Raw genomic sequence first — 72,089 nt, forward strand, 5'->3', positions numbered from 1 at the left:
CAATCATTATTATAATATTTAAAATAATAAAAATATAATTTCATACGCATAGTATAATATTTAAAATAACAAAAAATATTGATAAGGACTTTTTTTTAACATGACTAAATATTATTTTTTATATATTTTTAAACAATTATTTTACTTTTTATTATCTCATATTTAATTGTCAAATCTACTTATTATTATTTTTATAGTATAAATAAATTTTTTAACCAAAATAATTACAGTATATTAATACATAGATAATATATTTTTTTATCTTAAACAATTTTTAAAAAATCACTAATAATTTAAGTTGTATTTAATTAGAAAACTAAGTTTTAATTTAACTATTAATTAATTAACTAATATAATATAATTAATTATCACTTTTTTTAGTGTATTTATTTATTTTTCATACTAAATCAAATTTAACAATATAATTATTATGTGTTAAGTTTAACAAAATATTTTTTAACATAAAATACAAAAGAACTATTTATATTTTATTTTGAGACAAATATAATATAATAAGTAGTATATATGTATATAAGTATTAATTAAAAAAAAAATGTGGGGGCAAATGCCCCTCTATATTAAACGTGGGTCCATTCCTAGCTGTGAAGGAAGATGTGAGTTGTGAATAGGTAGGCGGCGATGGACTCCGCAACAACATGACGCGAGCTATGCGGTTTTTTTTTGTGAAGAAGCTGAAAAGAAGAAAATTTTGGGTGAGGATGATTGAGTTTATCTTGCATGACTATAGAGTATAGACTGAAGCTATAAATCATCTGTGATGTGAGACAAATTCTAATTTCTAAAAAGTGTTTATATGTATATATTTGGGGCAGGTACACCCTAAACCCGACCATATACTCTATCTTGAGCAAAATCTGTTCTGGGTCAAGTTATTACTCTTTCTATCTAGGTATGAACGGGTAGGGTACCCGCGTATTCGGAAACTCCTGCCAAGTCTAACCACGTATTGATACTCCATTTATTAAGAGTTTAACGCTAGCCAATGCATTGCTATATACACAAGGCGAGATTCTAACTCCTAATAGTTGTTTAAGCAGACGAGTGAGATGATCACTTAACAAACTCAAATTGATTAAGAGAAATAATAATTATTTTAACATTTTAATATTAAAAATTTTGAGAGTTTAATTTTAATTATAATTTTATAAAATATTTATAATAATAATTACTATATATATTATTTAATTTTTTAATAAAATTTTTAATATAATTTTATGTATTATCCCGTATAAGATACGTGAACATACACTAATTTTATTAAAAAGGACGATTTTAATAAAAAAAACGTTAAAGATGATTTTAAATCGAAAATTAGATGATAAACAATTTTAATTCTGACTGAAAACTTTTGGACCAAAATTATACTTAACCCTAAATAAAACATTAAAACCAACTTAAAGTCTTAAACAACGAACTTGTGAATAAAGTTTAAACATATTATTTCGCATTTGTACTTACGCCTAACATTTCAATTCAATCTTTCTAGTCTAAATTATTTAATTGGTTAACAACAATTTAATTTAATATTGGAACGTCAAATAAAAGCATGCTTTTCTCTGGTCAATGCCTATAAAAATGGACTTGAATATGGATATACATCATTATATGAAACAAAAGCTTCCATAAAGATATTTAACAAAAACAAACCGACACTCTTATTTCATTTAAAAAGTAATTATTATAAGATTGTTAGTTGTACAATCATTAGATAACCTAATAAACATTTATAAGTTACGACGCTATAGATATACATCATTGATTTGTGCTATTCATTTTTCTATCACCCAAGTCCTAAACTAATAGCTAGCATTTGTTTTTTTTATGAAGCTTCTTTTGAGATAAATATAAGGGTAAATTATTAAAAATATACTCAAATAATTTTGTTATTAATAAAATATATTTAAATTTTATTATTGATAAAAATATATTTAAATAATTTTAAAATATAATAAAATTATTTAATAGTAAATATATATTTTTTAAAATATATTTTAAAAATTAAATTTTGATAAGATTTTTTATAAATATACTTAAAAAAAATGAGATAAAAATAAATTTTTTTAAATATATATTTCTTTATAATTTTTTAAAAGTATTATTCGTTATTGACAAAAAAATTACACAAAAAATATATATTTAACAAAAAATTATCAAATCTTAACCATAAAAATATCTAATTTTTTAATTGTGCATGAAAAAATTGCATTGAAATTCAATTTCAGACATTTTTTAAAAATATATATTTATTGTTAAGTATATTTGTCACATTTTTAAATTATTTAAGAATACTTTTGTTGATAATAAAATTCGAAAATATTTTTGTCAACAACAAAATTATTCAGATGTATTTTCGGTGGTTTATCCTAAAGACAATGATAAAGTGATAAAAATTATAAATAAAATGATGATCAATCTTATTTTATTAATTTATCAAATTTTTTTAATTAGAAAAAAAGGTTTAATTTGATTGAAATTAATTAGATAGATTATGAACAGAAAAGAAAAACAGGTGTGGGAAATAAAATCACATTTCATTTTCAGTGTACTCCAAGTCTCCAATATATAAGATATTTTTTTTTATGAATTTGTATGGTGGATGAAAAAACACATAGGATCCAAAAGTAAGAAAGCCCAATAAAAAGGTTAAGAGTCCAAACGACGTCGCAGCATGAATCTCTTGATATTTAAAGGGATTTCTCATCCCTGCCCCCTGCCTCAGGAAAGTTGGGTGAAACCAGAAACCCTAATTAAGGTGTTCCAATATCTGGCGATGTTTGTATTTTTGGTAAGAAAATTTGGGGGAAAATAAAAATTGAATTGAATGGTAGGAGGAGAAGCTGATGATGAGGGTATTATAGGCATGAGCTGTAGCGATATATTTGCGCACCGTGTTCTCATAGTACACGGGTTGTTGCAGCTATGTTGAATGTGCCATAATGCTAATCTGAGGCTCCTTTCTCTCATTAATCCAAACGGGTTTTGATGTCTAGAACTAATTCACTAACTAACAGTCAATTTGCCAACCTTTTTTCTGAATGATTGTTGATGCCACTCAGCAAATGGATATATATATTTATCATGGAACCGTTTTGAGTTATGACAAGCAACTACTACTTTGAGTCGTGGGTTTGAATGGTAGCTAACCAATGTTCATCTGACTAGTAGTTTAAGCAGCTTTGTTACAATTCGATGTACCGTGTACGAAGAAGGATTTTCTGACTTGAATGTTAAGAGATTTATAGCCACTATATAAGATCCACTACATAAGAAGCTTTGTTAGAACTTCATAGTTTCACTACACCTCTTCCTTCCCTCTAGCTTTTGTAAATACAACCTACTTGGGGTGCTCTGTTTTGTGTTCTAGTGTGTGGAGACTAGAGACATCTAGCCATGGGACCGGGTGGGCCGGGTGGTCCTGGTGGGCCTGGTTTTGGTGGCCTTGGCGGACCTGGAGGCCCTGGATGGGGTCCTGGCCCTGGTTGGGCTCCGGGGCCTGGTGGACCAGGCTGGGGTCCTCCTGGGCCTGGTTTCTTTGGACCCGGTGGATTTTTTGGTGGGTTTGGAGATGGTATATGCAACCTCATTTCTTCATGGTGAGTAGTAAACAAACATTACGTGAAGCCATGATTGCTATATTTTGGGCCCATTAATAATGACAATGCCCATTAATGAATTTCACATATTAGAACCGGCTCTAAATTCTAATAACTTTCAAATGTGGCAATGCAGCTTCTATTGTTTGTGCTGTTGTTGGTTGTTCCAAGGTTGCTTCGGAGGTCCACGTGCATCATTTGGCCCACCCGGCCCAGGAGGTCCACCTGGCTTCTGATGGGCAGGCGTATTGTCCACACTGCTATTGTCTATCCGGAATGAGGATTAATCAAGGCCTGGCTTCACTTTGTTCTCGAGTTGTGATAAGAAGAACTAGATGTAATAATGCAAGGCTATTGTTCTTGTAATATGTCCTCTATCTTTTTGTCATTTTTTTAGCAGAACCATTCATACTGTATTTCTTCTTTTCTGATCAAAGATTTTCAAGTCATGAATTTGATACATCATACATCTAGTAAGTGGTAACTCACACTAGCTTAAATAGAAGGTGATACGACCGTTATACGTCGGTTACGAGTTATAACTCGGCGACACTTTGATAACCGATAAATCCTTTATGCCGAGTTTATGGCATTAATTAACTTTATGATCAGTTACATCGGTTACGCCTTAAAAGGCATGTTAAGGAATATGAACCGTTACGGTATCTTGGATATAAAAAGCAATCAAAAGAATCGGTAAAGGTAGACCTTTCTGACCCTTTACTTCTTTAAAAATAAACTCTTCCAAACTGACTTGAGCGTCGGAGTACTTTTGCAGGTACTTCCCCTCTCTCCTCTTTGGCTCCGCTGGCCGGTAGTGGAACACTACAGTCTAAGGACAAGCTCGGCCTACCATCGCTCGGGGACGAACTATAGTTCGGCGATAACCAGGCAAGAACATTTGGCGCCCACCGTGGGGCCGAAACTTGAAGTCCCTCATTTCAGGCCCTAGTACCTCGACGATGGCTGACGCTCCTCCTCCCACCCCATCGGAGCTCCTCCGTATGGTGACTGAACTTCAACAAGCGAATCAGCGCATGGCCGAGGCTAATGAGCATATGAGAAGCGAGAATCAACGTATGCAACAACAAATCGAGCAGTTAATCAACGCCCGCATTGAGCATGGTAACAATCATGACGCACGAAATAATGACGAGGAACATCGCACACATGTGTCGGAGACACCTCAGGACGAGGAAGGCGGCGGTCCGCACGACAGTGAAAAAAGAGCCGAAACAGATAAAGACGAGCTTGACAATTCCACAGGGCCATTCACGGCAGACATCATGAATTTCCAGTTGCCTAGGCAATTTACTCTACCAACAACATTGACTCCTTATGATGGATTGGGAGACCCAAAGCAACACATCAAGAAGTTCCGATCAATTATGATCGTTAATGGTGCATCTGATCCTATTCTCTGCCGTTGTTTTCCTTCTTTCTTAGATGGTCCTGCACTTGACTGGTTTTGCTCTTTGCCTGCAGATTCTATTTCCCGATTTCAAGAACTGGCAAAGCAATTTGAGGACCATTTTGCAGCATCCGCTATTTACCTACATGACTCGGACTATCTGACAACTGTTAAACAAGGCCCTCAAGAAAGCCTAAAGGACTACATCACCCGTTTCACGAAGATAGCAATGAGGATTCCCGATCTCCATCCTGAAGTCCACCTGCATGCTATTAAGAGTGGGCTCCGTCCAGGGAAATTCCAGGAGGCTATCGCGGTAGCTAAACCAAAAACCCTGGCCGAGTTCCGCGAAAAGGCTAAAGGACAAATCGACATCGAAGAACTCCGTCAAGCTCGGAAAACAGAAAAGTCGGCAGTCACCAAAGACGACGGGAAGCCTCGCGAAAACAGAAAAAGCTTCAAACCAGTACCTCGATATGAGTCATATACGCAGTTCAATACCAAGCGGGACGACATCATCAAGGAGATATTAAATTCTAAGCTGATCAAACCTCCACGGAAAGCCGGGAGTTATCCAGAGCCAAAAAACGTTGATAAATCCAAGTATTATTCATTTCATCAGAAATTCGGTCATACAACCGATGAATGTGTGATCGCTAAAGATCTCCTTGAGCGATTGGCAAGACAGGGGCACCTCGATAAATTCATTGCAGGTCACATGCAAAAGAGATCCACTTCTGCCGCGGATCCGTCCTCGGTAGCAACTCCATCAAAGGACAAAGAGAAAGTTCCTGCCCAACCCAGGGGCATAATCAATTGCATCTCTGGGGGCTATGCCGGAGGAGGATGCACAAGCTCTGCACGTAAACGCACATACAGAGCAATGCTCGCCCTGACGGATACGGCCAATAATTCTCAGCCGACACAAATGCCACCTGAGATAACGTTCTCCCAGACCGATTATCATGCTCAAGACACAAATCTCGATGATCCTGTTGTCATCTCTATTCAGCTGGGCGATTTAATAGTTCGGAAAGTGCTGCTGGATCCAGGCAGCAGTGCTGACGTTTTATTCTTCACTACATTTGAAAAAATGAAATTAAGTACTAACATTTTGCAACCATCTGTAGGGGACTTGGTCGGCTTCTCAGGAGAGCGGGTCCCGGTCATGGGTTCAGTATGGTTACAAACCACATTGGGAGAACAGCCTGCATCTAGAACACAAGACATTCAATATTTGGTGGTCGACACTTTCAGTCCTTACAACCTTATTTTAGGGCGACCCTTCTTAAACAGGTTTGCCGCAATTGTATCTACTGTTCATCTCTGTATCAAGTTTCCCCTGCAGGATAATACCGTGGCCATAGTCCACGGCGACTTACAAGATGCTCGGCACTGTTACAACACTAGCCTAAAACCCATCAAAGGAAATAATGACAGACGTGTAAACTCCATAGGCGCAGAGCAACCGATGCTTACCGAACTAGATCTCCGGGCCGACCTCCAAGATCGCCCTCTACCCAATGAAGAACTGGTTAAGCTCACTCTGACAGATGATCCAACCAAATTTACATTTATCGGCGCATCCATCAAAGGCGATGCGAAAAACAAGCTCATCAACTTCCTACGACAGAACGCCGACCTATTCGCCTGGACATGAGGGGACATGCCAGGAATTAGCCCTTCAGTTATCACACATAAGCTCGCCATCAACCCAGCAGCCCGACCAATAGCACAGAAAAAAAGAAACCTCGGCACAGAAAAGAGATTGGCATCCATGGACGAGGCTAAAAAGCTAATTGATGCAAATTTCATACGAGAAATCAGATTCACAACCTGGCTAGCCAACATTGTAATGGTAAAGAAACATAACGGTAAATGGCGTATGTGTGTTGATTTCACAGACTTAAACAAAGCATGTCCAAAAGACGCATATCCTTTACCTTCAATTGATGCCTTAGTAGATAACTCTTGTGGTTATGGTACATTAAGTTTTATGGATGCGTACTCTGGATACAACCAGATCTTTATGCATCCATCAGATCAAGAAAAAACTGCTTTTATAACTGAATATGGTAACTATTGCTATAATGTCATGCCTTTTGGCTTAAAGAATGCAGGGGCCACATACCAGCGGCTAATGAACAAAGTCTTCAGCCAACAGATCGGCAGAAACCTAGAAGTCTATGTTGATGACATGGTGGCCAAGACAAAGATCGGGGAAAGTCATGTCGACGACCTTACAGAGATATTCGGTCAGATCCGACTTTACAACATGAGACTTAATCCAGAAAAATGTGCTTTTGGTGTTAACGGTGGGAAATTCCTCGGTTTCATTCTGACCAACCGAGGAATCGAGGCCAACCCAGAAAAGTGTCAGGCTATTCTAGATATGAGCAGCCCTACAAACATAAAGGAAGTACAGAGATTAACAGGACGACTAGCAGCACTGTCTAGATTCTTACCTTGTTTAGCATCTAAATCAGCGAATTTTTTTCACTGTCTACGAACACAGCTTTTCAACTGGGATGAAAACTGTGAACTGCATTTCAAAATTTCATTCCTTTCTAAACCACCTGTTTTACAAAAGCCCAAGACGGGAATATTTATTTGTCTATCACTGATATATCAGTTAGTGCTGTCCTTGTTGCAGAACATAATAAGACTCACACCAGTCTATTTGTGAGCAAATCACTCCAGAACGCCGAGCTTCGATATCGAAGTTATTGCTGAATTTACAGGACCCATCCAGAACGAAGAAGGAGATAAATGGGTGCTATTCGTTGATGGAGCATCAAACCCACAAGGAGCCGGTGCAGGAATACTCTTGGAAAACCCCGAAGGAGTGATATTTGAACATTCTCTCCAATTTTCCTTCAAAGCCAGTAACAACCAGGCCGAATACGAAGCCCTCATTGCAGGGCTCAGGTTAGCAATTGAATTGCAAGTCAATAACTTACACGTTTACTGTGATTCCTTATTAGTGGTTCAGCAAGTAAATCAGCATTTTCAAACAAAAGACCCTATTCTGCTAAGATATCTTGAGGTTGTTAATAAACTGATTACTCGTTTTTCGAAAATCGAAATTACCCACATAGAAAGAGATCAAAATCACAGAGCCGATATACTATCTAAATTAGCTACTAGTCAGTCACATAATGCTTCACTTTTGCAGTCAACTTTACAGGAGCCGAGCATAAATATGATCGGCAACATACAACCCGACGATTCTTGGCAAAAGCCATACATTCAATATCTCAAAAATGCAACACTCCCGCTAGAAGTAAAAGACATTAAAAAGTTTAAAAGACAAGCATCATTTTTTATATTGCTGAATGACGAATTATACAGGCGAGGTTATTCTCGACCATTACTAAAATGCTTAAACAGAGCCGAGGCTGAAATTGCCCTAGCCGAAGTACACGAAGGCATCTGTGGAATACATTCAGGCGCCAGGAGTTTAGCACGTAAAATTCTCCGGGCAGGTTTTTACTGGCCGACCATATGGGAAGACAGCCAGAAAAAAGTTCGCACTTGTGAACACTGCCAGAAGCACGCCCCGATACTTAACATTCCAGCCGAAGAATTACACCAGTCAACGGTAAGCTGGCCATTTCATAAATGGGGAATTGATATCCTCGGACCTTTCCCCACGGCACCAAGACAGGTAAAGTTTTTAGTTGTCGCAATCGATTACTTTTCTAAATGGATTGAAGCTCAACCTCTAGCCAGAATTACATCGGCACAAATGATATCATTTGTGTGGCAACATATAATCTGCAGATTTGGTATACCACAACACATTGTGACTGACAATGGTCGGCAGTTCATAGACCATAATTTTCAGACTTTTTTGCAGAATTTGAAAGTGAAACAACATTTCTCCTCAGTAGAACATCCTCAATCAAATGGCTTAGCAGAAGCTGCCAACAAGGTCCTTCTCCAAGCTCTAAGGAAGAAACTCGACAACGCTAAAGGCCTTTGGGCCAAGGTCGTTCCAGAAATATTATGGGGATACAACACTTCGGTGCACTCAACAACAAAGGAAACACCATTTCGTTTGGTGTATGGTTCCGATGCAATGATTCCGGTTGAAGTATCACAAAACTCCTTAAGAACACAACATGAAGCCCATGATGAAGCTCGCCGAGCCGAGCTAGACTTGGTTGAAGAAATCCGAGCAATAGCAACAATTCAGCAGAAAGCACTACAGCAACGAATAGCCCAACGTCATAACAAGACCGTCAGACCGAGGTCATTCTGCCAAGGAGATTTGGTGTTACGCAAAACTGAAACAGCTCGCAAGCCACCTACCCATGGTAAGCTTGCCGCAACATGGGACGGACCTTATCGAGTACGTCAAGTGATCGGCAGAGGTGCCTACCAACTAGAGGAATTAGACGGAACAACACTTCCTAACACCTGGAATGTTACTTCATTAAAGAAATACTACAGCTAACAAGATGCAGCACGCTAGTACTCTTTTTCCTAACTTGAGATTTTTCCTATATGGTTTTGCTCAAGAAGGTTTTAACGAGGCTAGCTTACCTATCTCAATTGTAAAAGGTACTGCACTAAATAAAATTTGTTTCAGCATATCTATTCTATACATCTTATATACATTGTCTCTCGCTACAAACCGACAATATACACATTTACACATCGTCGGCCAAACGATAAGTCGCATAGATAACTCATGCGCAAATTAATCAGACCCTCAGACGGGAACAATCAGGATTAACAAATCCTAAACAGATATATCAGATAACAAAGTTAATCAACATCAAAGCCATAGCGGCTAAAACAACTGTACGTCAGTCACCAAACAAAAAACAAACAAGTTCTTACAGGAATAACATAATTCCACTTCAAGACAAATAACCCAAAATACAGCCTAATAACTTAGCCAGCCAAATTATCGTCACCCTCTTCAGCTTCATCTTCATCATCAACTAACTCGTTATTGCGAACTACCTTACTCGGATCCATGGCAGTAAAGTCATTGCCAGGAAACAAAAACTTAGCCTGAATCACCGCACGTTCAAAACCTTCTGCAAAAGCATCTAAAACATCAGACTGCCGACTAGATTCCATTTGCTTCATTTTCATCGTAACCTCAACAATTTTTTCACCCATAGAGCTCAGCTCACTCTTCTTCTTTTCTAAAGCCTCAGAAACACTTTCATGTTCCTCTTTCTCAACCTTCAATTTTTCTTTTACAGCAGCTAACTCCTTCTCGAGTTCGGCAAGCATACTCTCTTTCATCTCAAGCTGACCTTTTAACTCGGTACTCTCAGATGAACACTGCAACATTTTTCTATGCCTCTTTTCTTGGCTCCGACCAATGCTAGCAAGTCGAAAGCCCAAAACCTGCGTCATTGCAGAACAAATTGCTTCAAAAAAAAAAAAAGAGAGAGTATATATGTTTAAAAACACAAACGAACCTGCATGAATTGGTCTATTCCAAGATCTCCCACCTCATCAATCCGAGTAACATCCGAAGCAGACTGCACAACTTCGTCCGCCACCACATTAAAAGGGAAATTTTTGTCCCACAATGACGAACCATCACCCTCTTCTTCAAACGAGTGAAGCTTCTCTTGCTTCACGATGAAATTTGCCAATTCATCAAGTTCAACCATCTTCTTCCCCTCCTCTAGGTTTTCAGACTTTCTCTTCTTGAAAACGATACCTTTCTTTCTCGGAATCGGTTGATTCACCTCGGCTTCCCCCTCCACTTTCTCCGGATTAGAGGAAGAACCTTCAAAATTTTTTTAACTTAAATCGAGCCCTCATACTCGACGCCGAAACCCCCGGATACCTGCCACCTGAACACAAGAAAATGAAACACTTAGCAATCAGAATGTACCATAGACCATACGATCAATAAATCCTTACCCAAATATTCCAACACCGAAGCCCTACTTTCTTCCCAAGGCAACAAGTTAGAGACGGATATCAAACCGCCCAACTCAACCATTTCCATTAAAAAATTGATAATACACTCATTCCTCGGCGAAATTAATTCAGGGCCCAAAATATGATTAGGATGGCAACACCAGAAAAGAGGAAACTTTTCGCCGAGATTCTCGTCCAAATAGAACGGGAACTCCTTCTCCACAGACCTCACCTTAAAGAACATCTCTTTAAAATCCTTGAAAGAGGATTTGTATAATTTAAAAACAGCGAATCCAGGTGTACTGTTCAAGTTTACCCAGACACCTTTCCAAACAGCTTTTGCTTGAAACATCGAGAAAAAAAGCTCTACCTCAGGTTCAATGCCCAGAAACTCCATTAATACCTCAAAGCATTTTATAAAAGCCCATCCGTTAGGATGAACCTGGGATGGAGCACAGTTCATCTGCTTCAAAATGTTACATTCAAACTTTGAAAATGGTAATTTCACAAACAACTCCTCAAGGATACAACTATACAAATAAAAGCTTTCAAAATCCTTTGCTCTGTGATAAACCCTATCCGTACGGTTACACGGAATCAGTTCGATGTGAAAACCGGGCCTCGTTACTTTTTCTAATGATATCGCTCTAACACTTTCTTCATCAAAAAACAAAGAAGCCCTAATTTTCACATCATCACCAACCCAACCGTACGACCCATCATCTTCTACCTTAGGCAGTATCTTCATTTTCAGATCACCCATTTCACTCATCAGAAGAAAACAAGAAGAAATGAAGAGAAGAGAGAGAACAGAAAATTCTAACCTCTTTTGCTCATAGTTTAAAAAACCGTCTTTAGAAGACAAAGAGACTAAAGCTCTCACACGTAAGTAACTCAACATCACTTCATAGCCATTGATTCAAAAAACGTTTTCATTTCCCAAGTTGTAAATCTTAACCGTCCGTTCAAACCCACTTTCAATGGCATCAAAGTAACTTTGGAACTTGCACCTGCATTGAAAAGACAGGCATCATCATTAACTGTTCAGATAACTTTTACTATGCTATAATAAATGCACACTACTTGATATGTCAGCTTGAACTGGGGGCTCCTTACGCCGAGCTATAACTCGGTCAAATCAAATCTCAAAGCTCAACCTGCCCTATCTACGTCCAGGCTAAGCTTGGGGGCTGTGATACGACCGTTATACGTCGGTTACGAGTTATAACTCGGCGACACCTTGATAACCGATAAATCCTTTATGCCGAGTTTATGGCATTAATTAACTTTATGATCAGTTACATCGGTTACGCCTTAAAAGGCATGTTAAGGAATATGAACCGTTACGGTATCTTGGATATAAAAAGCAATCAAAAGAATCGGTAAAGGTAGACCTTTCTGACCCTTTACTTCTTTAAAAATAAACTCTTCCAAACTGACTTGAGCGTCGGAGTACTTTTGCAGGTACTTCCCCTCTCTCCTCTTTGGCTCCGCTGGCCGGTAGTGGAACACTACAGTCTAAGGACAAGCTCGGCCTACCATCGCTCGGGGACGAACTATAGTTCGGCGATAACCAGGCAAGAACAGAAGGCAAAGTATTTGATGGAGCTCTCTATGAGAATTTCATTGGATGGAGCTCTCTAAAATATTTATGAATTTATCCCATTTCACTTTTCTATATTCATTTACTGGAAACAAAATTTTTAGGAATTTATTAACAACTTTATACTTAATAAGTTAATTAGACTCCAATAATTCAACAAATTCACAAATCACGATCATCCATCTAGTCATCTGAGGCCATTAACAAATATATATTACAGAATTTTTTTATGAATGTGGACACCAATAAGTGATGCTCAATGGAAAAAGCATCAAACACCACAAGTGATGAATAGTTTGAGAAAATACATTTCTTCAAAGAAGCACACTTTGAGCTTTTGCAGCTTTCCCAACTGACGAGGAATAGAGTTATTGAGATTACTAACGTGCGAATCTTCTAAACCCGGAACAAAACCCGAGTTCCAATGGTAAGAACCGAAAACATACATTAGTGTGATAAAGTGCTGAAGTTTGGAGATTGATAAGTTTCAAAATATGGAAAAGAAATGGAACCAGAAATTTCAGTGATTTCGCCGGAGAAATTTTCGGCTGTAGCTCCTCTGTTGTGATTTCGTCGATGACTGCTGCTCCGAATGGAAGGCTGTTGTCCGATGAGAACATAGGACGAGTTTGTTCCTTTTTTTTTTCCTCTTTTTTTTTCCACCATTTCTCAATAAAATTCAATGGAACTAGGTATTGTTTAAATATTATTCTTTATTCAATTTTTAAAAGAGAAAAAAATAAATAATAAATAATTATTTTAATTTTTGAGTTAATCGTTTAAATAATTTTTTAGTTGATGAGTTTTTTTACGTTTTTCTTTTATTTTTTTATTTATTTGTAGTTGTTTTTGCTCCACTTCTTGTATTGAACTCTCTTGTTTAAAAAAAAATTCTTAAAAAAATTTATCAAAAGCTAAATTTTAAAAAACAAGTAATTTATTTTACTCTAGTTGTGTTCTGATTAAAAAACTTATGTCTATTTTTGTTATTCTTCAAGTGAGACTAGTATTAAAATTTTTAATGTTAATAATTTTTTCTGCTTTTCTAGAGATCTCATGATGTTCTAGACTTAATAGTCTTATTTTTCTCATTATTGTTCAACAGATATGATTTTTTTCCCCTTCTTTTTAAAAGAATATCTCAATGTTACATATCTTAATAGGCTAAGTTTTTGAGATTTTTTTTTCTAGGATTTCCTCAGTTCCTCTTTAGAGAAATTTAATTATTTAAAGAATAAAAGAAACAAATATTTCGCAGAGGAGATAATAGAGCATGTATTTGAATATGCAGCCGTTGTCCGTGAGATGAAAATGAAATTAGTGGATGCAGAGATTTATTTTGTGGGGGTTGATTAGAAAAACTAAGGGTTACATTTGTATATAGAAAGAAAAAAAATTTGAAGAGTCAATTGGTCAATTTTATATTTTGACAATTCTATTTAACGGAATTTTTCTTAAAAATTTCATAAAATACTTAGCCTAAATATAGGATGGTAATACTATCCAAATTTGTAGGTATTCATTCTGATCTGTCCCAAGCAAGTTTTTAGTAGAATGAGGTCGGATTTAGGTTCTATTTATCCCTATATATATATATATATATAAAATAATTAGTAAAATTATTGATAATATTATATTATATTTAAAATTTTACTTTAATTTATATTATGCATGTGATAATGGTTATATAAATTTTGAAATTTAATTTTATTTATTAAATTTTAATAATTATAGAGATAAGTAAAGACAGAACAGATACCCGCAGCGACAAATTAAGATTCAACCTTTTAATATTTGCAGATAAAATTGAGACAAATTTTATACGGTTATTGTTGGACAGGGCGAGTCCTACCCGCCCCGTTGCCTCTACCTAAATAGAAAAGGAAACGATAATAGTAGTCTGTTTGATTTTTTTTTTTTTAATTTCATTACCGTGGTTCATTTTTAAGGCAACTGAACTACTGAAGAACAAACTTCAAGGAATTTGAGGAAATGGATATAAGACGGGTAATAGGACAGTGCATGAGATAAAAAAGTAGAGAAACACATTCTATATCCCAAAACCAAAATCACAAACGTTGGCATGTGAACATGAATGAAATTAGGCTCTGGGCCCAGGCTGTACTTACTACCCTAATCCACCACAATGCTTTGCTTTGTTATCACTTGCCCGTTACAACTTTCTTTCAATTCATGTGGGCTTCCTTTAATCAGAATAATAATAAATGAACATTGAAAGAAAAGTAATTGGACACCCATCATATTAATTTACCAAACCTCCATATTCAATTACGTTTTCCGACCGTTACACCATGTGTGCTCGCTCCATCACGTTACTAAATACTAATCCATGCATGATCCCGCACTCACCATGTGTTTTTCAATATATTTATTATTCATATAATATAAAATCATATTCTTAAACTACGATGTGATTTATTTAATGTACTAGATGTGACATGATGATTAAAAAGTTAATTATGTTATAATCATATACTCACACCATATTCATATTTTATGTTATTACCAGTTTACCACTGTCTCTGCACAAGGGAAAAAAAAAATCTAGAAATTGGGGACCATGAGATTGGTACACGTGTGTGAATATGATTGAGTGAAGAGGTGAGAATAGAGACAAAAGAATTCAAAATCGAGAAAGAAGAAGAGAACAACATTTTAAGATACCGGTCTCCCTCTCTTGTCTCTGCTTGCAGCAGAAGACCACCACTGTGACTCGGTGAGTTGACTCGGAAGCATTCAAGAACCAGGTTGGTCTTACGCCCTTTCCTTTCCGCTCTTATTGATTTACGAGATGGGCATTGTGAAGTTCGAGTCTTTTGTCCTTTCTATCCTCATCGCTCAACGTATTCCCCCATGTACATGCACCTCAGTTAGATGTAACTTTTTCTGCAATTTTTCTCGCTTTTATGTTTGTGTGTTTTTGAAGGTTCCCCTTTGGTTTCGGTACTGGTAGTAATTGCAGTGTTTGAAATGACGATAACATCCTTACATTTTTGACCTTATATGGATTTGTGTGGAACCGTGTTCTTGTAAACAACGAAGAGGCAGTGCCACTGTTGAGTCGGTGCAGTTAGTTACTCCACGCAATTTCTCATTTTTATCTTCTAGTGATTTCCGTTTTTATCTTTTAGCTATATGTGTTTGTGATTGTTTGGAGTATGTGAATGTGATGGAGACTTGTTAATCCTAGTATATATATGGTTATGCTTGCGTATCACTTCTTGTTTGGGGAAACCGAGGTTCTTCTTTGTTGTTTTGCCATCATATTTATGTTTGTTTTTGTTGATGATAAGCAACAGGAGAAGAGTGAAGCAGAAGAGGAAGAAGAAGAAGATGATGGATGAAATGACCAAGAATCAACCTTCACACTGGTGGTGGCTTGAAACCACCACCACTAACCGTTCCCCGTGGCTTCAATCCACTCTTTCAGGTTCCAATCTTCATTCCTCTGTATCCATCCTTATTAATTTGCATGGTCAAAAACGGTTGCAATTTTGGACAAATTCGTAAGTTGTAACTGATAATTTGTGATTATTAGATTGTCTTGTAACTTTTTATATGCATAGAAAGTCCTTTGCCCATCTTGTTTAGCCTCATCAGTGATTTGAAATTAGGAGCATCTTCTTGTCAAAAACTAGCCCTGGTTATAATGACTAATAATAATCTGCTGTGCATTGAATCATGCTTTGATTGAGTTAAGAAAGATTGAGCGTATCCCTGTAACTGTGGCATAACACATGATGATTCAGGCCCAACCTAATCTCCCCCTTATCTTCGTATAGGTATAGACATATAGTGTTTTACAAGTAAAAGAGAATATTGGAGTTGGAATTTTTGCAAGAATTTATTTGCCAGAATCTTGTATTATGCTACTTGATCATTAGATTAATAGAATTGAGGTAAAAATCTTTATCAACTACTAATCACCAGAACTTCCAATTTTTCTTAACTTGTAGCATTTGTCAATTAAAAAAATGATGTCACTAGTGTAGCTGTAGGATCATAAAAAGTTTTTAGGCCACCGTTATCTGAGTCTTGCCTTTCAAGTTCTTTTTCTACTTTTTGCCTTATGTATTTAGCCGTTGGAGCAACCTTTGTTTAGTTTGACTGTGACTTGTATATGCTGCTACTCTACATTTGTGGCATAGAATTATATTGTTGAGAGGGAAAAGGTAAAAAAGTAAAAAGTGATTTAGCACTGATATGTGAATGTCTATTGAGGCTTATTGCAGAACTAAATGAGAAGACAAAAGCTATGTTAAAGGTAATTGAAGAAGATGCAGATTCCTTTGCCAAGCGTGCAGAGATGTACTACAAGAAGAGGCCAGAGCTTTTAAGAATGGTTGAAGATTTCTATAGGACGCATCGCTCGCTAGCCGAGCGCTATGATCAAGTCAGACCCGAAACTGGAATCGGCCTACTCAATTCAGGAGGATCCCCATTTGCATCGGCCAAGCATCGGTTCGAGAAGTTGCTGACTTTTGCAGATGATCATCGTGGTTATGATACTTATTCAGAGAGTTATGATGTGGAATCTGAAGTTGATGATCCTGAGCAAGAAGTAGAAGAAGAAGAAGAGAGCAAGTCTAATCACAAAGAAGAGGTGGAAGTTTCATATGTTGCTGTGAATGATGAAGTGATAAGACTGAGGGATGAGATGAAGAGACTCAATGAAGAGACCAAGGCACAGAAGGATCAACTCAAGATGAAAGATTCTGCTTGTGATGAAGTAATGATGCTGAGGGAAGAAATAGAGAGGCTTAAAGAAGAGAATGAGGCACAGAGGGAACAACTCAAGCAGAAGGACGAGGAGAAGATAGAGGTGATAAGGCAACTGAGTATGGCAATTGATGTGATGAAGGAGGAGAATGTGAAGATGAGAAACTTCATTGTTGCTAAGGAATCCACCAAGAAATGGAACAAGAAACCATTTGAGTTCAACAAATTTGTGGGAGAATTGTCTGAGAAAATTTTCAATTTCAATTTCAATGTGATTCCAAAGAATGAGCCTAGTGTGGAGCTCTCTAGACGTGGTTTAACTAGTTTGCAAATATCTTAATTCTACAAGAACTGTGTTATAAAAGGGTGTCTATATGTTTGTTAGGTAATTAAGCAAGAAGCCTAGGTTAAGGAATATTTTTTTAATACGATGTATGTTACTATTCTTAGACTCTAGTATGTTGTGTATTAGTTTTATTTCTACATGTATTGTACTATTTATTGTTTATGTATTCAATTGTTTCATTTTTCTTTATTTGTTATCTATGATTCTACCTACAACCTATTTGGCTATTCATGATTCAAATTTAATGATGGACTTTTCTTTGTGAAAGCCAATAGAACAAACCAACAAATTATAATGGATTCAGTGTAACTGTGTAAGCATTAAGCACAATAATTGAGAGGGAAAAAAAACAAGATGATGTTAATGGAAACAATGTTACCAGACAAGTGAAATCACGTATACGCACACTAGTGAAAATCACTCCTTAGTGGAAGTTTCATAGTTTTTAAATTGTATCAAATTATTTTTCAAAAAGTAAATTAATTTTGAATTAGTTTACAATATGTTATACGAGTTTAAAAAGTTATTTATCTAAAATAGTTTGATGTACACTTTCCAACCGAAACTTTGTAAATGTCTTTTATGTTGGTGTGGCAAGTGGCAACCGTTTCTACCACACTTTTGCAGTTCTTTATTTTTTGGAAGTAAGCAACCATAAATCCCTGTACACTAAACCAAAGACAGACCTTGTTAGAAGAAGAGTTAACGTAAAAGATAGAGGAATTGAAGAATAATGGTGGAAAAAGAAGTAGTGATAATCGTAGGTGCTGGAACTTCAGTCTAGCTGCTGCAGCATGCTTATTTCCTTACTAATTATGTTGTCGTTCAGATGCTCGTGATTTCTTCTAATACGGCAGCGACATCGCCTTACTAAACCCTCCCTCAAGATTGCATATTTCCTTATTTAGTTTTCAGATTGCATATTTCTTTCATAAATTCTTGTTATAAAAAACAGAGCCTCAACGGTTCTTACGTTCACAGAACCTTGAGGTGGGTAACTAAGTTGTTCAATTTGGTCGCATCAGCAACTTACATGGATTTAACATTGACCACATATGAGTCATTTTCAAAACCTTCATAAACTAAAACAACTCACATATATAGCTACATCAAGTAGTTCAAATTAGATTTCAATGCAAGCACTTTTTCTTTTTCTTTTCGACGTCTACCTTAATTAGTAATGCAACACGCCAACCTTGGAGGAAGACTTCAACTTCTTCTTGGAGTGCTTCTTCTGCTTATCAACAGCATCATAATCGGTCCTCTCCTTCCACTTGCTCTTGCATAGCTTGATTGGCCTGTTCCCAACGTACTTCCCGTTCATCTCCTTCAGAGCCACAGCGAGGTCCGAAGGGTCCGCAAAGCTCACGAATCCGTACCCTTTGGTCTTCCCTGATCGCTTGTCCCTCACAACTCTCGCCATGTTAAACGAAGGGAATCTTGTGAACGCCTTCGACAAAACGTCGTCGTTCACCTCGTTCCCTAGATCACCGCAGAACAAGCGATGGTCGTTCTCCGGCCACTCGGCCAGCGAGGGATCCTCCCACGTCTGCCCAGCGGCACGGCGGGGAACTGCCTTCCGCTTCGCGTCGGTCTTGTGGTCGACGTCGCTGCTGGCTATGGCGGCCTTCACGCTCTCGAGAGCCTCCGGGGTGATGGTCTGGGCGTCGCGCTGGAAGAGTTGCTGAGCGTCGCGCTGGAATTGGTGGTGGTGTGACGGTGGAGGAGGATAGCTGTATGCGGCAGCAGCGGGGGCAGCGGCGACGGTGGGAGGAGGGGGACGAGGGGGTGGGGCGTAAGGCGGTTGTTGAAGGTGGAAGGGAGTGGGGAAGTAAGAGGGATCGGAGGAGTAGGTGAATTGAGACGAGGAGGAGGAAGATGAGGAAGGGTTTGCCATGGAATTCGATCGATCTGGATATTTGGGGATCGAAATTAGGGTTTGACAAATTGGGATTTCGGGGATTGCGTGATGGGAAGTTGAAGTGGAGAAGAGGTTTTGGAAGGCGGCTGGTTCGATTTTGTTCGATTTTCCTTCTTCTCTAACTATGAGGGACTCGGGACTCCTATGGGCTGTGGCCTATCGGGTTCTTCAGCTTCAAACCGCTATCCGCTGGTGATTTTGTGTATTTTATTTGTCAATGTAATTAATCTTACACAATTTAACTATGAACAGTAGATCCGACAAAAAAAAAGCTTTGGAAAGTAGAGTTTCATTTTAAAGATTACTTATTCTTATTTTAAAGATTTTTAAATGAATGAAAATAGAAAACTAACAAAATATTTAGTGGTTAATCTTATGTACTCTAAATGTACTCCAAATATAATTAATTATTATCAATATTAAAATAATAAAAAAAATAATATATGTAACACTTCTTCTCATTTTGATTATATTCAAAAATTTGTTTATAACTTGTTCCAACCACTTTTTAGTATACAATTATTGTTATTTTCTTAGTATTTCACTATGTCTTTTTACGGTGTAAGTTTTTTCACTTTTTTTCTTAGTGCATTAAACATTTAAATTTATAGTAGTAAATATGTTTTTGTTTTTCTCTCATCTCTTCTTTAAAGCTTAGTAAGAATGTCCGCAATTCCTATGGCTGAATACCACAGTAGTGCTAACACCTTGCTGAACCCCCTCTCAACTTTTTTTATTAGCCATCTTTTCATGACTCATCAAGAGGGTATAAACTTGTTTGTTAACATCACTATTAAACTAATAAAAAAATTGACCTAAGTAATACTCCTCATTCTAATTATATTTTAAAACTTGTTTATAGCTTTCTCTAACAACTTTTTAGTTTACAATTATGATTATTTTTTGGTAACTCATTGTATCATTCTATGATGTAAATTTTTTCTTTTTTTTGGTACATTAAGTTTATAGTAAAAAATATATTTTTATTTTTCACTCTTCTCTTCTTCATGGTTAGGTAATTATGTTATTGTCTAGATTTTATATGATTTTTTTTTGTCTTTCTAATCTTATATGGTTTGAACTTTGAACTTCTATTCAAATTTTAGTGTCAACCTGTGAAGCATGTTATTGCCTTCCCTATTATTTTTGGTCAGAATCCAACCCAGTTAGACCGAAGCCCAAATAAACCGCACCAAAACACCCAACTAGTACCCGACTCGGACAAAGATCCATCCCAACTCCATTCATCGTCTTCACCACACCTCTTAATCATTGTTTTGGGTGACCTTATATGCACTGTTTATTGTCAATTATGCTGATATTCCTTGGATCATGACCCTGGACTTCAAGCAAAAATTTTTCAAAGCCTATCTTATGAATCTGTGTTTTGGTAATGGCCCATCTAGTGAACTTTAGGGCAATTTACATAAATAAATAAAGTGGGAGAGTTATTTACGTAAATGTGCAAATCTGTTTGTTGTTACGATTTTGTGCAAAAGGGTTTTATATGTAAACCGTGGCAACCCACCACGGTTTCTAAACACTCATAAACCGTGGGAGGTCACCACGGATTAGGAGCAAATAGTTTTACATGTAAACCGTGGTATGTCACCACGGTTTACGAAGGAAATTTGGCAACAATAAACCGTGGGGAGTCACCACGGTTTATGTAGAGTAAAAAAACGTGGTGGGTTGCCACGGTTTACTCTGACGGAAAATCTATATATATGTCGGTGATTCAAGCACCAGAAGAGATCATTCTCACAATGGCTAGTGAGGAAGAGAGCTTTCTTGCTCTGGTGCATTGCTCTGGAAAAATTAAAAAAAGCAAAAGCCAAGGTGTGAAGTTCACCGACAGAGAACCACTAAGTATTTTTATCAGTTCGTCTATGAGTTTGTCGGACTTGAAGAACAGCATCTTGGAGAAGCTTGGCGTGTTGGGTTGCAAGTGGGTGAAGAAACTATTCTACAAGATTCCCATGGCGGTTGTCTCGACCGGTGTTCAGTACGAAACCTTTGCGGTTAAGTCTGATAAAGATATTAGGGTTCTGTTCTACTGTGTAAGGAGTTTTCCGGAGATCAGAATCCATAAGTTGTTCGCGAAGTTGGAGGTTGGTGTCGATAGTTCTGGGGCATCCGCTCCAGTTCCTTGCGTAGCTTCCGTGGGTGGTGCATCTAGTTCGATGCCTGCGGTCAGACCGCATCCTCCGCCGGTTCAATCACCTTCTTTTGCGGCTGACTTAGAACAAACGGAGGTTGTTGGTTCTGTCCCTTTGGAGCATGCAGCATTCATTGAGCCTCCCAACGTTGTGGGCACCGGTGGTGGCCTCGTGCCTTATCTCGAAGACTTTGGTGGACCTGATCAAGTAGAGAATGCAATGCGTGACGATGAGTCTGACGAGGAGCCTGTTGATATCGATGGTGACAGCGACGAAAACACAGGCGGCAATCCACATGCGCAGCATCGGCCTTCAAGTTCTGCTTCTCATCAATACCCTCCACACTTCTCCACACTAAACTTGGAAGCTCTTGGTCAACAGGAAGACAGTGGTAACAGAGTGGGTAGATCTTCTACAGAATTTGAGATTGGGCAATCTTTCCAGAGTAAAGATGAAGCTGTGCTCAGTGTGAAGGACTATAGCATCCGGCGAGGTGTTGAGTACAGAGTCATCGAATCGGATCATTTGAAGTATCATGGAAAATGCAAGGAATTCGGCAAGGGTTGCACTTGGTTGATTCGTGTAGCGCTTCGTGCACGAAAGGGAACTTGGGAGGTTAGGAGGTACAATGGGCCACACACGTGCCTCGCAACTTCTATTTCAAGTGATCACCGTCAGCTGGATTATAACGTTATATGTGCGAGAATTCTTCCTATGGTTAGGGCGGATGCTGTGGTTACGGTAAAGGTACTTCAACAAGCGACAGAAGCTGATTACGGTTTCAGGCCTAGTTACAGGAAGGTCTGGTTGGCTAAGCAGAAGGCAGTGGCACAAATATATGGAGATTGGGAAGAGTCTTACGCGGAGTTGCCCCGTTGGATGCTAGGGATCCAGGCAACAATGCCGGGAACAATCACGGTGCTGAAGACGTCTCCGGTTCAGATTGGTGGTGCTGTTGATTGATGAGCGGATAATTTATACGCTTTTTGGCATTGTTTTTATATAGTTTTTAGTAAGTTTGAGCTACTTTTAGGGATGTTTTCATTAGTTTTTATGTTAAATTCACATTTCTGGACTTTACTATGAGTTTGTGTGTTTTTCTGTGATTTCAGGTAAATTCTAACTGAAATTGAGGGATTTGAGCAAAACTCTGAAAAAGGCTGACAAAAGGACTGCTGATGCTGCTGGATTCTGACCTCCCTGCACTCGAAATGGATTTTCTGGAGCTACAGAACTCTAAATGGCGCGCTCTCAACGGCGTTGGAAAGTAGACATCCAGGGCTTTCCAGCAATATATAATAGTCCATACTTTATTCGAAGAATGACGACGCAACTTGGCGTTGAACGCCAAGTACACGCTCCTTTCTGGAGTTAAACGCCAGAAAAACGTCATAATCCGGAGTTGAACGCCCAAAGCACATCATAACTCGAAATTCAACTCCAAGAGAAGCCTCAGCTCGTGGATAGATCAAGCTTAGCCCAAGCACACACCAAGTGGGCCCCGGAAGTGGATTTATGCATCAATTACTTACTCATGTAAACCCTAGTAGCTAGTCTAGTATATATAGGACATTTATCTATTGTATTAGACATCTTTTGACCACTTTAAACTCTTTATTCATTCGGTCACTTGATCATGGAGAGGGCTGGCCATTCGGCCATGCCTGAACCTTCTTTTGCTTATGTATTTTCAACGGTGGAGTTTCTGCACACCATAGATTAAGGGTGTGGAGCTCTGCTGTACCTCAAAGATTAATGAAGTTCTATTTTCTTTTATTCAATGCTCTATCTTATTCTTATTCCAAGATATTCATTCGTACTCAAGAACATGATGAATGATGATGAGTTAGATAACCCTCATTATTATTCTCACTGATGAACGCGCGTGATTGACAACCACTTCCGTTCTACATGCAACAAAGCTTGAATGTGTATCTCTTAGATTCTCCAACAGAATCTTCGTGGTATAAGCTAGATAGATGGCGGCATTCATCTGGATCCGGAAAGTCCAACCTTGTCTGTGGTGTTCCGAGTAGGATCCTGGGAATCCGGAAAGTCTCACCTTGTCTGTGGTATTCCGAGTAGGATTCCGTTCATGAATGACTGTGACGTGCTTCAAACTTTAACCTGCTGGGCGTTAGTGACAAACGCAAAAGAGGGATTCTATTCCAGTAGGAGCGGGAACCAACCGGTGATTGGCCGTACTGTGACAGAGTGCGTGCATTAGCTTTCACTGCGAGGATGGGATGTAGCTATCAACCATGGGTGATGCCTCCAGACTGTTTAGCTGTGCGAGTGACAGCCGTACAGGTTATTTCCCCGAGAGGAATGAAAGTAGCCACAGCTGATAGTGAACCCCTATACAAAGCTTGCCATGGAAAGGAGTAAGAAGGATTGAGTAGGAGCAGTAGGAAGGCAGGCGTCCGAGAGCTCTACAGCATCTCCATTCCGCTTATCTGAAATTCCCACCTATGAATCTACATAAGTATTTCTATCCCTTTTTAATTAACTTCTTTCTATTTTATTTAACCCCATAATCCTATTTTATTCTCCCTAACTGAGATCTGCAAGGTGACCATAGCTTGCTTCATACCAACAATCTCTGTGGATTCGACCCTTACTCACGTAAGGTTATTACTTGGACGACCCAGTACACTTGCTGGTTAGTTGAACGGAGTTGTGACTTCAAATAAGGACAATTATTGAATAAATCCAATTACAATGAATCAGATCAAAGAACAGTGATCACAATTTCGTCCACCAAGTTTTTGGCGCCGTTGCCGGGGATTGTTCGAGTATGGACAACTGACGGTTCATCTTGTTGCTCAGATTAGGTAATTTTCTTTTCAAAAATCTTTTTCAAAATTTTTCTTTTCTTTTTCGTTTTCTTCAAAAATATTTTCGAAAAAAATTAAAATAAAAATACAAAAAAATCACAAAATTATAAAAATCAAAAATACTTTGTGTTCTTGTTTGAGTCTTGTGTTAATTTTTAAGTTTGGTGTCAATTGCATGCTTTTAAAATTTTTCTTGCATTTTTTCGAAAATCTCATGCATTCATAAGTGTCCTTCATGATCTTCAAGTTGTTCTTGACAAGTCTTCTTGTTTGATCTTGATGATTTCTTTTTTTTGTGTTGTTTGTTGTTTTTCATGTGCATTTTTGCATTCATATTTTCCATGCATTAAAGATTTCTAAGTTTGGTGTCTTGCATATTTTCTTTGCATCAAAAATTTTTCAAAATTATATTCTTGATGTTCATCATGATCTTCAAAGTGTTCTTGGTGTTCATCTTGACATTCATAGCATTCTTGCATGCATTCATTGTTTTGATCTAAAAATTTCATGCATAAAGTATTTTTGTTGTTTTTCTCTTTCATAATTAAAAATTCAAAAATCAAAAAAATATCTTTTCCTTATTTCCCTCCAAATTTTCGAAATTTTGGGTTGACTTGGTAAAAAATTTTCAAAATTAGTTGTTTCTTACAAGTCAAGTCAAAATTTCAATTTTAAAAATCTTATCTTTTCAAAATCTTTTTCAAAAATCATATCTTTTTCAATTTTCTTTATAATTTTCGAAAATTTTTAAAAATTATTTTTCAAAAATTTTTTTCTTATTTTTATATCATATTTTCGAAAATTAGCTAACAATTAATGTGATTGGTTCAAAAATTTGAAGTTTGTTACTTTCTTGTTAAGAAAGGTTCAATCTTTAAGTTCTAGAATCTTATCTTGTAGTTTCTTGTTAGTAAAGTAAATAATTTTAAAATTTTTTGAATTAAATCTTTTTATCTTATCTTTTTATCTTATCCTTTTTAAAATTTTATATTTTTCAAAATTTGATTTCAAAATATCTTATCTAACCTCTTATCTTCTTATCTTTTTCAATTTTGATTTTAAATCTTTTTCAATCAACTAACTAACTTTTTGTTTGTTTCTTATCTTTTTCAAAACCACCTAACTACTTTTCCCTCTCTAATTTTCGAAAATACCTACCTCTTTTTCAAAAATTCTTTTTAATTAATTAATTGTTTCATGTTTTAATTTTAATTACATTTTATCTCTAATTTTCGAAAATCACTAACTCCTTTTCAAAATTATTTTCGAAATTTCTCTTCTCTCTTCCTCTTCTATTTAATTATTTAATTACTAACACTTCTCTTCACCCCTCTTCATCAAAAATCCGAATCCATTCTTCTTCTTCTACCCCTTTCTTTTTCTACTAACATAAAGGAATCTCTATACTGTGACATAGAGGATTCCTTCTTTCTTTTTTTTTTTTTTTGTGTTCCCTTTTCTTTCATATGAGCAGGAACAGGGACAAAGGCACTCTTGTTGAAGTTGATCCAGAACCTGAAAGGACTCTGAAGAGAAAATTAAGAGAAGCTAAAATACAACAATCCAGAAACAACCTTTCAGAAACATTAGCACAAGAGGTGATGGCCGAAAATAATAATAATGATGCAAGGAGAATGCTTGGTGACTTCACTAAGCCAACATCCAAATTTGATGGAAGAAGCATCTCCATTCCTGCCATTGGAGCCAATAACTTTGAGCTTAAGCCTCAACTAGTTGCTTTAATGCAACAAAACTGCAAGTTTTATGGACTTCCATCTGAAGATCCTTACCAGTTTTTAACTGAGTTCTTGCAGATCTGTGACACTGTAAAGACAAATGGAGTTAATCCTGAAGTCTACAGACTCTTGCTTTTCCCTTTTGCTGTAAGAGACAGAGCTAGAGTATGGTTGGATTCACAACCCAAAGACAGCCTGGACTCCTGGGATAAGCTTGTCACTGCATTCTTAGATAAGTTCTTTCCTCCTCAAAAGCTGAGCAAGCTGAGAGTGGATGTTCAAACCTTCAAACAAAAAGATGGTGAATCCCTCTATGAAGCTTGGGAAAGATATAAGCAGCTGACCAAGAGATGTCCATCTGACATGTTTTCAGAATGGACCATATTAGATATATTCTATTATGGTCTCTCTGAATTTTCGAAAATGTCATTGGATCATTCTGCAGGTGGATCTATTCACCTGAAGAAAACGCCTGAAGAGGCTCAAGAACTCATTGACATGGTTGCAAACAACCAGTTCATGTATACTTCTGAAAGGAATTCCGTGAATAATGGGGTCCCTCAGAAGAAAGGAGTTCTTGAAATTGATGCTCTGAATGCCATATTGGCTCAGAACAAAGTGTTGACTCAACAGGTCAACATGATCTCTCAGAATCTGAATGGATTGCAACATGCATCCAACAGTAATAGAGAGGTAGCTTCTGAAGAAGCTTATGATCCTGAAAACCCTGCCATGGCAGAAGTTAATTACTTAGGTGAACCTTATGGAAACACCTATAACTCATCATGGAGAAATCATCCGAATTTCTCCTGGAAGGATCAACAAAAACCCCATCAAGGTTTTAACAATGGTGGACGTGCAAGGCTGAATAATAGTAAGCCATATCCATCATCTTCTCAGCAACAGACAGAGAACTCTGAACAAAACAATTCTAATTTAGCCAACATAGTCTCTGATCTGTCAAAGGCCACTTTCAGTTTCATGAATGAAACCAGATCTTCCATTAGAAATCTGGAAGCACAAGTGGGCCAGCTGAGTAAGAAAGTTATTGAAACTCCTCCCAGTATTCTCCCAAGCAATACAGAAGAGAATCCAAAAGGAGAGTGCAAGGCCATTGATATAATCAAAGAGGCCAAATGCACCAAGGAGGAGGAGGACGAAAATCCTAGTGAGGAATACCTCCTGGGACGTCCCTTAAGCAAGAAGGAGTTTCCTATTAAGGATCCAAAGGAATCTGAGGCTCATCTAGAGACCATAGAGATTCCATTAAACCTCCTTCTGCCATTCATGAGCTCTGAAGAATATTCATCCTCGGAAGAGGATGAAGATGTGATTGGAGAGCAAGCTGCTCTATATTTAGGAGCTATCATGAAGCTGAATGCCAAACTATTTGGTAATGAGACTTGGGAAAGTAAACCTCCCTTACTCATTAGTGAACTAGACACTTGGATTCAGCAAACTCTACCTCAAAAGAAACAAGATCCTGGCAAGTTCTTAATACCTTGTACCATTGGCACCATGAGCTTTGAAAAGGCTCTATGTGATCTGGGGTCAGGAATAAATCTTATGCCACTCTCTGTGATGGAGAAGCTGGGAATCATTGAGGTACAACCTGCCTTGTTCTCATTACAACTGGCAGACAAGTCAGTGAGACAAGCTTATGGATTAGTAGAGGACGTGCTAGTAAAGGTTGAAGGCCTTTACATCCCTACTGATTTCATAATCCTAGATACTAGGAAGGAAGATGATGAATGCATCATCCTAGGAAGACCTTTCCTAGCCACAGCAGGAGCTGTGATAGATGTCAACAGAGGTGAGTTAGTCCTTCAATTGAATGGGGACTACCTTGTGTTTCAAGCACATGGCCATCCCTCTATGACAAAAGAGAGTAAGCATGAAGAGCTTCTCTCAGTTCAGAGTCAAGAAGAGCCCACACAGTCAAACTCTAAGTTTGGTGTTGTGAGGCCACAACCAAACTCTAAGTTTGGTGTCCAAACCCCATATCCAAACTCTAAGTTTGGTGTTGGGAATACCACACTTAAATTGACCTGATCACCTTGTGGCTCCATGAGAGCCACTGTCAAGCTATTGACATTAAAGAAGCGCTTGTTGGGAGGCAACCCAATTTTATTCATCTAATTTTATTTTATTTTGTTTCTTTGTTATTTTTGTGTTTTATTAGGTACATGATCATGAGGAGTCACGAAAAAATCAAAAAAAAATTAAAAACAGAGTCAAAACAGAAGAAAAAAATTTTTCACCCTGGAGGCGCACGGGCTGGCGTTCAACGCCCAGAAGGAGCATCTTTCTGGCGTTCAACGCCAGAACAGAGCATCTTTCTGGCGTTGAACGCCCAAAACAAGCAACAACCTGGCGTTTAACGCCAGGATGCGCACACAGAGGACAATCTGGCGCTGAACGCCAGAAACAAGCATGAAACTGGCGTTCAACGCCAGAAACGTGCATAACATGGGCGTTTAACGCCCAGAACTAGCATCAATGGGCGTTTGAACGCCAGAATGATGCATCAAGGCATGTTACATGCCTATATGGTGAAAGAATGGTATTTGTTTTCACCTCAGGATCTGTGGACCCCACAGGATCCTCACCTCAGGATCTGTGGACCCCACAGGATCCCCACCTACCACATTCCTTTTAATCCTAATCACACTCTTCTAATCCAAATCTCATTCTCAATGTCACACTTCCCAAAAACCTTCACCTATCACCTCAATTCCTCTTCCCAATTACCCCATTCACCATTCACATCAACCCCTCTTCCCCATACACCCCACCTACCCCCACTACTTTCAAATTCAATTTCCCACCCTTTCCCACCCAACATGGCCGAACCGATACCCTCCCCCCTCCCTATAAATACCCTTCTTTTCTTTTACATTTTCACACAACACAAACCCACATTCTCCCACATAACCGAACCCTCTCTTCTCCCTCTCTCCATATTTTCTTCTTCTTCTTCTACTCTTCTTTTCTTTTTGCTTGGGGACAAGCAAATTTTAAGTTTGGTGTGGTAAAAAGCCTAAGCTTTTTGATTTTCATTCACCATCAATGGCACCCAAGACCGGAATTTCCTCAAGAAAAGGGAAAGGGAAAGCAAAAGCTTCCACTTCCGAGTCATGGGAGAAGGAGAGATTCATCTCCAAAAGCCACCAAGACCACTTCTATGATGTTGTGGCAAAGAAGAAAGTGATCCCTGAGGTCCCTTTCAAGCTCAAAAAGAATGAGTATCCGGAGATCCGACATGAAATTCAAAAAAGAGGTTGGGAAGTCTTAGCCAACCCCATGCAACAAGTCGGAATTCTCATGGTTCAAGAGTTCTATGCCAATGCATGGATAACTAGAAACCATGACCAAAGTATGAACCCAAGCCCAAAGAATTATCTCACAATGGTTAGGGGGAAATACTTGGATTTTAGTCCGGAAAATGTGAGGTTGGCGTTTCACTTACCCATGATGCAAGGTGATGAACGCCCCTACACAAGAAGGGTCAACTTTAACCAAAGGTTGGACCAAGTCCTTATGGACATATGTGTGGAAGGCGCCCAATGGAGAGTAGACTCCAAAGGCAAGCCAGTCCAACTAAGAAGACTGGACCTCAAGCCTGTAGCTAGAGGATGGTTGGAGTTCATTCAAAGATCCATCATCCCCACAAGCAACCAATCTGAAGTTACTGTGGATCGGGCCATCATGGTTCATAGCATCATGATTGGTGAAGAAGTAGAGGTTCATGAAGTCATCTCCAATGAACTCTACAAAATAGCTGACAAGCCTTCATACATGGCACGGCTAGCCTTCCCCCACCTTATATGCCATCTATGTTACTCAGCTGGAGTTATCATAGATGGAGATGTCTCCATTGAAGAAGACAAGCCCATTACCAAGAAAAAAATGGAGCAAACAAGGGAAGCTCCTCACGGCCTCCAAGAAGAACATGAGGAAGTGCATCATCAACAAATGCCTCAAGGAATGCACTTTCCTCCTAACAACTATTGGGAGCAACTTAATACCTCCTTGGAAGATTTGAGCCATAATGTGGAACAACTAAGGGTGGAACACCATGAACACGCCCTCACTCTCCAAGAAATAAGAGAAGATCAAAGAGCAATGAGGGAGGAGCAACAAAGGCAAGGAAGGGACATAGAAGAGTTGAAGAACATCATTGGTCCTTCAAGAAGAAGACGCCACTAGAGGTGGATTCATTCCTTGTTCTTTATTTCTTTCTGTTTTCGGTTTTTAATTATGGTGTTTATCTATGTTTTGTGTCTTCATGATCATTAGTATGTAACCATGCCTTAAAACTATGAATAAAATCCATTAGTCCTTCACCTCTCTTAAAAGAAAAATGTTTTAATTCAAAAGAACAAGAAGTACATAATTTTCGAAATTATTATTGAATTTAGTTTAATTATATTGATGTGGTGACAATGCTTTTATTTTCTGAATGAATGAATGAACAGTGCATATGTCTTTGGATATTGTTGTTTATGAGTGTTAAAATTGTTGGCTCTTGAAAGAATGATGAACAAAGAGAAATGTTATTGATGATCTGAAAAACATCATGAAATTGATTCTTGAAGCAAGAAAAAGCAGTGAAAAAAAAAGGGGATCTAAAAAGAGTATATAGAAAAAGAAGAAGCAGTAGAAAAAGCCAATAACCCTTAAAACCAAAAGGCAAGGGTAAAAAGGATCCAAGGCTTTGAGCATCAATGGATAGGAGGGCCCAAGGAAATTAAATCCAGGCCTAAGCGGCTAAACCAAGCTGTCCCTAACCATGTGCTTGTGTCATGAAGGTCCAAGTGAAAAGCTTGAGACTGAGTGGTTAAAGTCGTGATCCAAGGCAAAAGAGTGTGCTTAAGAGCTCTGGACACCACTAACTGGGGACTTTAGCAAAGCTAAGTCACAATCTGAAAAGGTTCACCCAGTTATGTGTCTGTGGCATTTGTGTATCCGGTGGTAATACTGGAAGACAAAGTGCTTAGGGCCACAGCCAAGACTCATAAGTAGCTGTGTTCAAGAATCAACATGCTTAACTAGGAAAGTCAATAACACTATCCAAAATTCTAAGTTCCTAGAGATGCCAATCACTCTGAATTTCAAAGAAAAAAGTGAGATGCCAAAACTGTTCAGAAACAAAAAGCTACAAGTCCCGCTCATGTAATTAAATTAATATTCATTGATATTTTGGACTTTATAGTATATTCTCTTCTTTTTATCCTATTTGATTTCAGTTGCTTGGGGACAAGCAACAATTTAAGTTTGGTGTTGTGATGAGCGGATAATTTATACGCTTTTTGGCATTGTTTTTATATAGTTTTTAGTAAGTTTGAGCTACTTTTAGGGATGTTTTCATTAGTTTTTATGTTAAATTCACATTTCTGGACTTTACTATGAGTTTGTGTGTTTTTCTATGATTTCAGGTAAATTCTAACTGAAATTGAGGGATTTGAGCAAAACTCTGAAAAAGGCTGACAAAAGGACTGCTGATGCTGCTGGATTCTGACCTCCCTGCACTCGAAATGGATTTTCTGGAGCTACAGAACTCTAAATGGCGCGCTCTCAACGGCGTTGGAAAGTAGACATCCAGGGCTTTCCAGCAATATATAATAGTCCATACTTTATTCGAAGAATGACGACGCAACTTGGCGTTGAACGCCAAGTACACGCTCCTTTCTGGAGTTAAACGCCAGAAAAACGTCATAATCCGGAGTTGAACGCCCAAAGCACATCATAACTCGAAATTCAACTCCAAGAGAAGCCTCAGCTCGTGGATAGATCAAGCTTAGCCCAAGCACACACCAAGTGGGCCCCGGAAGTGGATTTATGCATCAATTACTTACTCATGTAAACCCTAGTAGCTAGTCTAGTATATATAGGACATTTATCTATTGTATTAGACATCTTTTGACCACTTTAAACTCTTTATTCATTCGGTCACTTGATCATGGAGAGGGCTGGCCATTCGGCCATGCCTGAACCTTCTTTTGCTTATGTATTTTCAACGGTGGAGTTTCTGCACACCATAGATTAAGGGTGTGGAGCTCTGCTGTACCTCAAAGATTAATGAAGTTCTATTTTCTTTTATTCAATGCTCTATCTTATTCTTATTCCAAGATATTCATTCGTACTCAAGAACATGATGAATGATGATGAGTTAGATAACCCTCATTATTATTCTCACTGATGAACGCGCGTGATTGACAACCACTTCCGTTCTACATGCAACAAAGCTTGAATGTGTATCTCTTAGATTCTCCAACAGAATCTTCGTGGTATAAGCTAGATAGATGGCGGCATTCATCTGGATCCGGAAAGTCCAACCTTGTCTGTGGTGTTCCGAGTAGGATCCTGGGAATCCGGAAAGTCTCACCTTGTCTGTGGTATTCCGAGTAGGATTCCGTTCATGAATGACTGTGACGTGCTTCAAACTTTAACCTGCTGGGCGTTAGTGACAAACGCAAAAGAGGGATTCTATTCCAGTAGGAGCGGGAACCAACCGGTGATTGGCCGTACTGTGACAGAGTGCGTGCATTAGCTTTCACTGCGAGGATGGGATGTAGCTATCAACCATGGGTGATGCCTCCAGACTGGTTAGCTGTGCGAGTGACAGCCGTACAGGTTATTTCCCCGAGAGGAATGAAAGTAGCCACAGCTGATAGTGAACCCCTATACAAAGCTTGCCATGGAAAGGAGTAAGAAGGATTGAGTAGGAGCAGTAGGAAGGCAGGCGTCCGAGAGCTCTACAGCATCTCCATTCCGCTTATCTGAAATTCCCACTTATGAATCTACATAAGTATTTCTATCCCTTTTTAATTAACTTCTTTCTATTTTATTTAACCCCATAATCCTATTTTATTCTCCCTAACTGAGATCTGCAAGGTGACCATAGCTTGCTTCATACCAACAATCTCTGTGGATTCGACCCTTACTCACGTAAGGTTATTACTTGGACGACCCAGTACACTTGCTGGTTAGTTGAACGGAGTTGTGACTTCAAATAAGGACAATTATTGAATAAATCCAATTACAATGAATCAGATCAAAGAACAGTGATCACAATTTCGTCCACCATTGATGAGTCGACGGTGTACTTTCACCAACTTTTCTGGACATTTCCACCCTATATCGAGGCATTCCGGCATTGCAAGCCACTCGTCAGTATTGATGGTACCCACTTGTATGGGAAGTATGGAGGGACGCTCCTGTTGGCGATAGCTCAGGACGAAAACTCGAACATCCTGCCGATAGCTTTCGCCCTTGTAGAGGGGGAAAATGCAAAGTCGTGGTCATTCTTCTTGTCCAACCTACGAGAGCATGTGACTCCTCAGGAGGGTATCCTAGTTATCTCAGACAGGCATAATGGGATCAAGGCGGCCCTTGAGGCACCTGAGAATGGATGGCTGCCTCCTCGTGCATTCCGGGCCTACTGTATAAGGCATGTGGCAGCGAATTTCGCCCTAACGTTCAAAGGTAAGGACTCAAGGAGGTTACTGGTCAATGCTGCCTACGCCAAGACTGAGGGTGAGTTTTACTACTGGTTCGACATCATGCGGACTGAGAATCCAGCAATGTGTGACTGGGCCAACCGTATGGAGTATGACAAATGGACCCAACATGAGGATGCTGGTCGACGGTTCGGGCACATGACCACAAACATCAGTGAATGTGTGAACTCCGTGCTAAAGGGTACTCGCAACCTCCCTGTCACATCATTGGTTAAGTCAACCTACGGGAGGCTTGCTCAGCTATTTGTGGTCCGGAGACAGACAGCAGAGGCACAACTCGGATCCGGCCATGAATTCTGTCAGGCATTGGTCAAGGCTATTGATCGGAACCTTAGAGACTCCAGGTGCTTTACTGTGACATTATACGACAGGCATCAATCCGAGTACACCGTGGCTGAGACAACACCAACGGGGACGTTCTCTCTTGGTAGCTATAGAGTTTCCCTTAAAGATCACCGATGCGACTGTGGGCACTTCCAGGCGCTGCATTATCCATGTTGCCACGCCATTGCCTGTTGCGCCTACTCCCGGCTCAACTGGGCGTCATATGTTCACGAAGTGTATCGTATGACTGAGGTGTTCAACGTTTACAAGCATGGGTTTCTCCCACCTATTCCTGAAGGCCTGTGGCCTCCATATGGTGGCCCAACCATTATTCCTGACCCTAATCTGCGGCGTGCAAAGGAAGGTCGTCCAAAGTCAACCAGGATCCGAGGAAGCATGGATCAGTCTCAACAGAATCAGCCGAAGCGTTGTGGGTTATGCCGTCAGCCTGGGCATACGAGAAGGAACTGTCACCAGCGATCACAAAGTGGTGGAGGGGATGCGTAGATCTCATGTTGGGTAACCCTCTTCTATGCTGTCTTATTTGTTTCTTGGTCTAAGTAATGTTAGTAATGCGTCGTTGGTTAAATATGTCACTTTCAACATGTTTTATCAACAACGAAATCTCAGTATAATAAACTCGTTTTATATTATCAGTTTCATTAAACCACTTTAGATATCTTTAATAATGTGCATTATAATATAAACCATACATGAACACATGAAATACTCTGAATCAGGCACTCACTACATAGTCAAAAGATAAATAATATTTAACAATAATTCTGAAATACATAAACACTAACAAGCATGCACATTACATAAACTAATTAGCATGCTGAATACATAACGTAACTACCATGATCAATACATAACGTAACTAACATGATCAATACATAAATAAACAAACAAAGTACTGGACAGGAACACGGAACCTCTCGTGGAACCAGGTGTAGCACACTGTCATCTGCTTCACTTTACTCTGAGGAGGTAACTCCCCGAACAACTCCCGGAACCACACCCATGCTGGTCTACCGTGTTCCATCAGATTCTCAAACTCAGTCAAGCACCCACTAACGGGTGCACCATTAATCGGCAAACCCAGCTGATACGCAACATCCTGTAGAGTAATGGTGCACTCACCAAACGGCATATGGAACGTGTGGGTCTCCGGACGCCACCGCTCAATAAATGCGCTAAGCAGAGACTCATCAACCCAGAACCACTGACTGTTTAGCCTAGCAAGATGATACAACCCCGCAGTCTCCAGATACGGTATAATCCGGTCATGTAAGGGCATATTCTGCTGCCGCCTAACGGCTGTAATAACCCTACTAGGCTGCAAAACGTTGGTAATAAAATCCCTTAACATACAACCATTACAAACAACAACATACATAATACTGGTGCTAAGATAACTGTGCACATTAAATTCATGGATTCTCTTATCCTGTATTAAATACTGAAGCTAAGCAAACTCTGCACTCACTACAACAAATTAACAATTTAAATTCACGAAAAAAATCTTTGAATAAAATAAAATAATGATAACAAAATATTGTGCAAAAATACTAAAAACCACACTAAGAAGATAAATAAGCATAATAAAATATGCATTACTAACAATACCGATAATATCATTCATATTTATGTAAATAATATTAAACAGAATCACAAAACAAATAAACGTAATCTGATAAAAATATTTACTAGCAATATTCCTACAAACATATCAATTGCTATATTAGAATTAAATTTAATTACAATAATAATAACAATAACAGTTACTAACCTCTTCGTCGATATTTCCTGCCACGTGAGCGATGCCATTTAGTCGGTACAATCGATCCTCATCCTCCATTGGCCCCACCACCCACTTCTCCTTCACTGCCTCCAAACCTTTTCCCAAATTCTCTCTACCACAATGAATCCAATTTTTTGCCTAAGGTTGCAAATGAATCCGTCCATGCCTTCAGCGGATTACATATATATATAGATACACGTAAACCGCGGTGGGTTATCGGGTTTTACGTTCAACATTGTTTCCTCATAAACCGTGGTGACTCCCCACGGTTTATGCACACCGATTTGTCTTCGTAAACCGTGGTGACCTACCACGGTTTACATGTAAAACTATTTGCTCCTAATCCGTGGTGACCTCCCACGATTTATGAGTGTTTAGAAACCGTGGTGGATTGCCACGGTTTACATATAAAACCCTTTTGCACAAAATCGTAACAACAAACAGATTTGCACATTTACGTAAATAACTCTCCCACTTTATTTATTTATGTAAATTGCCCTGAACTTTATTAGATAAAAAAAAACTAAGTTAATTATTAGTCTACTTAAATAAATATAGAAGATGCAGCAAAAGCTTAATATAAATAACATATCTATATGCCTTTTTAATACTGCATCTGAGTTCAAGTTCTAGTTAAAGTTGGATATAATTTAAGAACTCAGTGTGTGTGAATGAAGAGTGTGTGAGTAGTGTATAATGACAAAAAAGGAAAAAAAACAAATATTGAGGGTCTTGTGATTTGCCGAGAAGAGACTATTAAATAATAAAAAAATGTTTGATATTAAATATATAATATTAAATTTTCTTTTCAATTATTTGATGAGGTGTGACCTCTAGGAGGGGGATCCATTTCCCTGTCTTGCCAAGAGAAACAAAGAAGCTAATTAAAGATTTGAATAATAAAAATCATCATTTAAGTCAAGATTGTCGGCTAAAAAGTGGGAAACAAGTTGAAATATATATGCCAAAATAAGTCGAAACAAATTCAACTCCATTATTGAATTTGTATTAATTGAATTCTTAGTTGGATTAAGAGATATTTAGAATAATGTTAGATTGGCAATAACATAACTTTATTTTATTTAATTTAATATTCATAATGTTATATATATAATATTTATAATTATATATTTATTATATTTAAAATTATTTATTTATTTCAGTAATACTTAAGCAATAGAAATAAAAAAAATACATTACATAAAATAAAAATAAAGCCAATTATGACTTTCTATATTTCTCAAATTATGGCTTCCAGATATTTTTGTTTGTCTATTTATACAATATATGTTACTATTCTTAGACTCTAGTACGTTATGTATTATTTTTTTTTTCTACATGTATTTTTTGTGTATTCAATGGTCTCATTTTTTTTATTTGTTATCTATGATTCTATGTACAACCTATTCATAATTCAAATTTAATGATGGGTTTTTCTTTCAGTTTGTGAAAGCGAATAGAACAAACCAAACAAATTATAACGGTTGTGTCAGTACAATAATTGAGAGAAAAAAAACAAGATGCTGTTACTGGAAAGTGGAAACAATATTACTAGACAAGCAAAGTGTTTGCGTGGAATTGTTAGTTATAAACACGTGCACTCGAGTGTGTGTGGTTGAGATTGACAAACTCAAGATTTGAGCTTCTTCCAAATCCACACCTCATTCATCATCTCTCCTCATTTTCTGATCCAGAAAGTATATATAGTTTGTTTTTTATTTAGTTTTTTACTGCAAAAGATTTATTCATTTAAAATAGTTTGACGTAGACTTTCCATCCGAAAGTTTTAAATGTCTTATATGTTGGTGTGGCATTTGGCAACCGTTTCAACCACAATTGTGGAATTCTTGGTTTTTCGAAGTCAGCAAATAACCACCTTGTTAGAAAAGAAGTTAAACTAAAAAGAATATAGATAAATTGAAGAAGGAGAAGAATGGTGGAAAAAGCAGAAGTGATAATAGTAGGTGCTGGAACTTCAGGTTTAGCTGCTGCAGCATGCTTAACACAAAAATCAGTACCATTCACTCTTCTCGAAAGAGAAGATTGTTTTGCTTCCTTATGGCAAAAATACACCTATGACCGTCTTCACCTTCACCTTGGAAAAAAAGTGTGTGAGCTTCCCTTTCTTCCATTCCCTGATTCCTACCCTCGCTATGTTCCTAAGAAGCTCTTCATTGAGTATTTAGACTCATATGTGAAGCACTTCAACATCAACCCTTTGTACCACAGATCTGTGGAGCTTGCGGAGTTTGATGAGGTGGATCGGAAGTGGAAGGTGAAGGCTAAGAATAGAAGCTCCGGTGAGGTTGAAGAGTATTCTGGAAGGTTCTTGGTGGTGGCTACTGGGGAGACTGCCGAGCCACGTGTCCCTCGGGTTGAAGGTTTGGAGAGTTTCAAAGGGAAAGTGATGCACTCCACAGGATACAAGAATGGGAAGGAGTTCAAAGATGAACATGTTCTTGTTGTTGGTTCTGGTAATTCTGGCATGGAGATTGCTTTGGATTTGTCCAATTTCGGTGCCAAACCTTCCATCATTGTTCGAAGCCCGGTAGGTAGTTTCCGGTGCTTTCTCGACAACTGTTTATTTGTGAAGTTAATTGTTGAAAATCCTTAAATGATTACCTGTTTTTAACTAATAACTACTTCATACAAAAACACATGCTTTCACCTATTTTTCAAGCCATTAATATGTGTATGGAAATATTTATATAGTTTCAATGTATTTTGTGGTTTCTAGCTCTGTTTTGCAGATTAATGTTAAATTGTTTTTTGTTTGTATTATTATGTAGGTTCATATTCTATCAAGGAATATGATGTATTATTCAGGGATGTTGTTGAAGTATTTGTCCCTAAGCACAGTGGAGAAGCTGCTTGTTATAGTGAGTAGGATAGTGTACGGGGATCTGAGCAAGTATGGGTTACCTTGGCCAAGTGAAGGACCTTTCACCATGAAAATCAAGTATGGCAAGTTTCCTATCATTGACTTGGGAACTATCAAGAAAATCAAGCATGGAGAGATTCAGGTATATTCATATTTTTTATGGTAATTTCGGTCCCTATTAATAAGTGTTGTTAAAATTAAAATCATATTTTTTTATATTTTAATAATATTTTTAGACACATTTTTTTAAAAATATTAAACACTTTTTAAAAGATGATAAGTATGATATCCACATAAATATAAACATATTAGAATCATCCATTTTTGTGCATGATGTTATGTCCTAGGAACGGGTAATGGTATAATTAGATTAAAAAAATACCTATGTAGGAGGTAGAATACAACATATACAATAAAAGAACAAGAACTAAAAGCGTATAGGTCTTTGTCTGGTCCTTACAACTCAAAATGTCCAGGCATACTATATTAAATAACAATACTTAGTAATGTGTTGTCTTTATCTATCAATTATCGTCGTATGTTATATTAGTTTAGTGTATATTGTATGATATATAATGTTGCCATTCAGGTGTTATCGGCAGAAATAGAGAAAGTTAGAGGTAACGAAGTATTGTTTAAAGATGGCAAGTGTCACTCATTTGATTCGATCATATTCTGCACTGGCTTCAATAGATCAACACAAAGGTGGCTCAAGGTACAGGACAAATTAAATACTTCACATTTAACATATCTAAACTTATATATATAAATCGTCACATGGTTATATGAACTACCTACAGGGGGGTGATGATCTTCTGAATGAGAATGGTTTAGTTAAGGCAAGTAATTGTTCAAATTACTGGAAGGGTAAGAACAATTTATACTGCGTTGGACTTGCACAGAAAGGATTCTTTGGAGCTAACAGTGATGCTCAAAATGTAGCAAATGATATTGCCTCACTTCTCAATTAACTTGTAACTCTTAATGTTTTCTTGGCCTGTATGGTTACCTTTTTTTGTGATAAACAAAGGGGCAAAACGCCCAAAGACACTACGTAGAAACTATTCTTGGCCTGTATGGTTACTTTGAAGTTTGAACTTTTATTCAAATTTTACTATGTTAGTGTCAAACTATGAAGAATATGTTTTTGGTCAAAGCTATGATGCAATATTTTTGTCACTATATGAAGCATGTTTTTACATACAACAAAATCGCATAGAAGCCCATCATATGAACTATTTTCTTGGATTGGCCCATCAGTGAACTTTAGTAGACCAAATTGAATTGAACATCGGGTCGGGTAACGAACAAGTTTTCTGCTTTTGGGTCTGGGCTAGATGTAGCCCGGGATCCCGACCCAAAAGAAATGACTCAAATGAGATTATTCTCTTCTCACCAAATGTATATTGAAAATAACTACTTTTAATACCAAAAAAAAAAAACTTGGAAATTACCGGAAATTATGAACTCCAAAAATGATTTAAGATAGTTCTTCCAGAACTTCACGCAAAATTGAGGGTATATTATTTGATGTGTACCACGCAATAATCGGCTACTACGTACAGCTGTTAACCGACCTTAAAGATCGGAAACAACTAAAACAGAACGAACAGATTCTATCTCCCAAAAAGCTATCTCCAAAACTAAGCAAGACACTCAATCACGTCTCCACACTTCAGAGATATTCCTAACAGCACTAACCGGGAATATCGGAGCTAACTAAGCCCATTACCAAGCCAGAAACGCCTATAAAGCTAACCCCTTGAATTCATCAAGGGGCAGGTTCTAGATTAACTTCTAGTCATTTACTCTTTATTCACTAATTATTCACTCACTGACTTGAGCGTCGGAGTGCTTTGTGCAGGTACTCCCCCCGCCGTGTTTCAGAAGACCGAGATCACACCTAAATCCACACTTGGACAGCATATAGTTCAACTGTGTTCCCCAGTGTTCGTCCAAGGATCATTGTTCTCGGTCATCACAGGACGGAACATTTGGCGCCCACCGTGGGGCCCGAAAGCTAATCCCCACCATTATCACTACTTTTTTCTTTATTTTCTTCTTCTGCGCAGGGTTCATCAGGCTCACGACATGGCCGACAACGGAGTTCAAATACTTAGTCAGGCCGAACTTATGGCCCAGATGGCAGAACTGCAAGCGGAAGTCAAGAGACTAGCCGAGCTATCCACTCAGCGCAACAAAAAAGAGGAAGGCAACTCCAAAGATTCCACTCAAGGAGGGGCCGAGCTTATAGGTGTCAACCCACCCAAGGAAAAGCTGACCTTGGACAACCCGTTTTCTGAAGAGATTACGAACTTTCAGATGCCAAAAAATTTCACGCTTCCTTCCTCTCTTGAGCCATATAAGGGGATTGGTGACCCCCGGGCTCACATTAAGAAATTTCAATCTATGATGTTTTTTAACGGACCTAATAATGATCCTGTGCTTTGCAGAGCTTTCCCTACCTATCTAGACGGGGCCGCCCTACTTTGGTTCTCAAAATTGTCTGCAGGATCAATCGCTTCCTTCGAAGATCTAGCTAGGTCATTCATCGACTATTTTGCAGCAGCTCGGATCTATGTACATGGATCACACTATCTAAGCACCATCCGCCAGGGCCCGCAGGAAAGTTTAAAAGATTACATTACAAGGTTCACAGATGCCACCATGGAAATACCCGACTTAAATCCTGCCGTCCACCTACACGCCCTTAAAGCCGGACTCAGGCCCGGAAAATTCAGAGAAATAATCGCGGTTACCAAGCCAAAAACACTGGACGAATTCCGAGAAAGGGCAGCCGGACAAATGGAGATCGAAGAACTTCGAGAGGCCGACAAATCCGAAAGGAGACCAAGAAAGGAGGACGACAGGCCCTCCAGATCGGTGAACGCCAGAGACCTCGGCAAACCATTCAAGCTTACTCCGAAATTCGATAACTACACCAGATTCAATACGAAGAGAGAGAAGATAATCAAGGAGATACTGAACGCCAAGATTATAAAGCCACCGACCAGAGCATGGAGCTATCAAGATCAGCGATTCGTTGACAAAAGCAAGCACTGTGCCTTCCACCAGAAATATGGTCACACCACTGACGAATGCGTGATAGCCAAAGATCTCTTGGAAAGATTAGCACGACAGGGCCTCTTGGACAAATACATCGAGGGCGGAAAACACAGGGAAAGTAACAAAGAAGAACATCATCAAACCTCGGTCAGCAAAGAAACCAACAAATGGTCGAACAACAATCCACCCAAGGGGATAATAAACTGCATATCCGGAGGATTCGCTGGCGGCGGCAAAACAAGCTCGGCACGAAAGCGGAGCTACCGTGCGATGTTAGCAATCGAAGGAACGACACCACCAAACAACAAAGATATTCAGGATTTAGAAATCACTTTCAACCAAGCTGATATATGCTCAGCCGCTCCTCACACAGACGACCCAGTAGTAATTTCTATTCAGACAGGTGACCTTATGGTAAGAAAAGTCCTTTTGGATCCAGGTAGTAGTGCCGATGTTCTTTTCCATTCTACTTTCTTAAAAATGAATCTATCTGAAAAACTAATACAGCCCTCATCCGGAGAATTAGTAGGATTCTCTGGCGAGAGAGTACCAATCAAGGGGTACATATGGCTAAGGACGACGATGGGAAACAATCCATTATCAAAAACCTTAGACATACAATACCTGATAGTTGACTGTCCCAGTCCCTACAATATTATCCTCGGACGGCCTGCTCTGAATATGTTCAGGGCAGTCGTATCTACTTACCATCTGTGTGTTAAGTTTCAGGCGCAGGATAACAAAATAGCGACAATGCACTCTGATCGACAACAAGCTCGGCAATGCTACAACGCTAGCTTAAAAAGATCGGACGTAAACCGGAAACAAGGGGAGGTCCATTCAATAAATGGCTCAGAAATCTTGTCTTTGGCCGAGCTTGACCCTCGAGGGGATGCGCAGGAAAGACCTCAGCCGGCAGATGAGCTACACGAAATCCAGCTAACAAAGGTGCCGGGACAGGTAACCTACATCGGCCAAGCACTAAGAGGTCAGCAAAGATCGGAACTGATCAAATTATTACAAGAATACGCCGACTTATTCGCTTGGACCCCGGCGGATATGCCTGGCATTAGCCCAGATATCATCTGCCACAGGCTAGCCACGAACAAGACAAGCCGACCTATAGCCCAGAAGAAGCGAAACCTCGGCAACGAGAAGTCAAAGGCGGCCTTAGAAGAAACGGAGAAACTCCTCAAAGCTAACTTCATTAAGGAAATCCGCTTCACCACATGGCTCTCAAACGTGGTAATGGTAAGGAAAAGCTCAGGTAAGTGGCGCATGTGCGTCGACTTTTCAGATTTGAACAAAGCATGTCCTAAGGACGCTTACCCCCTACCATGCATTGATAAACTTGTGGACAACGCCTCAGGTTTTAACAGCTTGAGCTTCATGGATGCATACTCTGGGTACAACCAGATTCTAATGCACCCAGAAGACCAAAGCAAAACAGCATTTATAACTGAACATGGTAATTTCTGTTATAGAGTTATGCCGTTTGGCCTAAAGAATGCAGGTGCAACCTACCAGCGCCTGATGGACAAAGTATTCCGACACCAAATAGGTCGGAACATCGAGATCTATGTGGATGATATGGTCGCCAAGTCAACTAAAGATCGGTCACACTGCGACGACCTCAAGGAAATATTTGAACAGATCCGGACATACAATATGAGATTGAATCCAGAGAAATGCGCCTTTGGAGTACAAGGAGGAAAGTTCCTAGGCTTCATGTTGACTTCCAGAGGAATCGAAGCAAACCCTGAGAAATGCAAGGCTATACTCAACATGACAAGCCCCAAGACAATAAAGGAAGTACAGCAACTAGCAGGAAGGATAGCCGCCCTCTCCCGATTCTTACCCGCGGTATCAACTCGGTCACATCTATTCTTCCAGACGATCTTAAAAAACAAACAGTTCCAATGGACACCCGAGTGCGAGACGGCGTTCGCCGAACTTAAGACCCTTCTATCATCACCTCCCGTTCTACAAAGACCTGAAGTCGGCAAGCCACTGTACCTATACCTATCTGTTTCCAATCATTCCATAAGCTCGGCTCTCGTCGTTGAGACAGGAAGGATTCAACAGCCAGTGTACTTCGTCAGCAGAGTAATGCAACCAACAGAGCAAAGGTACCCTAAGATAGAGCAGCTCGCCCTTGCACTCGTGGTCACGGCAAGGAGGCTAAGACCTTACTTCCAAAGCCACACAATAGTAGTAAGAACGAATCACCCATTAAGGCAAATATTAACAAAACCTGAGCTGGCAGGACGATTGACCAAATGGTCGGTTGAACTCTCGGAGTTTGATATTCAGTTTCAGACCAGATCGGCCCTCAAAGCACAAATTCTCGCCGACTTTATCACGGAAATGACCTCAGACAAACACATTGAAACATGGGAGTTACATGTGGACGGGGCATCAAGCCGAGAAGGGAGCGGGGCTGGTATAATCTTAAAAGAGGGAAATAAGGTGGTAGCCGAGCAGGCTCTCCAGTTTCACTTCTCGGCAAGTAACAATCAGGCCGAGTATGAAGCCCTGATAGCGGGACTCAAGCTCGCCCTAAGCCACAAAGCGACGAACTTAACGGCACATTGCGATTCCCTCCTGGTGGTCCAACAAATCCGAGGAGAATTCCAGGTAAAAGATCCCTTGCTAGAGCGATACTGGCTCATAGCAAAGGATCTAATTTCAAATTTCAATTCATTCACCATAATACATGTACATAGAGAACAAAATGTCAGGGCGGACATACTATCTAAGCTCGCCGCTACAAGGGCGGAGACACAAACATCAACATTATCACAACACACACTCACAAAGCCAAGCATTGAACTGTTATCTATTGAAAGCATTAACCACCTCCATGATTGGAGGAGACCTTTCCTTGAATATATCTGTACAGGCACCATACCCAGGAACGAGCTTCATCCTCAACAGTTCAGACGGAAGGCAAGCTTCTACACGAGAATATCAGGGGAGCTATACAGACGAGGTTTCTCACAGCCATTACTGAGATGCCTAGACCAAGACCAGGCCCGAGAAGTAATGAATGAAGTCCATGAAGGAGTGTGTGGGAACCACATAGGAGGACGAGCTCTCGCCGCTAAGATAATCCGAACAGGATACTACTGGCCGACCATGAAGAGAGATTGCATAGCAAGGGTCAAAACATGTGACAAATGCCAGAAGCACGAGGCGATCTCAACGAAGCCAGCCGAGGTATTACACAGTATGGAGGTGAGCTGGCCTTTCCACAGATGGGGGCTGGATATCCTCGGCCCTTTCCCAACAGCACCAGGACAGGTAAAATTCCTCTTGGTATCCATAGACTACTTCTCAAAATGGATAGAAGCACAACCCTTAGCAAAAATAACGGCCGAAAAGGTACGATCTTTTATTTGGAAAAATATGATCTGCCGCTTTGGAATACCAAAAGAAATAATATCATACAATGGTAGGCAATTCACGGACAATAAGCTCGGTTCATTCCTAAAAAGTTTTAATATCCAACATCGTTTTAGCTCGGTGGAACACCCACAAACTAATGGGCAAGCCGAAGCTGCTAACCGAGTTGTGTTGCAGGCAATAAGAAAGAAGCTTGATAACGCGAAAGGAGAATGGGCCGAACTCATCCCCGAAGTACTGTGGAGTTACAACACCACAATACATAGCACCACAGGCGAAACACCTTTCAAGTTAGTCTACGGCTCAGAAGCACTAATCCCCATCGAGGTCAGAATTCCAACGTTAAGAACCGAACTATACGACGAACAACAGAACCTAAGGGCCAGAAATGCCGAGCTTGACCTAGCCAAAGAAGATAGAGAAATCGCCGCCATCAAGCAAAGGGCCCAAAAAAGAATAATGGAAAGAAAACGCAATAAGATGGTGAATCCAAGGACATTCAAGGAAAGCGATCTCGTACTCAGACGAACAGAGGAGGCCAGGCGACCTCCAGCCCACGGCAAACTCGCTGCAAACTGGGAAGGCCCCTTCCGTGTAACCAAAGTGCTCGGCAAGGGGGCATATCAACTCCAAACACTACAAGGCAAAGCCATTCCAGGAAACTGGAACGTCTCCTCACTCAAAATGTATATGTCCTAGTTTGTACCAATATGCGGATGAAGGTACTCTTTTTCCCCCCTTAGAGCTTTTTTCCCAAAGAGAGGGTTTTTGCCTAAGGAGGGTTTTAACGAGGCCGGACGCCCTGCGATTCCAAATAAAGACGATAAATTGTGGAACAGATATAGCCTAACAATGACAACATTACTATAAATCATAAATATACTATCATCGAACTGGCCAAACATCGGCCAAAATTCCACAATTGTCAAACCGAACCCAACGTCGGCAAAATACCATACAAAACAAAACAAGTCTAAAGTTCAGACAACCAACAAAAGTTATAAATACAAACAAACTAAGAAGGAGCATTCTCACCATGCTCCTCCACGGTACCATCCACAATCAATTTTCCATCTACAACTATTTTCCTAATATCAAGCTTGTCACAATCAAAGTCAGGAGCTAACAGAGCAACCTGACTCACAGCACGATCAAAACCATAGGAAAACATCTCCATCCCAGCTTCCTCTAGCTCTTGCACACGGGAAGTAAGCCGACCCTTGGCCTGATCCTGATCCTTAACTTCATTCTACAACGAACGAATCTGATCCCTCAAACGAGCCACCTCATCCTCAGCCTCCTTCGCTTTAGCCATAGCACTAGTAGCAGCATCGCCTTTTTCCTTCACAGCCTTCTCCAACTCAGCAATTCGACCCGTGTACGACTTCTCTGAAATAGAAACTTTATCCACAGCTTCTTGCTGCTCAGCCCCAACGCGCTCAACAGTCCGACCAACACAGAGCAAGCGACTAGCAACCACCTACCGACACATTCGTGACATGAGTACAACACAAAAAAGCAAAAGAACAAGAAGCAAAAATAACATATACCTGAACGAATTTACCAAGGGCCTCCAAACCAACTCGGCGAGTCATAAGCATGTCTCCAGGATACTGCGAAGCCCTCTCAGACAGCTCCGCGAAGTTAAATTGCTCGCTCCAAAGGGAATGTGATCCAGAGCCAGCAATAAAGCCATGGAGTTTCTTCTACCGATCAAAGGCAAGCCCACCACCACCCAAAGCCTCTTGATCACCTTCAGAAATTACCTCCAAAGAAAGATCATCCCTTTTCCTCTTAAACGAAGACGCAGGATGGGCAACAGATGAGAAAGCCTGCTCACCAGCATCCTTCCGATCATCAACACAACCAACCCCCTTTTCCTTTTTCTTGTTCAGGAAAGATTGCAGCTTGTTAGGATCCAACAGAGGAACCCGACCACCTGCAAGAAGCCACAAAAAAAAAAAATAGATAACCTCGGCAAATGCTCAACCACAGCAACAAACATAATAAACATTACCTATATACGCTCTCAAACCCTCACTATCACCCAAGTCATACAAACGCAGAATATCAGAAATAGATAAGCATTCCCCGGCAGCAACACTCTCAACAAGGAAGTTCATCACAAACTCCTCTTCCTCACTTCTTTCAGAAGCCTCAAGGATTTGGGTCGGTTCAGAACACCAGTAAAGAGGAAATTCTCACTAAGCTCATCATCCAAATAGAAAGGATACTCAGCTTCGGCCGAGCGGACTTTGACAAAAAGAGATTTGAAATTTTTGAAGGAAGACTTATAAAGAAGAAACAGGGACCGACCCGGAAAACTACTGAAACAAACCCACAAACCCTTATGAACCCCCTTCGCTTGAAAAAGAGAAAAGAACAGAGATAAAGAACAGGGGAAGGAAAGGAAGTCCATCAGACACTGAAAGGCGCGAAGAAACGCCCAAGAATTTGGATGCAACTGTGACGGAGCACAGTTGACCTGAGTAAGGACGCTACACTCAAAAGAAGAGAAAGGAAACTTCACTCCGAGTTCAACCATGCATGGAGTATACATGTAGAAATACTCCCAGTCACCTCTTCTCTCACAGACCCTATCGCTACCAGAACAGGGCAGAAATTCGACAACGACACCAGAACCACCCCTAACGAAATCCACACCCCTCAAATCAGAAAGCGATTCGACGCTAATAAAGGAAGAAGAACGCGTCTTCACATCATCCTGAACCCAATGATATGGGTCATCTTCCCTAACCTCAACAGTTCTCAATTTTTCTTTTAATTTCTCTCCCGCCATAGAAGAATGCAGAAAGACAAACAGTCAAAGAAGAGTCAAGAAACGCTTACCTCTCGAAGACATAGTAAAGATAACAGGATTGGGGGCGACACAGCGTAATTTCCAAAACCAAAGAAATGACTATTATTGCAAGCCCACTAACAAAGTGGGTAAGTTAATACACACCCACTAACCAAACGTGGGAAACCAAAACGACAATAATGAGCAGTAAAAGCAACACGACTCACGAAGGGGCAGGTAAAACCCTTTTCAAAATTTCTAGCCACGTATGACAGACAAAAGAGCTCGCCTACCGACCTATACGGACCGCTAGACGACCTGGGGGGCTATGATGTGTACCACGCAATAATCGGCTACTACGTACAGCTGTTAACCGACCTTAAAGATTGGAAACAACTAAAACAGAACGAACAGATTCTATCTCCCAAAAAGCTATCTCCAAAACTAAGCAAGACACTCAATCACGTCTCCACACTTCAGAGATATTCCTAACAGCACTAACCGGGAATATCGGAGCTAACTAAGCCCATTACCAAGCCAGAAACGCCTATAAAGCTAACCCCTTGAATTCATCAAGGGGCAGGTTCTAGATTAACTTCTAGTCATTTACTCTTTATTCACTAATTATTCACTCACTGACTTGAGCGTCGGAGTGCTTTGTGCAGGTACTCCCCCCGCCGTGTTTCAAAAGACCGAGATCACACCCAAATCCACACTTGGACAGCATATAGTTCAACTGTGTTCCCCAGTGTTCATCCAAGGATCATTGTTCTCGGTCATCACAGGACGGAACATTATTCTTTCGGACCCGTTAACGCATGATATATGCAATTGGGAGGTGCACACTTAAATGGAGAACTCTTAGAAGGTATATTTGGGATCTGGTATCTTGATAATTCAAATAGAATCTTTTATTTTAATTATTAAAAATAGTGATGTATAGTTTAGATTAAATAATTATTTTATATATTAAAAACTATAATAATATAAATTAATTATTTAAGTTTTATTAATTTTGATTTTATTTTCTTATTTTATTTTTTTATCTTAATACGTTTCCTCTAATCTCATCATCTATTTTTACTCTCTTCTCTTCTATATAATTACTCCATAAGGCATACAGTTTTACAGAAATTTAAAAAATATCTACAAAACTTGCCAACTATTTTTATTAAGTTGTTCTAAACAGTAATGTGAGACATATTAATAAAGTTTGTAGATTAAATAAAAATAATTAAAATCTCAAAAATCAAATTAAAGTTTATATATAAATTCAAGGATCAAATTAATTTATTTTATATTTATTAAAATAAAAATTTAAAATTTTTAGCATTAATAATTTATTATTAATAAAGATCCCATTATATTTTTTTCCCACCTAAGTCAAATTAAAGCCTTTAAAAAACATTTATTTGTTCTCTAAAACATGCGTATCTAGATCGGTATCTAATGTGTTTTTTTTTAATGGTAATAATAGAGAGATAAAAAATAATTAATTTAAAATTATTTTATTTAATATTTATTTATTATAAAATATATTAAATAAAGTTAAAAATAATAAAATTTGATAATTTTTAACTAATAATTTTTAATTTAATTTTAATATACTGACAATCTAAAATCGTGTAATCACAATTGTTGTTTGAATGATTATTTATTAATGTAAAAGATAGTTATTTTTGTTAATGTGAAATTATGTAATTAGATGTACATATATAAAACGGTTTACAATGTATCAAAATTAGATTTATTTTTTTTGTTACTAAATATTTTTATTTTTTAAAGAAATTTGCTATCCTATGTCCTGAAGACATTAATTAAGCATACCATAAAAAAATAATTTAATACTTTTGATATATTTAATACATTGAAAATATAATAAAATATTTTTATAATAAATAATATTACAATATTTTCTTTTATAGTATGTTTAACTAATATTCTCTAACACCCACAAAATAACAAAACCCTTTTTTTAATTCTCCTATATGCTTTTCTTCTTTCCTAAGCTCTCTAAGAAATTGTAAAGAAAGGAATTACTGCAATAAATATGGAAATTAACAGTAAAAGACTTGACTTTAATTTAATTTATCTATGGTTTAAGTGAGTTGAACTATAGTTATATCATGTATTAAATGAATGAAAATTAAACTAATTAACATGTATTGAATTAAAAAACCATCATTTTAATTAGTCAATACTCTTTATGCTGTTGTCTAAAAAATGTATGTGCTACAATTTGTAAAATGAATGTGTAGATATACAACAAAACTACAAAAGCCATAGAAAGTCTAAACAAATTCAACTCCATTATTGAATTTGCATTAATTGATTTCTTAGTTGGATTAAACGTAACAGAAGAAGGCAAACCAACCAACGTAACCAATTAAAGGAGAGAACTAATGAGTTGAAAATATAGCTCAACCATTTCATCACATCAAATGCAAAATTAAAATGGTTGCTTTTCCTTTTTGCTAGCGCCTTAATAACTGCATGTGTACTGAGTAGTAATATTTAGCAAAAACTTATTCGTTTTAGTTTGTATTCAAATTATGAATAGTACATTATTAACATAAGCCACATGATGGGTTTAGACGTTTAGTGTTATTATGGCACTATACCTACCCACTTACTATTAATTAGTGATGTTTGTTTTTAATAAATGGAAAATGATATTTTTTAGATGAAAATTTTGATAAAATAAAAGAAGAATAATTATCATTAATTTTTTAACTTGTATACTATAATTATGTGTGAGTTTCATTATATTCATTTAATGATAATTAAACTTTTATTTTTTTTACTGACATCATCCTCACTTCAGATAATCTTTATCTTTAAGAGCAATGCTAGGGGCCAGTAACATTTGTGATTTGTAGCTATCAACTAGTCATCAATAATGATTTAATGGTGTGAGATTGGTGTGAAATTTCATCTAATGACTAACCTTTCTCTGCTGGTTACATGCTGGACAAAATACAATAAAATTACTGCCCCTAGACTTTTTCTATTTGTAATAAATAGTCCTGTAAGTGATGGTATACTGAAGTTTTTATTGGAGTATTATATCATGAGTTCATGACTATATATAGTCCACTAAAATCAAAACATACTTTCAATTTTCATGAGTAATGTTAAAAAAAGTTCTCAAAATAATAAGATGTTGAAAGATCTAAAATTTTGAATCTATATTTTTATTATAAACTATATTTATTAGAGATATAACTATTTATATTGCCTCTTTTTATTAGTTTAAGTTTTAGGGTTGAGTAATTTTATGATATGATATTAAAATTCTATATTCGAAACGTTTAAAATTTAATCCTTGATAAATTCTAAAAGTAAAAAAAGAGTATAAGACAAATAAAAAAAGAAAAGAAGACTTATACAAAATAAAATAAATCTAAAAGAAACTCTTATTTTACGAAGAGTATTAGAGATATAATCATTCATTTTTTTCTATCAATTTAAATTTTTGAGTTTAGTGATTTTATGATAATATTTCAAAATTTTACTATCTGTTTTTATCTTTCAATTTTTTTTTAACATTTGAGGAAATAAAGTGTAATCTTTTATTATTAATTTTATAAGTAGGACAAAAAATAAATATGAGAGAAAACAATAAAAATAAGATTAAACAATTAACACCATCCTATTTTTTCTCTGTTGAAAGGGATCCACTCCGATTATTATATACCATGAAATTCAAAACACCGATTATTAAATTAGAATATAGTTTTTTTTAACAGATTATTGAAGTGCTTAAAAAATGTATTGAAACCGAGGAAGCAGAGGCTTTTTCAGTCAGTGATGATGATTGATATTTATGAGAAGAGGAACAGCTTTGCAATGAATAGAAAGCTAAGGGCTTTGATGTTGTTGCATGCACCCGGGACAACAACTACTACTAACATACATAGATCTCAGAAAGAAACGCTTCACATGCAAGATTACAACTGTGCTTCAATTCACTTTTTTACTTAGATTATTATTACCTCAATGCCATAAAGGAGCTAGCCCGCAATATCACCTTCCCTTACATTATTGTTAGGAGACACACTACTATATATATACTTGCTTTCTTGCTATCTTTTCTAATTATTAAAAGGGTTTGAATTCATAAATCTACAGTGTGCAAACAAATTAAATATTAACTGTTGCTGTATGGCTACCAAATTGAAGATTCCTCAATTGGGTTCATATATATATGTTGAGTGGGTAAAGCTTCACCACGTCGTACTCACACAAATCTTTTTCCATTCTCTTCCAATTATTGATGGATGGAATGAAAATGAATGTGTAAAAGGAAAAAAAAAAGACCAATTATCAAATCAAAGCATCCAGTAATGACCGGTTTAATTTGTTTGTTTTTCTTAGATTGTTATATTTCGTGGTTTTGACAATTAAACTGAATCGGCCGATTGGATTCAATTAATTAATCAAAACCAACTACCAAATAGATTCAATTTAAAGTCAAAATTTATTTAGCAATGAATTAGATAAAAAAAATAAAAAAATCAGTCAAAAAATCGAAAATTAAATATATTTTTTGTAGTGTTATTATTGTTGTTGTTGACGAAGACAAAAAATAAGTTAGTAGGTAAGAAACCCAAAATCCGAACCTCCTCTTTTACTTGATTTATTTATTTCATTGTGCTATAGTTTTATATGTTCAGTCTATCTCCTTATTCATTCCATAGACTTATAATAAGACTATAAGAGTAGCGTTATAGATATGAGGAAATAAATTAAGAAAGACTAGCATTATATTAAATAATTATTAATTTACCTAGGATTTTGAAACCACAGGCGTTTTTTTTTAATGGTATTTTTAGTTTGAATGGTTAAAAATTAATTTATTATAGGTCAAAATTTTATTTAAAAATTTATTATTGACTAATAAATTACTATATATATAATACGGGATTCAAACTCTAATACTAATTTAATTTAGTGAGTTAATTATTATTATTGACTAATCTAAATTAATTTAAATACAGATTTATTTAGATTAATTGTAGCTAGCTGTATATATTATTGAATAGTGATAATAATTAATAAGAACTGCCAAGTTATTTATTCAAAGCTTAAAGTGTAAGTCAACTCATTCTGATTGCAAATAAATGATTGTCTAACTTTATTTATAAAGTAAAATGACACTAAATTAAAGAAAAAAGTAAACCAAAATAAAATGTAAAGTTGCAATTGACTTTAATAATGTATTATGTATATCACAAACTTGTTATCAAATCTCACATTATTTAAAATTTTAATATTCTGATAATATTTATAAATACAAAATAACTCTCACCTTTAAAATTAGTTTTAAAATTAATTAGGTCCACTTAATTTTTAACCACACGTAAGCTAACAAATTGGTACGGTGTAGTTTACTGTGAAATTATTATGGTATAATATGCTGTTCATTTTTTATTAATTAATTTTATATTAAAAAACGCAACATGTCCAAAAAAGCCCCAATTTATGAAGAAACGTAAAAGAGTGTAGTTTTTTTTTTTTAAATAAAGAAATCGTAATAATCTAATTCTAGCCGCCGATATTATTTACTCCAAGCACGCATAACTTCTTTATCAACCTACTAATTATGTGCTAGCTCCCATGTACCCGTATCTCCATCGATAAGGAAATTCCAAGTATATTCGTAACTAAAGAAATCTTAATTAAGGCTATGTTTGAATTGATTTTTTAAAAAATTATTTAATTTTTACAAGATCTTTTTAATAGAAAAATTTATTTTATATGTAGATAAATTTTTAAAAAATATTAAAAACATTTTATATTTATACTTTTTAAAAAGTAAGATATTATTGATTTTTTAAAAAATAAATAATTTATTTTTTAATAAAAATATTTTTTCTAAAAAATATATCTAAATATATATAAAACTTAAATAAAATATTTTATTTTTTATAAAAAAATTTATTTATTATTCAAATTAACCAATTTAATCTGACACTAAATAAACTGCCATTATCCAAAAAATAAGAGGAAAAAAAAAAGACAAAGAGGATGTTATGAAACTACCACTTTTTAAAATTTAAACGGATATATATATATATGAGAATTATTTTTTGAAAAAAGATATATTTTTATTTTTTAAAATATATTTTTTTAATAGATAAAAATTATTTTATATTTGAATATATTTTTAAAAGAAAATTTAAATATTAAAAATATTTTTTATTTTTATCTTTTTAAAAAAATAAGATAATTTTGGCTTTATTTTAAAAAATTGAAATAATTTATTTTTTAATAAAAATATTTTTCTTAAAATATGTATCCAAACGTATTTAAAATTTAATAAAAATAATTTATTTTTGATAAAAAATGCCTTTTTATTTAAATAAATCAATCAAAACTAATACTGTATCTTTATAAGACATTTTTTCAAATAATTTTTTTTAAAATTTGTTTAAATTGTTTTGTTTATTTTTTAAATAATAAAAATTAAATTTTAAATATTTTAATTATAAAAATTTTAATATTATATCATAAAATTATTATTTTTAAAATTTAAATTAATAAAAAATATATTAATGATTATATCTCTCATGATTTTTTGTTTTTCCAGACGAAAGACAGCCACTACTATAGAGATGCTTAGCTGACCAAAATTCTTCAAATAATTTTAGAGTATATATTCATTTTAGTCCAGAATTTTAGACTGGACACTTTAGATTCCAACTAAAATTAATTATTCGATTGGTCTTTAACAATTAATTTCGTTAGTCACTTAGATCCTTTATTCCGTTAATTCTAACGGAGGACAAAATAGTCCCTGACAACTCTAACAGGGGACAAAATGGTCTCTGATCAGAAACGATAATGTTCTCTCCCAATTTCCATTATATCTCGCATAACACTAACAGTTTAACACTATAACTTCAAACTACACAATGTACACTCTATAAATTTAATTTTCACAAGAAAAAAATTCTCAACTTGTTCTCAATCAATTTATACTCAGAAAACTAATGCGTATGTCTCTCAACTAGTTGTCGTCTTCGATGGATCCCATGAATCTAGACAGCAAGTCTGATTTGTTAAGACTCGTTATCATCGTTGTCATCTCCCTCCTCCTCTGCCCTAATATCTCTATGACCACATTGTCCACCACTCCGATCGCTTCCTTCAACTTCTTCTCCGAACCAATGTTCAGTAATCGCTTCAATTTCCATATGAGCGGCAATGGCGACATTGCTCGTTGTAATAGTTTGGATGCGAGGTCGAAATTGTCTGCCAATTTAGACTCCGAAAAAGAAGGAATGAAGTACTCGTTGTCTATTTCAAATGAGAATTTGTATATGATGTCGAAGGAGAATCTTCTCATAGTGTCCTAATGTCCAACAATCTATATTACTTGCGGGAGAGTGGAGAAATGCGTGCCCTTGGAGTAGTTGTGAAACTTGGTATTGATGATATCGTGGACGTTGTCGGGATTGAGGTGATGTTATCAAAGATGTGGAAGTAGATGATTTTGGTGGGTGAAGTGCAGAGGAGGTGGATGTATCAGTTACAAAGATTTAAGAAGTGTGTGGTTCATGGCATGTTGAGGTAGGTGCGACACGTATGACAATTACACCATAGCTTAATTTTGGAGCTAAAGAAGAGGAAGGAAAAGATGGAAAAGAAGACTATAAAGGTGAAGAAGGAGAGTATAAATGTTAGGGTTATGCGAAATATGATAAAAATTGGGGAATAACAGTGTCGTTTTCGAATAAAGGGGTCAAGGATCATTTTGTCTCTTGTTAGAGTTGTCAGGTATCATTTTGTCTCATGTTAGAGTTTTCAGGGACCATTTTATTTTCCGTTAAAGTTGACGAAGTCAAAGACCTAAGTGACTAACAAAATTAAATGTTAAGGACCAATCAAGTAATTAATTTTAGTTAGAGACTAAAATGTCTAATTTAAAATTTTTTGAAGTCCAAAATAGGTATATATTCATAATTTTATGTTTTCACAAGCACTTGAATTCGCTTTCTCAATGTGAATGCATTAACCAATAAGAACGCGTAAATCGTAGTTCTCCTGATCATCGCTGAAAAACTCATCATCATCCGATAGAACACCATTAAATTAAAAAGGACATACATATATATAGTATATGGATAGATGTATATTAACATTTTGATGTTATTATCATCATTATTTCGAAAAATTGTTAGTTTCCATTATATTCATTGCTACGTAAAAGGATATGGAGAAAAGAAATAGATATACCTTAATAATAAGTTAGGTATCAAATGGTCCCGTAGAGATATTTTATTTATTTAATACTGTAATGCTGAGTCACACCAACCAAATTATATACGAATCTTAATTAGTAGTTATACATAAATAAAAAGAGAAAAAAAATACAAATATATAATCAAATAAAAAATATTATTTATATATTAAAATCAATTATTAACATATTCATATATATATATATTATTTAATTTATTTTTAATATATATTTTTATTTTAATATATATATTTTATATTAATAACTTATTTTAGTAAATAATTTTAATATACACCTAACATAATATAATTATATATAGATAATTAAAAATAAAAGTAGATTGGACTATCCGATAGAAATTTGTGACTCGACTCATTTTAGACTCAACTCAATTTGATTCGTTTTATTAAATAAGTCATGTTTTGATTTTTTAAAAAGTCTATTAATTAAAAAGGCTAGAACATAAATTTTAAATAGTTTATAAAATTTGTTAAACTGATTCGTTAAACTAATTTTTTTATAATTAAAAATATGTTATTTTTAGTTTAAATTTTAACTATTCACTTATATTAAATACAAAATAAAACAAACAAAAAAATCGATAATAAAAACTACTTAAAATTGTAATTTTTTAGTTAAAATTTTATGAATAATTATAAGTATAGTTATAAGATACAAATAATTATGCTTTATAATTTTGAATTATAAATTTTAAAATATATTTAGTATTAATTTATATATTTTAAATTTATTATTTTAAATTCTAATTTATAAAATAAACTTTTCAAAAGCTCACAAATTTATCGAATAATTTTAAATAGATTAGACTCAAACTTAAAAAAAGTTATAAAAAATAACAAATTTAAATTTAAACATCCATTTATAATATAAATCACACTCGTCAAAATCAAGGTTCAATTCGACTCGTTCTATTTCCATCCATACTAACGACTAGGCGAGGAAGCAATCCTCCTACTAGAAGATATATATGTACAAAAAATTACAAAATAATAGAGATTACGTCATAGCATCATTGGATTTAATACGGTACCAAACATGGCACATTAATTTAGTAAAGTATTCATATCTCTTGTCAGTTTTTTTATTAAATAAATATTATATATATAGTATTCACCGATATATATTCTTAATTAGAGAAATTATATTTGTATATATCCGATAAGTATTTTATTTTCGTTAAATATTTCCTATATAGTTTTACTTTTTATATTTTTCTTTTTAATTAATACGTGTACAAATTTAAGACTTCAAATACCACAGCTTTTACATGCACAGGGAAGCGTCTATAGGAATCTGTATGTATATCCTGTCCCACCCTACTGGCCAGGATTTCAGCTCATCTTTTATTCATTTATTTATTGAGTATAATATAAGATTCCAACTCGTTTTCATTTATTAGAATATCAAATTATGTGTGTAAAAAAAATTAACTATCATATAAAAATATGTATTTACAATTTTTTATTATGTTATTGTAAAAAAATTATTTATTTAATTATCAATAATATTAGAAAACTAAAATAGTTCTAGTAAAAAATCAGAGAAATGTCTTTGGGTGAATCTAAAATTTCTATGTGGATAGTGCTTAGGTTATACATTAGGATATTTCTTTTATTTGTAAATTAGATGGTTTTAAATTTGTTCTCTGGAGAAGAAAGGAGGGTAAAGAAACGAAAGTTAATTAAATTAGTTTCCGTGATTCACGTTACAATGATACTAAACGTATCTCCTCCTAATTTAATTGTGGTAAAATATTTAATAACCAATATTTTAAATCATATATAAATAAAACAAATTACTATATTTATAATTAACTAAACTGTTCCATTTTTGGTTGATTTGGAGTTGGTTCATATATATTTTTTTAATTATTCTAGCTAATATGGATATTTGATTAATTCTAACTATTATTATTTAATTATTAGTCGATTCGTTGTATTTTTTAAACAAAATGAATAAGTTATGTTGTGATCCAAACCGCCATATGTTAATGTAGCATATATTAATGAAAAATGTTTGATAATTAATATTTTTATTTTATATTTAGATTAATACAAGTTAATTTTCTAAATTTTTTGAAAATATTATTACCCTAAGCATTTTCCCTTATTAATAGCTACTATACCTGTTAGCTACCTTTCTTCCATTGCCACAGTACACAAAGAAACACACATAAGAATGGAGGATGAGAGAAGAAGAGTGATAGTGGTTGGAGCAGGGCCTTCGGGTCTCTCCATGGCTGCATGCTTAACCAAGAAATCAATTCCGTACATACTCCTCGAGAGAGAAGACTGTTCAGCTTCTCTTTGGAAGAAACACACCTACGACCGTCTCCATCTCCATCTCAAGAAGCACCTCTGCCACCTCCCTCACATGCCATTCCCCCCTTCTTCGCCTTCCTACGTTCCCCGCAACCAGTTCTTGGCTTACCTCGACCACTACGCCGCTCACTTCGCGATCTCTCCGTTGTACCGGAGGACCGTGGAGTTTGCGGCCTACGATCAGGAAGCCAAGAGCTGGAGGGTGAAGGCCAGAAACGAGGATTCCGGCGAGGTTGAGGAGTATCTAGGGGGGTTCTTGGTGGTGGCTACGGGGGAGACAACTGACCCTTTTGTCCCTCAAATTGAAGGGTTGGGTAGTTTTCCTGGGAAGGTTATTCATTCTACTGAGTATAAATCTGGTAAGGGGTTTGAGGCTCAGCATGTTCTTGTTGTGGGTTCTGGCAATTCCGGCATGGAGATCTCACTTGACCTTATCAACCATGGTGCCATAACTTCCATTGTTGTTCGAAGCCCGGTAATTTAAAAAAAATATATTAGAGAATTATCAAAATTTATTATTTTTAATTATTAATTAATTATTAATATTTAAAATAGTATATTAAAATATATTATTAAATTATTAAATTAAAAAAATAAAATTAATAGTTAATTATAATGACAAAAAATAATAAATAATAAGAATTTTTTTAATATTTTTTAATTTAAAATTGTATGTTATTGTGAGCAGTCAAAATTTTCAGGTGTGTACTAAAATTCAGTCGTTGTCTTGTATAAAAATGTATAAAAATAATACATGAAATTTGTGTACAAAGATATAATAATAGTTAATTTAGTAATTATTTTTTAGCGTATGAATAATATATTTAAATTATTAACTTAAATTTTTTTTTATATTTACTGCGTTGGTTGGCTAATAATAATATTCATCTACCATTTTTGTTTTAGATCATTTAATGTTACACTGTACTAATTCATCATAATTGTGTTAAAAAATATTAAAGTAAAAATTGTAGAGCTATTTAATTGGAGAGAAACTTATTAAAGACACTTTTTTTTTTTGTATGAAGAAGGAACATCTTAATAAACTAGAAGCGTCTTACTTACTTATTATACAATGATAGCTTCTTGCATTTTACTTATAAGAGCGTGTATAAATCTAGGATAGATTCTCATTATTGGTTAGTTGTAGTATATTGCAATGATTGTTTCGATCTTGAAATCGTTGAACGTTTTGCATGTTCAATCAAATGATAAGTAGCATTTTCCTTATTATTATTATTATTATTATTATTATTATTATTTAGTTGCATTGCACAACGCAATATATGAATAGTAATTAATGGTTGTTGTTAATGATGATTAATTATGGTTAGGTTCATATTGTGTCCCGGGAGATAGCGAATATGGGGCTGTTTCTGTTGAATTATGTGGGAGTAAGCAGGGTGGACAAGTTGGTGGTGATATTGAGCAGGTTGATGTACGGAGACATGAGCAAGTATGGGATAGCCAGGCCTAATGAGGGACCCTTTTATATGAAGGTCAAGTACGGCAAGTATCCCATCATTGATGTCGGAACCTCTCAAAAAATAAAGTCTGGAGAGCTCAAGGTATGTGTCTATGGCTCAACAAAAAAGTTTCTGAAAATAAAAATTTTTAGCCAACATTTATCACTTTTTGACTTTATTTAATGTATCTTATAATAAATGTTAAATAAAATAAATTTAGATTTTTTTTTATTTCTCTAATATAATATTATCAATGACTCTGTGTGCCTAAATTTGTAACTAAATATGGTAGAGACTAGAGAGAGTGATAGGCCAATTTTATGCTGTTTTTTATTTATCGTCTAATTTTTATTTAACTTATTTTTTATAATAAAATTTAAATTTATTAATTTTTATATTTTTGAATTAAATATTAATTATTTAACTTTTTTTATAACTAGACATTAATTTTTAGATATTATAACAAACATCTTTTATTAATATTATTTAATTTTTTAAGAAATAATTTTATTTATTTTAAATTTTTAATTTTTAATTATAAATAAATTTTTTAATTAATTTAAAATTAAAAGATAAACTAATATTAATTAAAAGTTAACTTTTTATATTTTTCTTTATAACTATGTTACATGCACTTCTAGATAATTAATTATATTTATATTCTTTATTTTATTTAATTTTCTTATGGTATAAAAAATATTTTTTATTTTTTTATTTTATATTAATTATGTTTAATACTAATAAAATATACAAAATTTATATAAAAAATAGTACATATATCTTTTCTCTAAAACTATAGGCAGATATCAGATGCTCATATCACTGCATCCAAGTCTATTAACGTTGTTTACGTTATAGTTAGATAAAATACATTGCCGTTGCTTCTCTCTCTCTCTCGTGGGAGTGGAAACGAATAACCATTCATAGTTTTTTTTTTTTTTTTAGTCTTATTTATAGAATTAAAAATAAAAAATCGCACTTTATTCTGACCGATAAAAAAAATAGAGGATTCATTTTCCTCTCAAGGGGGTTGTTGGGTTGTGTGCTATGCTTGGGACACTTTTAATTCCTTCATTTCATAATTGCAACTTCAATTTAAAGCTACAGATTGCATATTTTTTTTCTCGTCACTTTAACATATAAGTATCAATATTAAATTAACAAAAATACTATTTGTATATTAAAATTGGCCATCAATATAGTTATGCATAAATATATATGATTTAATTTATTTATAGTATATATTTATATTTTAATATATATTTTATACTAATAATTAATTTTGATATACAATTAAATTAATACTACTATTTAAAGCTGGAAGTGAGTCAAGCCAGCTCATGAGCTAGCTCGAGCTCGATTCGTTAATAGCTCGATAAGTTAAGCTCGTGAACTAGTAAGCCAAGCTTGAACTTGAAATTGAGCTCATAAATTAAATGAGTCGAGCTTGAGTTTGGATAAGCTCAGCTCATTAACTCGTGAACTGACTCGATTATATATAGATAATTATTAATACAGATATCCTATATGCATTTAATCTATATTTTTAATATTATATATATACATATGAAATAGTACTATATAACCATATATATTAATGATCTTAATTATTTAAAATTTAAAATTTATTTTTTACATATAATTTTGATGTAGGACATAAATAAAAAATTTATAATTTATTTATAGATAACAATATATAAAATTGATCTTTTTAAATATTTTTTAAAATATATAAGTTATAATTTATTGATATAGAATTATAGATTATGTATTTATGTTTCTATTATTTGAGCCAGCTCGTGAGCTCGAACCAGCTCGTGAGCTTTCGGTGAGTCGAGCTTGAGTTTAAGAAATAGGCTCGATTGTTAATAAGTCGAGCTGTGAGCCAAGCTCAATTTTTGTGAGCCGAGCTTGAGCTTGGTCTAGTTCGGCTCAACTCGACTCACTTCCAGCCCTACTACTACTTTACTAGTACTTTGTTATAAATATTCTCTACAAAAATATCTTTCTTTGATCACATTCAAAACTAAAAAAAATGACGGAGACATTATCTCTCTGCTAGTTGCATACATATCAAAATAAAAAATATACTAACATTATTATAATTTAATGAGTAAAGTATTATTTTTTTCTAACGTTTGTGTTAAGTTTCAAATTTATTCTTCATGTTTTAATATTATATTTATATTTCTAACATTTTAAAATCATATGAATTTTATCCTATCGTTAACTCTGTTAAAAATTTTAAAAAAACTTTTAATAATAAAAAAACCTCTCTCAAAATAAAAAATACAAAAAAAAAAGAATTTCTCACTTGCACTATACTGTCACATCATCACCATACAAAATGTACAATCCCACCAGTGAAACAGCGCCGTCGCAGCAGTAATAGCAAAATAGCGACCAGTGACAGTAAGAATGCATGGGAGATGATGGTGCATGTGTGGCTGAGCTCGCGGAGGCGAAAAAAGGTGACCATGCTTCGCTCTAATCTCTGTCTCATACTCGTCTCCCTTCAGAACTGCATGAGGCTCCTTCTCCAAAATCCCAAATCACGAACCTTCATCCTCTTCCAATTTCTAAATTGCGTTTCTAAAAGCATGTTTGTCCGCAAAATCCAATAGAACTGGCGACGCCACTCCCTCTTTGGGAAAGAGGTTCCTCGAACACCACCATGCGGCAGAGGCCGCGAAGCTCATCATCAAGGAGAATAAGAAGAACAAGAACAATAAAAACAAAAAAAAGCCTCTGAAGCACTACATGCTGCAACCAAAACCTAAAAATTCTAACAGTGAAGTACCCTAACATTGAAATCGGAAGATCTGGTGGGATTGAGGAATCTTCAATTTCGAAGATTTGTGCTTGTGAGAGTTGCTGGGCTTGGGTCTGGGGAGCTCTGCGGCGGAAGCATCTCTCAAGGTCACATTTCTTGGCAATGGAAGTATGGCATTGGAATTGACTTGAGGATTGGGTATTGCCGCTACCTTAGCGACGATAAGCGATAATTGTTTTGGGCACCATGGGCTTGGCGGGATGGTCACGGACGATTGATGCTAACGATGCTCATGATGAAGTTGAACGAGGGAAGAAGATGGAAGTTTCAAACTTGGCATTATGTAGTGAATGTGTTCTAGTCTCGGATTAAGTTGGGTTCTTTGGAGTCTGGGTTGGATTGGCCCGGTCTGACCCGGACAATGTCTAAAAAAAAATAGAGGTTAAAGGATTTTAACAAAATTGACAGAAGGATAACATTGATAGATTTTAAAACGTTAGGGATTACATAGAACGATTAAAATGTTAATGACAAATTTGAGACTTACTCTAAATATTGGGAACAAAAATTATACTTTACTCTAACTTAATTTGGTACTGATATAGTTAGTTACAGCAGCACTAAATTAGTTAGACACTTATGAAAATAGTTAGCTGCATGTGATGTGAAGAGGCATCTGTTAGCCAATACTATATTATTAGATTAGTTAATTGTAATTTAAGTCACTGAACTAGTCAGTTAATAAATAGTTAGTTACATCAAGTAGTTTATTACCTCACTAATGTAGCTTGTATATAAACCCCCTTTCAGCACGTAAGATCAATACAACTAATTCATCATTTTCCATCTAATTTTGATTTATCTAAGATGGTATCTGAAGATATTCTTCTTTCTTTAACCTTCTGCTCCTTCATCTTTTCTTCCCCATATTCGTCTTTCATCTTCTACTCCATTCTTCTTTTTCTTCTCTTAACTCACACGATAAAGTTTGACGAGAATATATCAGTTTCACAAATTTCTCGTCTGTAGAAGTTGCGGTTCCGATCAACGAGTTTTGAGAAGAAGGTTCATCTACTTCTTATTCATATATGTGCTGCCTTCTTTTCTTTTGATTCATGTAGAACTCTACTTCCTTTTCTGCTTCTTCAATGGCGATTGATCCTTATTTTCTATCCTTGGCCAATTAACTAGGACTTGTGCTCATCACTCAGCAGCTTACTGAAGACAACTATAACTCCTAGATTCGAGTTATGAGGAAAGCGATGAGCGCTAAGTGCAAGCTCAGATTCATTGTGGAGTTCTTGGCCATTCGATTGACAAATGCTACAAGATCCATGGGTTTCAACCCAAGTATGGTAGAAGTTGAAGGATAAAGACATCTGCCTATAATGTTGTTGCTTCTCAATTGAATCAAGATCAAAAAGCACTTTCAACTTAGAGTTAACTCAAACACAAATTCAAAAATTGCTGAACTTGCTAAACAATCACCAAATTCATGAAGTTATCTCCAATGAGTTGACAGAAGTTGCACCTCCAATAGGTATTGTCCTCAATACATCAGTGATAAGATCAAAATTACTAAATACTTATTGGATTTCAGACAATGAAACCACCATCCACATCACATGTGACTTGTCTTTATTCAATTCAATTCACACTTCACAAAATTACTCAATTGCTTTGCCTAATGGTGACACCTTTCATGCCAATTTTATAGGCACATTCTTAATCAATAAACATATCACTCTTACACATGTTTTTTTTGTCTCTGCTTTTCATGTAAATTTTCTTTCGGTATCAACTTTTTTATTGAATTTTACATTCACAGTCACAGTTAGTTCTGATTATTTCACTATTTGGGACAGAAATTCATTGAAGAAGATTTGAATAGATGATTTGCAACAAGGACTATATATCCTAGAAGTAGAATCCCAAATCAATGTTTTGTTACCAAATACACGAGCTCGTCCAGTTTCTAATTAATGTCCTATATTACCTATTTTTTCTTCATCAATAAACATGTTAATTCACAATTGTGGCACACTCGTTTAGGTCATATTCCTTCTAGGCTTTTGCATCACTTAGATGACACTTTGCATTTGACAAATAAATTAAATTATAGTAACTGTGAAGTTCATTCACTAGCTAAATTCAGAAAACTTCCATTTGAGTCACACAATAATATGTCTTCACAGGCTTTTGATCTTGTTCACTGCGATATATGAGGATCTTACCATGTCCCAACTTACAATATAAAGAGATTTTTTCTTATAATTGTTGATGATGCTACTTGTTTTTGTTGGATCTATTTGTTGACTAACAAATCTGATGCTACTATTTGCTTAAAGAATTTACTCTTTAATTGAGACTCAGTTTGGCATTAGATAAATGCTTCAGATATGATAATGCTAAAGAGCTTGCTCTGGCTGATTTTCTACAATAAAAGAAAATTCTGTATCAATTTTACCTATATTAACCTCAACAAAATGTTGTTGTCAAAAGGAAGCACCGGCATTTATTGAATGTTGCAAGAGCCTTGTATTTTCAGTCTAAGGTGCCCATCAATTACTGGGGTGAGTGTGTAGCTACTGCTATGTTTCTAATCAATAAAATCTAAAGTTCAGTCCTAAAATTCAAGACACAATTTGAATTGCTCTTCAAAAAAGCACCCTCCTATATAAATTTGAGAAGTTTTGGATGCCTTGTCTATCCAGTCACTATACAACTTGATTTTTCTGTCTTCATTGGATATTCAACTAGCTATAAGGGATACATACTATATAACCTGCAAAGCAAGCACATTTTCATCTCGAGAGATGTCATTTTTCATTAAAACATTATGCCATTTGCTTCATCACCTCATCTATAGACTAGTGAAGATCTATTTGTAGATTTTGTCCTTCTCAAACCTGCTTAGGATCTCACTCCACAAGTACCACACTCTACATCCTCTCCCACCACTCATTCCTTTCAATATGAACCTTTTCTGTCCAATGCCACAACCACACATCCACCAAACCAATTTAGGAGATCTTTTAGGCAAATTCAAATCCTTGCTTATCTACATGATTATGTTCACCACACTACATCTTTCTATCTCATCTCTAACTACATCAGTCACCATCGATTAATCCTTACCTACCATCACACCATCCCCCACGCCAATGTCATACCAAAACCTCAATTCTACCACCAAGTTGTTAAATTTTAAAAATGGAGGGATGCCATGAAGGAGGAGCTCGATGCACTTGAGGCCAATCAGACTTGGCAATTAGTTTCTTTACCCACAAACAAGCATGCAATTGGATGTCGTTGGGTTTATAATGCTAAAATGAGCGCAGATGGCAATCTCAAATGGTACAAAGCATGCTTAGTCGCCAAAGGCTACACACAACAAGCAGGTGTAGATTTTCGTAACACTTTTAGCCCTATTGCCAAAATTACAACAATGAGAGCCCTCTTAACAATAGATACAGTGAAGAATTGGAGTTTACTCTAGCTAGATATCAATAATGCATTTCTCAATAATGAGCTTAATGAGAAAGTCTATTTAGACTTATCTCTTGGCCATCCACAACAAAACCAAAGTCTCGTGTGCAAATTCACTCGTTCACTCTATGGCCTATGTCAAGCCTCTTGCCAAAGGTTCACTGAGTTCTACTTAACTCTCACTGTACATAGTTTCAAACAGTGCAAGCAAGACTACTTTTTTTTGTTGGGTAAAGGTAAGTCTACTATATTTTTTATTCTGTATGTAGACGATATCATCATTGCTAGATCCAAAGATGAAATGGTGGACTATATTAACCAAAGATTTCAGTTAATTTTCAAGTTAAAAATATTGGAGAATCTCAAAATTTTTCTTGGCCTGCAGTTAGCAAAATCCAAGAAAGGCATTGTTCTCTCACAACGTAAGTATGCTTTCTCTCTCTTGGAGGACATTAGTTATTGCAAGCCTGCCAACACCCCATGGAGGCCAATCATAAACTAAAGGCCAATGAGGCTAAACCTGTCCCAGATCCTAAATGCTATTGACGACTCATTGGGCGCTTAATGTATTTGACAATCTCGCGTCTAGACATCATATTTGCGTTTGTGAAACTCACACAATACATGTCTGATCCTCAAATCCCACATTGAATGTTGTGCATGTGTTTAGATATATCAAAGCCTCACCTGGTCAGGGTCTGCTCTTCTCGTCACGTCGTTCAACCACTGGCTATTGCACCTTTCTTGGTGACTCCTTGGTATCCTGAAAAAGTAAGAAGCAAGATGTGATTTTGCGAAATTCGACCCAAGTCGAATACATGGTTCTAGCCAATGCAGCATGTGAAATTGTGTCCATCATGGCTCTATTGAAGTTCATGAATGCCAACATCAACTTAACCATGTGTGTTACATGATAATGTGTCTGCCATTCATATGGCTAGAAATCCAGCCATGCATGAACACTCCAAATATGTTGAAATTAATTGTCATTTTATTAGGAAAAAGATGGAAGCTAGAATTGGTAAACTGATGCATGTTTTGAGTTGGTGTCAATTAGCAGACATCTTGATGAAAGCTCTTCCAGATCCTCAATTTTAGTTTTTCATGTCCAAGTTAGGCACATACAATTTATATGCTCTAACTGGAATGGTAATATTTGTCACTACTATATTAAATTAGTTAATTGTAATTCATTAAGTCACTGAACTAATTAGTTAGTAAATAATTAGTTAAATCAAAAGAAAAATGGACAAAAATACACAAAAATTTTATACGACAAACAGATGTATACTCTAATTTTTAATGAGTCATTTGTACACACCAATATGAAACTATATTGTCATTTCTAACCTTCTGTCACCTCAGTAATTTTTCTGGCGGTAGTGGAGGCCAAATGGCACGTTATTGTGTGATGTGGCCGTTTTGGATGACATAGTAAAAAATAAAATTATTAAATTTGTTAAAATAAAATTATTCTCACTGTCACTCCTCCATTTTCATTCCTCACCTCCATCACCGCAACCACCACCCTCACACCTCCATCCCCAACTCCACGACCTTGACTTCATACCCCTCTTCCACATCCTTGTCTTCGAATTTGTTGCTTCATTCTTCCATTTTTCTGAATCTTGATATTTTTCTTCTCTCAAACTTTTTTTTATTATGAAAAAAATGGAATGATATTGTTATTATTGTTATTGTTGGAATTAAAGAATGTGATGGTACTAATAGAGTTGTGATGGTAAAAGTTGAAAATGACATAAAGATGAGATAGGATGAAATTGATAAATTAGGAATTTGGAAAGGTAGGTGACAACAGTGAGAGGTTAAAAGTTTGGAAGGGTGACATGGCTGGAGTGACAATGAAAAAGTTGGGATATAGTTTTGAGGTGGTACTTGTGAAAAGTAGTGTTGATGTCATGGTGTTGGGTGTTTGCTCAAAAATGATGTCGTGCTAGTGGCGGCAACGGCGGCGACGAAAAGATGAGGATGAGACTGAAAATGGAAGAGTAGCAGTGAGAATAATTTTATTTTAACAAATTTAATAATTTTATTTTTTTACCATGTCATCTAAAACAACCACATCACACAATAATGTGCCACCTATCTTTCATCACCGTCGAAAAAATTACTCAGACGATAAAAAATTAGAAATACAATAAAATTTTATATTGATGTGTACAAATAACTCATTAAAAATTAGAATATACATCTATTCATCGTATAAAAATTCATATATACTTTTATCTATTTTTTTAAATTAAATAATTAATTACCTCACTAATGCAACTTTTATATAAATATCCTTTCAGCAAGATCAATACAACTAATTTATCGTTTTCCATCTAATTCTAGTTTATTTAAGATCATCACTGGAATATAAGTTTTCTCTTCCTTCCAAAAGAAGGTTGAAAAAATTGATTCACACATTTGATCAATGCATGAATAAACTCATTGTGATTCTCGGTCTTCTCCCTTCTTATATTTCTTGCTCACGATAATTCTGACAATTTTCACATAATTAATCCTATCATCTATCATTATAATTTAACAAAAATATTTAATAACAAAAAATTAATAAAAAATAGTCAAAATTTATCTTATTTAATATTTATTAATTATAATTATTAATAAATATTAAATAAAATAAATTTTAGTTTTTTTTTCTAATATTACCAAGATAATGAGGTTATTTTCTTGGTTAATTTGCTTTTTTTCTTTTTTGACTGTAATTCTCATGAGTATCTAATTATCTTTAATGATAATGTTAAAGGAGATAACTAATTATTTTTGAGAGTTGTTTTGTTGTCTTTCTCTCTTTTGTTGTGTGGATCAAATTGTTATAAATTATCTAAAAAAATATAAGAGAATTTTAACTTTTTTGTATGTACTGTGTATCTGATGTTTGTTTTTTTTTTTAATAAGAGAGCTCAATACAATAAGTGGAGCAAGAATAACAATAAACAAATAGAAAAGTTAAAAAAAATAAAGAAAAACAAAAAAAATAATGACAATGAAACTCATCAACTATTTTTTATGTTCCTCCTTTCTATAATATACTAAAACTCTATCAATCTGACTACAAGATCAGCCTGTAAACCATGTAAACTTCTGAAGCGGAAGTTCATCGGTTGTATATCTTGTATCCATTTCTTTGAATCATCGTAGTCGCTGTTAATCTGGCGGCATTCTTTCTCTCCTCCACTTGTATAATTTCGTTGAAACCTCCTATATAACAAAATGGAAATTGACTTCCATATAGTAAGTTTTTTTTTTCTTGTATGAGTCTTATACACTAAAAAAAACACAACTGAAATTATTTTTAATAACACCCCTTCAACACACAACTAATGCTCTCCTTTATGACAGCGACTCATTTTAAATATTATTTCATCCAAAATTAACAGCAAACTACCCGAAGCACCCCGACCCAACTAATGCTCTCCTTTATGACAGCGACTCATTTTAAATATTATTCCGACTATCACCTTCTTTCCGAACTGTCTTTCAGACCTTTATCTCAATTATTCTTTTATACTTTGTTTTTTCCACGTACACAATCTACCCTCTCAATCTCATATGATTTATTTCAGCTATAGTCTTCAGAGTCTCATCTTTCATTGTGTATCAGATGAACGCAAAAACATACATATTATTATCTTTTTATTTTCGTGATAGATAAATATTATTAATGCATCCAGTCTATTTGCACAGATAGAATAATTTATTCTTCGAAATATCTTTAAAAAAATTATCAACAAAAATAGAAAAAAAAACTCGTTGTTTCAAACGTTAGTACTCTTTTTAATTTCAAATCATGGAATCTTTTACGTGTTCTATCCAAAAACTTAAAAATTGCCTTTAGAAACTATCCATTCTCAGATTTTTGGTCTGAAATTCGTACATCTTTCGGCCCAGATTTCCTTAAACAACACTCTTTGGTTGGATACCCAGCAAATAGCAATGCGCCAATGTCATAAGCTAGGAGTGTGCAGTTGACACCTAATTGAGATGAAATATTAGCATATTACCTTATGTTTCGTTATGTTAAAGTGTTAACGTGATGACAAAGAAGCAATGATTCTATTGGTGTTTACTTAGGTGTTGCCAGCGGAAATTGAAAGCGTAAGAGGCAAGGACGTTATGTTCAAGAATGGCCAATCGCACCCCTTTGACTCCATTATTTTCTGCACTGGTTTCAAAAGATCAACGCACAAGTGGCTTAAGGTTTGTAAATACTAAAACTTATTGACTTATTGTCTCCTTCATTCTATTACTTTTATCCCATCGGCGTGTCACGCAAACACTAAAACAAAGATAGCTAGAGTAGTTTTTACGTAAATATGAGATATGATAGTTCAACATGACAACATCATCAGATATTTTACTATAAAAAATTTTAAACAATCATCCTAATTTATTATTTTTAGTTATTAATTAATTATTAATGTTTAAAAATATAAGCTAGACTATATTATTAGATTATTAAAAAAATTAAATTAATAATTTAAAATAATAATTAAAAATAATAAATTTTAATATCCTTCAAACATTTTTCATTTATTATATTGATTAAATTATTTAACATATCATACTTTTACATTTTGTTTATCTTCTTCCTATAAAAACTACTTTACACGTTTTCATGTAAATAACCAATTAAGTCAAATAAAAAAAAATACATAAACCAGCTAGATAGCTATCAAACTTCAATAACATGTATACAGTATTGGAAATTATCAATTATTCCAAAAATATTAATAATTCAGTTAGTTTTAGTAGTTGATTTTAATTATGTATTTTTATAAAAATATTATTTATATATTAAAATCAGACACTATAATATTTATATATAAATATATATATTATTTAATATATATTTCATATTAATAATAAATTTTAGTATACACTTACTATAATTATATTTTTTTATAATAAAAATTAATGATTAAAATTATTAAAATATTAATATTCTTAGAACACCTGACAACTTTTTATAGTATTATTATATAAAATAAGATTTTGCTAAAGATGCTCTCTTCTCTTATACGTATAGTGGAACAATACAAAGATACAGAAAAAGAAAAAAAATCACATGGATCCCTTTTATTTCTTTTTTTATTTTGACAATGAGTGCGTGTCTTTATATTTTATGTATAACTTCGATATGTATGCGAGTATTTTCTTTTACTAAAAGGCTAAAGAATATACCTGGGTATCAGTCAAAGTTTAACTAATAAATATAAAATGGTGAATTCTACCCAACCCCTTCTAAAATAATATGTAAGTTACCCTTCATGATGTGTCACACTTTAATTGGTTATTATTTTAACTATAGTTAGATTATTTTGTAATTTATTATTTTAGATGGGTAATTGTATAATTTCTTAAAATATTAAAATTCTACTCGGTAAGCAGCGCTGACTTAGTTGCACGCAATCTCTTTCTACAGTGCATCATTCCTTAACGAGTCGTTGAATTCCCATAGCTTGTAACTTTCCCGTTTTTCCCAGTATAGTCAGTGCCGACTTCATTGCTATTTCCTATCCTCTCACTCAATCCCTTTTTTTCGTGGATCACTTCTTACCAATATAATTAATGGTTAGTTCGGTTATTAAATTTTTTTCATTAAAAATAATATATGGAATATATATTCATATGTAAAATATAATATAATAAAATAAATATATTCAGAGTACTTAAAAG

General features: G+C 35.7%; 7 protein-coding genes across 9 annotated transcripts in view; 6 read left to right on the top strand and 1 right to left on the bottom strand.

Annotated features, from left to right (window-relative positions):
- The first annotated feature begins 2,750 nt into the window (after positions 1–2,750).
- Positions 2,751–4,079, top strand: LOC130936538 (uncharacterized). Its single transcript, XM_057866624.1, has 2 exons — positions 2,751–3,614; positions 3,751–4,079. Exons 1-2 carry the CDS (start codon positions 3,412–3,414, stop codon positions 3,848–3,850), a joined length of 303 nt encoding a protein of 100 aa, XP_057722607.1. The 5' UTR covers positions 2,751–3,411; the 3' UTR covers positions 3,851–4,079.
- A 497-nt stretch (positions 4,080–4,576) lies between these two features.
- LOC130933652 (uncharacterized) lies at positions 4,577–6,685 on the top strand. Its single transcript, XM_057863276.1, has one exon. The coding sequence runs from the start codon at positions 4,577–4,579 to the stop codon at positions 6,683–6,685; it is 2,109 nt and encodes a 702-aa protein (XP_057719259.1).
- An 8,476-nt stretch (positions 6,686–15,161) lies between these two features.
- LOC130933087 (protein NETWORKED 3A-like) lies at positions 15,162–17,801 on the top strand. 3 transcript variants are annotated; one of them, XM_057862600.1, is made up of 3 exons: positions 15,162–15,294; positions 15,841–15,977; positions 16,780–17,801. In XM_057862600.1, the coding sequence occupies exons 2-3, from the start codon at positions 15,881–15,883 to the stop codon at positions 17,604–17,606; spliced, it is 924 nt and encodes a 307-aa protein (XP_057718583.1). In that variant the 5' UTR covers positions 15,162–15,294; positions 15,841–15,880; the 3' UTR covers positions 17,607–17,801. The 3 variants fall into 3 exon arrangements, with proteins under 3 accessions (XP_057718583.1, XP_057718582.1, XP_057718581.1); XM_057862599.1 differs by having other exon boundaries at positions 15,163–15,294; positions 15,847–15,977; XM_057862598.1 differs by lacking the exon at positions 15,162–15,294 and having other exon boundaries at positions 15,473–15,977.
- Positions 17,802–18,535: 734 nt separating this feature from the next.
- Positions 18,536–19,740, bottom strand: LOC130936298 (uncharacterized). Its single transcript, XM_057866343.1, has one exon. It carries the CDS (start codon positions 19,507–19,509, stop codon positions 18,787–18,789), a length of 723 nt encoding a protein of 240 aa, XP_057722326.1. The 5' UTR covers positions 19,510–19,740; the 3' UTR covers positions 18,536–18,786.
- Positions 19,741–37,608: 17,868 nt separating this feature from the next.
- On the top strand, positions 37,609–39,887 carry LOC130933289 (probable indole-3-pyruvate monooxygenase YUCCA10). Its single transcript, XM_057862867.1, has 4 exons — positions 37,609–38,464; positions 38,706–38,939; positions 39,387–39,512; positions 39,598–39,887. The coding sequence occupies exons 1-4, from the start codon at positions 37,850–37,852 to the stop codon at positions 39,766–39,768; spliced, it is 1,146 nt and encodes a 381-aa protein (XP_057718850.1). The 5' UTR covers positions 37,609–37,849; the 3' UTR covers positions 39,769–39,887.
- Positions 39,888–40,888: 1,001 nt separating this feature from the next.
- LOC130933653 (uncharacterized) lies at positions 40,889–45,967 on the top strand. Its single transcript, XM_057863277.1, has one exon. The coding sequence runs from the start codon at positions 40,889–40,891 to the stop codon at positions 45,965–45,967; it is 5,079 nt and encodes a 1,692-aa protein (XP_057719260.1).
- A 12,530-nt stretch (positions 45,968–58,497) lies between these two features.
- Positions 58,498–72,089, top strand: part of LOC130935920 (probable indole-3-pyruvate monooxygenase YUCCA10) — a 15,449-nt gene continuing 1,857 nt past the window's right edge. The window contains exons 1-3 of the mRNA XM_057865848.1: positions 58,498–59,130; positions 59,990–60,223; positions 70,485–70,610. Coding sequence (XP_057721831.1) covers positions 58,513–59,130; positions 59,990–60,223; positions 70,485–70,610 — 978 coding nt within the window. The 5' untranslated portion in view covers positions 58,498–58,512. The remainder of the gene's footprint in view (positions 59,131–59,989; positions 60,224–70,484; positions 70,611–72,089) is intronic.

Source organism: Arachis stenosperma, chromosome 6, assembly GCF_014773155.1.
Source record: "Arachis stenosperma cultivar V10309 chromosome 6, arast.V10309.gnm1.PFL2, whole genome shotgun sequence".
In the NCBI taxonomy this organism is placed as follows: Eukaryota; Viridiplantae; Streptophyta; class Magnoliopsida; order Fabales; family Fabaceae; genus Arachis; species Arachis stenosperma.

Coding starts and splice junctions, on each gene's coding strand:
- LOC130936538 (XM_057866624.1), top strand. CDS start 3,412: ATGGGACCGGGTGGGCCGGGTGGTCCTGGTGGGCCTGGTTTTGGTGGC. Junction 3,615..3,750: donor TGCAACCTCATTTCTTCATG/GTGAGTAGTAAA, acceptor GTGGCAATGCAG/CTTCTATTGTTTGTGCTGTT.
- LOC130933652 (XM_057863276.1), top strand. CDS start 4,577: ATGGCTGACGCTCCTCCTCCCACCCCATCGGAGCTCCTCCGTATGGTG.
- LOC130933087 (XM_057862598.1), top strand. CDS start 15,833: ATGATAAGCAACAGGAGAAGAGTGAAGCAGAAGAGGAAGAAGAAGAAG. Junction 15,978..16,779: donor GCTTCAATCCACTCTTTCAG/GTTCCAATCTTC, acceptor GGCTTATTGCAG/AACTAAATGAGAAGACAAAA.
- LOC130936298 (XM_057866343.1), bottom strand. CDS start 19,509: ATGGCAAACCCTTCCTCATCTTCCTCCTCCTCGTCTCAATTCACCTAC.
- LOC130933289 (XM_057862867.1), top strand. CDS start 37,850: ATGGTGGAAAAAGCAGAAGTGATAATAGTAGGTGCTGGAACTTCAGGT. Junction 38,940..39,386: donor TCAAGCATGGAGAGATTCAG/GTATATTCATAT, acceptor GTTGCCATTCAG/GTGTTATCGGCAGAAATAGA. Junction 39,513..39,597: donor CAACACAAAGGTGGCTCAAG/GTACAGGACAAA, acceptor AACTACCTACAG/GGGGGTGATGATCTTCTGAA.
- LOC130933653 (XM_057863277.1), top strand. CDS start 40,889: ATGGCCGACAACGGAGTTCAAATACTTAGTCAGGCCGAACTTATGGCC.